The sequence below is a fragment of the Culex quinquefasciatus genome, chromosome 2 (genome assembly GCF_015732765.1).
Source record: "Culex quinquefasciatus strain JHB chromosome 2, VPISU_Cqui_1.0_pri_paternal, whole genome shotgun sequence".
NCBI lineage: Eukaryota > Metazoa > Arthropoda > Insecta > Diptera > Culicidae > Culex > Culex quinquefasciatus.
Genome location: NC_051862.1, coordinates 177,543,005 through 177,615,093, shown reverse-complemented (window position 1 = coordinate 177,615,093; position 72,089 = coordinate 177,543,005). Strand labels below are relative to the sequence as shown.

General features: G+C 36.9%; 3 protein-coding genes across 6 annotated transcripts in view; 2 read left to right on the top strand and 1 right to left on the bottom strand.

Moving 5' to 3' along the window:
- Positions 1–25,211: 25,211 nt before the first annotated feature.
- On the top strand, positions 25,212–26,979 carry LOC6033181 (cytochrome P450 4C1). Its single transcript, XM_001843611.2, has 4 exons — positions 25,212–25,445; positions 25,505–25,958; positions 26,014–26,576; positions 26,635–26,979. Exons 1-4 carry the CDS (start codon positions 25,286–25,288, stop codon positions 26,973–26,975), a joined length of 1,518 nt encoding a protein of 505 aa, XP_001843663.2. The 5' UTR covers positions 25,212–25,285; the 3' UTR covers positions 26,976–26,979.
- Positions 26,980–58,780: 31,801 nt separating this feature from the next.
- Positions 58,781–68,458, top strand: LOC6033182. Of its 3 annotated transcripts, XR_005277187.1 has the most exons (4): positions 59,954–60,119; positions 65,188–65,897; positions 65,950–66,131; positions 66,200–68,456. XR_005277187.1 is itself a non-coding variant. In XM_038253209.1 (3 exons), the coding sequence occupies exons 2-3, from the start codon at positions 65,226–65,228 to the stop codon at positions 66,019–66,021; spliced, it is 744 nt and encodes a 247-aa protein (XP_038109137.1). In that variant the 5' UTR covers positions 58,781–59,076; positions 65,188–65,225; the 3' UTR covers positions 66,022–68,458. The 3 variants fall into 3 exon arrangements, 2 of the variants coding, with proteins under 2 accessions (XP_038109137.1, XP_038109136.1); XM_038253209.1 differs by lacking the exon at positions 59,954–60,119 and adding an exon at positions 58,781–59,076 and having other exon boundaries at positions 65,950–68,458; XM_038253208.1 differs by having other exon boundaries at positions 65,950–68,458.
- A 1,452-nt stretch (positions 68,459–69,910) lies between these two features.
- LOC119767812 overlaps positions 69,911–72,089 on the bottom strand; it is a 56,161-nt gene continuing 53,982 nt past the window's right edge. For both annotated transcript variants that reach the window (XM_038257375.1, XM_038257376.1), the window contains 2 exons: positions 71,188–72,089; positions 69,911–71,131 (listed from right to left, as the gene is read on the bottom strand). The exon at positions 71,188–72,089 is cut by the window's right edge and continues 1,823 nt beyond it. In XM_038257375.1, coding sequence (XP_038113303.1) covers positions 70,574–71,131; positions 71,188–72,089 — 1,460 coding nt within the window. In that variant the 3' untranslated portion in view covers positions 69,911–70,573. The remainder of the gene's footprint in view (positions 71,132–71,187) is intronic.

Sequence of the window (72,089 nt, the reverse complement as noted above, 5' to 3'; positions counted from 1 at the left end):
GTTGTATAATGAGCTTTAAGTCATACCTTCCAGACTGAAAAAATCGAACTATATGAAATGTTCATGCTAATTCGGCTGTGAATTACAATCAGCCAAATTGTGTCAATTTGAGCTTCTTTGAAAAAGGAATTATTTTAACATTAAAACATATACAAAGCTTTTGAAATTTTGACATTCTCGAGTTTAAAAAAATGGCCAATGATTTCTCCTTTTATAAGCAACTTTGTGCATTGAAATTTCTCTACGCTATTTAAAAAAAACTAGAGTTTTGAAATAGGAAAACTATTGTAAATTATTTGTTCAAGATTTTTTTTTAGGGCACACAAGCTGTTCTGAACATCACTTTTTCAGTTTTAGCTTAACATGTGTTGTATATTTTTTAAATCATCTAAAGTGCTTTGGTAACGAGAAACTATTCAAACTTTTTTTTCAGTTAAAGACAAAACAATCAACGCGGTCTAAGAACATTCAAATAGCTTTGAGCCAAAAATAATTTACTGGAATATAAAATTCAATTTTACAAATTAAAAATAAACAAAAAAATACCGATGAAAAAAATCAACGCAAAATAAACTAAAAAAATATATTAAAAATATTCTCAAGCACGAATCACAAAAATGAATTTCTTATCTTAATATTTTTTAATCAAATTACTCTTATTATTATCTTCAAAATAAGTTTAATCATGAATTGCGCTGGATTTTAATGATCTTTAATTGATTTAGACTAAATTTGATTCTGCCGTTGCAAGTTGAAAAACTATACTTCGGTGCCGGTGTGTTCTTTTTTACTAAGCTTGCTAGGATTCCTATCTAGATTAAACAAGAGAGCACACGGGCATCGACCTATTTTTTTTTAATTTTCAAGTTTTTTTTTCTTATTTTGAATTATACTGTAATAAAATCCAAAGCCAAATCAGCAGACAGATTATAATCATCAAAAAAAAAAATATTAAAATTGAAATTACAATCCTAGGTTTTAACATTTGGATGAAAAAAGACATAAACTTTGAAAAATATTTGCAGCGGCCTAAATATCAAATTTGCTAACAAATTATAGCATAATGTATCATGATTGAGCATTAAACTATGTGAAACGAAGTTGACTTTATAGCTGTTGGCCACCATTGCTAGTACCAACCACTAGTGTCTTCCTTTTTATCTACAAGGACTTCTAACTAAACTATGTGAAGTTATCTGAAAAAAAAAACATTGAAAAAACAAAACCCTGATATCCAGGGATGGAATAATCGCAAAACCAATCAATTTCGCTTGCAAACTTCTTCACCCGCGAAAGAAAGAGAAGGCGAATCACGCAAAAGAAAATCGCTCCCGAAATTCTCCAAGAAAATCAATCTGCTGATGATTTTTGTGAATATTTTTGTAAGTACCATCTAAAATCGATTATTTCATTTTTTTTACACACATTACCCATCAACAAAATGTGACAGGTCATTTTTCGACGTATGACGTTATACTTGCAAGTGTAGTAGTGAAAGAGATGTTCCGCCGAATAATCAAGATGATGATTTTTTTCGATTCATTTTACCGATCTTTTGTGTGGGAGAGAGGAGTGCCATGCTCCCTTCGGATTTTTTCTCTTGATGAACATCCAAAGATTTTCTTTTGATGATGATTATTCCATCGCTGATGATATCATTATCGATTTAATGAAATCTGAGAAAATATTCAGCCAACTTAATTCCTACAATAAATTTTCAATTCATCCTATCTCTAATTATTTGGAATAATCAAATAATAAAATATAAAATAACTGAGTTTTTTAATTTAAACATATTAAGGTCTCTAATTTCAATTGTAAAATCAAAACTCTTTGAAGCAATCATGGAAAAATAACATCAATTTATCAAAATGCTCGTAAATTTGGGAGGGGCGCCAAATTGATGCTTCGCCAAGGGCGCCGTGGACCCAAGGTACGGCTCTGAATAATAATGTAATAATTTTTTTTATAAAACACAGATAACTTTGATTGGAAGGTATAAAAATAACTCTTCGGTAATTTTTTTTCGACCAAAATCTGATTAAATTTATTTAAATGTTTAAAAAAATCTTATCTTGTGTTTTCTAAATAGGTTTTGCATTTTAAGTACAACAAAACATATTAGAAAGTATAAAGAATCAAATCTAGATTAAATTTTCAAAACAACCTATCCCTCATGGGTTTTCTATGCAGATAGGACCTTTTGAAAATTTAATCTAGAAATACTCCCTTCATGTATCAGCCCTAAAATAGCATCAAAACTTTCTTCTACCTTAATATCCCTCCAATACATTCCATCAAGCAAAGAAACAACATTCCCGAACTGAAAGTCAACCCCAACAAACACCTGAAACAAAAGCTGCTGTTGGCAAAGCTCACCCCCCCCCCCACATGGAACCAGGAAAATAAAGTCTTTGAGGTGCCAGGAAAACCCCAGCTTGTACCAGCAAGAAAAAAGAGGCAACCGATAAAATAAACCGAGGAAAGCCGGAGAAAATGGGAAAACGTGAAGTTCAAGGAAACTTGAAGCATTGTTTACCACCCACCTGCATGATATGATGATGTCTCTCTTCTCCTAATGATGGTGGTGCGCATAGTAAACAGACATGGTTGGGCACAACACGGACTGAAACGGTGGAACTCTTTCTTTGTGCGAAATGCTGGAAACTTGAAGATAAATATCAATTTGTTTTTTATCCGCCTTTGTGTCGAGCGGGGGAAATTGTTTATCGAAAGAGTGTTTGTAATCTGACTAGCATTTGATGTATGCGGTACTCAGAGCATTTACTTACATATGCCAGCTTTGACAGCATTAAAAGTTGTTATCGTTTCAATTTTGTGTAAACAGATTCTAACTAATCTTAAAATTTGGTGAAGTTTCCTCTTTTTCTACCACCCTAAATCAGCAGGCTTTTTTTGTTGATGAATAATCTCACCTGGAAATACATTCCACCACGTGTGTTTATGTTGGCAGGTAATGACGTACTCACCGTAATTAGCCCACGGCTGTTCAGGAAGTTTTGTTTTGGTTTTCTTTTCTGTACGTGCACGTCATATGTGCAGCGAAAAACAAAAACGGAAGCTCCACGTCGGACGTGGAAACGTATTATCATTTGTGCTTATCTTGAAGTATTTATGAACGTAATGAAGATTAACATGTGGGCAACGAAGTGTTTTGTAAAGGTAAAAATACCTTGGCATTCAAAGTTGTTTTATTTTTGTTGATTAAATTCTCAAATAAATTCACAATGATATAATGTATTTCAGATTTACTGATTTTGCATTATCAATTAGAAAAAAAAACTTAGAAAAACCTTGCATTTTTATGATTTGAGTTAATTATCAAAATCATATGAGCGATTCAATTTCAAATGAGCAGAATCCAGATCGAAATTGCTCCGATTCGGCTCAAATTTGGCATGCGAGTTCTGTGAATAAAATAAACAGACGCTCTATGCGCTATGCTCAATGAATGTACCGAATCTTGTCTCATAATGCTTTTAGGCTGTTGCAAATATTTTTCAAAGTTTAAGTCAACCCCCTTTTAAAATGTTATGAAAATGGAAGTCAAATCAACAGAAAACAATCTAAAACGCCTTTTTCTGCATTGATAATCATATTTAGCATGTTTGGGCTGGATTAAAAAAATATATTATGAAATTCCAATGTACAGCACCGCAAAAATGTTTTTCTGCAAAAAAATAAATTTTCGTCAATACTTAGGTATTTTGGAAACTAATGATTGCAAAACAACTGGACAGGTGTATAATGCATTTTTAAACACTTTCTTCAATCAAATGTTTTAAATGCGGCGTAATAGTAGTTTATGCAACAAGTTGCAAAAAGAGGATTTTTTCAGCACGAGTCGTACATTTATCCAACGAGGTTCACCGAGTTGGATAAATACGACGAGTGCTGAAAAAATTAAGTTTTGCAACGAGTTCCATACAACATTTTTTGCAATTCCGAAAAACACCCATTGAGTGAAATTTTAAGTCAAATTTTCATGTATTTTGTCAATAAATCGTTCAAATCAAAAAATGTTGAAAAGTGATACTTTTCGAAACAAGTGCTGAAAAGTTCAACTTTTCAGCATCCATTTCAGTATTTATTTTGAAAAGTGTTACTATTCGATTCTGTTATTTTTGGTACAGAAAAGTAGGCTGTTTCGTCGTTCAAGAATGACAGGAAAAGGAAGTATTTTCACGACGGAATTGCAAAAAATATTTTTTTAAACTTTTTTATTTTTTTACCGCCCCCCCCCTGGACTTTGGTCATAAAATTACATAAACTTCAAAAAAAAAAAAAAAAATTGCAACGGCTTTAATGGATCTCACCATTGCAAATATTTTTAATGTTTTTGTCCTTCGGCTCTGGTCAAGGCTATAGTCTCAATATTTGAATGGAAAAAGTGTTTCTAAATGGATTTTACAATAGTTCAGCTGTGTTGCAATCATCATAAAATGTAAGATTTGACGGAAATAAAAATGTGGTTTTTCTCATAATCGTAAAAATTCAATTTTTGAAACACCCTGTGTCCCTTCCAAACCACCCCAATCACCAAACAAATAAAAATACTGGTTTAATTATTTGGCTAAGGAACTGGCATACCAAATTTGAGCTAAATAAAGGTACTCTGACATGGAATCGCTGATAAATAAAATTTTCTATTGGAGTATATTTTTCAAATATGTACAACAAAACTGTCCAGAAATTATTCATTAGAAAGATTATTCAAATATGAGTTTGAAAAGTACAACAATGTAAAATTTTATCATTTTGTATAAATCACTTTTTTCATGGTTGACCGAAATTCCTCGTCCATCATTCAAAAGTGTGGGTATGAGAGAAGCTTGGAAAAAAATCGGAAAGGGTTTGTCAAATAAGACTTATTGATAGAAAACGAGTGCTCAAAATAAACAAATTTGTTGAAGATTTTTTCAATTTTGATTTTCGAATATTTCCATTGAACTTTTTTGGGATGCTCTAAAATTTTGTTTATATTTGCCCATATTATTGCTAATCCTGATGTATTTTTTTTGCCAAACCAATCAACAAGGAAGAGTTAAAACATGTGCTTTGAAGTGGTACAGTGCAGGGGAATGGAGTACAGATTCGAATTGTTGAAATCACAGTTCTCCCATTTTTTTACAATATCGCTTAAATTTTATTTGGGTTCATTTCGAAGGTTCAATGATCAATGAATGTTTAATAAACTTTGATTATCTGATGAAGGATTGAAAAACACCAAAAAAGTATATATTAGCCAATCTTGGATCTCCATTTCTTATCTTCAAAACATTGTTGTCAAAATTACTAATTAAAATATAATAAAATGTTTCTGCTCGAATTCAAAAATACTTAAATTTGGAATTTAATGTGCTGTTAAAATTTATTTAGATTAAGTAAATCAATAGTCATTTACCTCTCTACTGGGAACATTTTTTCCATTTTTTTTACCGTGTCCAGGAGGTCATTTTGAGCAACTTTTGTTCTATGAAAAACTTTACTTCTCTTCTTTTATATTTTTGTTGCTTAATTTTTATAATTTTAATTTGCATTTATCTTGTTTAGTTTAAGTTTGTTTTTAGAAGTATTTATACTTTTTTTACTTAACCCTCTAACGCCTATGGTAGCACCAGTAAACCAAAACTTTGGGATCGAATATCTCGGAGTTTTGAAAATATTTATACAATATAATTAAACAGTATTTTTACAAGCTGACACAACCGACACGAACGCATTTTAGATGAAACAAGAAATGTTCACGAATCATTTGGACCCTTCTTAAGAGCACTTCGACGTCGCCGTGCTATCTTGTCGCACCCGCCATTTTGACGTTCCGAGAAAAACGCGTTTTAATGTTTGACCTTGAATATACAAAAACGAAAGCACGCAATGTAAACAATAACAAACACGTTTTGTTTGGCTGACCATTCTGTGCATTGTCCCGAAGTTTGGTTGTATTTGGTTGCTGGAGTCCCGAGTTATAATTACAAATGTTTACGGTAGTCTAACTTGTACGTGCGACAAACACATCCTGACTTTCCTGGCCTGAAATCCCTTTGGCCTTTTGTCGCACTTACATCAATTTTCATGGAGTGACAAGATAGCACGACAAGATTGAAACTACTTTCATATGTAAAGTGACAAAAATGCACGGAGTTTTTTCGGTTTTTGTTGAATATCTCAGGATTAAAATCGAATTTTGGGGATCTGTGAAGGTCAAAAGGTGAGGCATTGTGAGCTGCACAAAATGGCGTTCTTAACTCAATTTGGCCCAAAATGCACGTACGACAAGTTAGCACGATGGCGACGACTTGCACATTGAATTTGAAACCACTTTTTCAAAATTGTGCGCCAGAGCACCATTGGGCATTAGGAGAACAAAATTTCTTGAAGGTTGATTTTTCAAAGTTCGAAAAAATTAACAGTTTTGTGACAAATAAATTTGAAACAGTCAGAACTAATGAAAAGTAAGTTAATTGATTGTAATGCGGTCAATAAATTTGTTATAACATCATTTTTTCTATATTTTAGTTATTCTTGGATGGGAATATCAGAGAATTATTGAAAGAAGTTATAATAAAGGTTTAGCAATGAATAAATTGTAAGAAAATGATGTTAGAGGTAGTACCAATCTCCTTTATAATTTTAACATAAATATTCGCCATGTGATATTGTTTTTGTAAAGAGAGAGGTTTTGCCGGTACAGGAAAAAAGTTTCTTATCTTCTTGATGGAGCACTGGTGCACCACATAAAATTTTAAAATTCTGCTAGATTCAATATTTGGGGGTCAAAGTAAAGCTATTCTTGAGATATTGGGCAAAAATTTACTCATTTACTATTTTTAAAATAGGTGAAAAGCTCTGGGCGTTAGGGTTAAAATATAGGAAATGTTAGTAAAAAGCCAAAGCTGGCCCCTGAAAAAAATTACTTTTTTAAAAACATTGGCAAAATCACATAAAACAAGTCAAACTTCCATCCCTAAAGTTTTCTAAAAATTTAAGAGTTTTCCTTTCCAAAGCTTTCTAAACATCAAAAATTGGTAGAAAAATTGATTTTAGGCGAATTTTTAGATCAAAACCCGTCTGGAGGTGGGGTTGGGCTGTAGAGGGTTGGGTACACACGAATGCTGATGCCATTTTCAAAACGTTGAAGCTCTGCCTACTCTTAGACCACCCATCTTGGGCTCGTGCATCGGACAGCTCAGCATTTTTCATTTGCAAGACGCTCTGGGCTGATTGTTTTGCAATAATGATAATACCAGCTCACAGTTGGTTGATTTTCCGGGCTTCAACCAGCCTCAACCGCAGCATCAACGACTGACGTCAGCCCCAATGTACGTCATCCATCGGTGAGAGATCTAGGATGGCGTTTCCTGTTGAAATTGCTGAAAATAGAGCCCAGAAACGAGAAAGTTTGCTTTTAGTTCTTCCGTGAAGGACACTTTGCCGAAAGCACAAGATGCACTTGATGGGCTCGTTCGTGTCTTGGGCAAAGTTTGTCTTCTGTCGAGGGGGGCTTTTATGATGTTGCTGCTTGTCTATTTTAATACTTTACGATTAAATAAAGTTATTTTTTATGAAATCGAGTCATCAAAAGAGCCTGAAATATTTTGTTAATGAATTTTAAAGGAAATTCCTAATTTTATAAAATTTTACATTTTCAAAAATATAACAATTCATGTCGTAACAAACAAGCTTGTCATCACAGCGGGGGAAACGTTTTCCACCAAATTGACATGCTACGAACAATGCTATTACTTCACCGAGTTCCTGAACCCCCACGGCGTCGGCACCGGGAGAGTGGCAAGTGATGTATCGCATATTGAATGTGACACATCCTTCCGTTTCCTCTTGTCTCTCTATCTCTCAATCGCGCGTGTTCCTTTTGCGGCCCGTCTTGGCAGGATGAAGGATCTCTCTCAGGTCTGTCTTGACACACACACACACACACATCCTCACACTTGGTTTGACAAGAGCTTCATTTTATTACGAATATGTTTTTGTGTGGTTATTCAGTATTCAATCATTCGGTTGCATAAATTTTCTAGCCGATTTGCCTGGGGGGGCATTCGAGTGGAAACTTTTCGCGTCTGGAATGATGTCATTTGGAAGCTGTTCATTTGTTACAATTTCATGGTTTGATGCGTCCATATGTTAATACAAATACATGGCTAGATTGATTTTTTTCAAAACGTGTTATTTATTTTATTCTTTCTAAAATTCTTCTTCTAATGGTCATTATTTCAATGCTAAAAAAATATTTGTAAAAAATTTCTGATCAAAAGAAAAGTTATCTTGAAATGTTAGTCTTGATCCAAGATTTCATAAAGATCAGAACATTTTAATAATGTTTCATTTTTTAACATTGAAAAATGAACCATTTCTGGAGTTTTTTTTGAAAAGGTCCAAAAAACCAATTTTCTAGTTTTTGCCTTTTGGGTGTTTTTGAAACCGCCTTGAGTCAGGGGTATTAATAAACACCCAAAAAGCAAAAAAACTGAAAATTTGGTTTATTGGACCTTTAAAAAAACTCCAGATTTGAACATCAATTTTTCCTGTTTATTTTTGTTTTCATCCGCTGTATCTCAGTAATCAGAGTCCACTCCTCAATGTTCCTCAGACTAAATTTCAGGTAATTTTGTAAATTTTCGAATAAAATATTTTCACAAATACTTCACTAAAAAAAATATCGAAAAAATTAAAGTGATTTTTTACCCTCAAAAATTGCAAATTTCAAAACTATAAAAAATCGCGAAACGTGAAAAATTTAAAAATAGGTCAGAAAACCTTATGTTCAAATCACAGAAGCTACTTTTTATGCTTCATTATATGTTATTCTTCAGCAAACTAAAAAAAACTTTACTAAAATACACACAAAAAACTTTTTCTAATTTCCAAAAAAAATTTCACGTGGCTTATGGATGGGTTTTATATATATTTTGAACCGAAATGTAAAGCATGCGTAACGTATTCTCATTCATTTAACTGCCTTTTTTTATTGTTATACTAATATAGCTTAAAAGTTTTCGCTGATTTGCTTCTATTTTAACATTAATTTTATCGAATTTCATATCAAAGCAAGATTTAACAATCTTGTCCAGCCAAAATGATTAAAAAACCATGAATTTTCTGTAAAAATATTTTTAAAGGTTTTCATCTCACTTTTCAAAAACTAAATTATAATCAGTAAGCAAAAAAAAAAAAAATCTGCAACGAAATTTTCAAAATTTTATTCAAAATTAGAACAGAGAACAGAAAAAAGGTGGTGTTTTTTTTACTTCCACCCACCTAATAATTCAAACATCGTATAAATTGAACAGGACTCAGAAAAAAATCTGACATTTTTAAAAATAAATCAATTCAATTTAAAAAATCTGTGCAATCTTTCATAAATTGATCACAATATACTTGTTCAGAAAATATTATCAAGTTTTGATTGAAAAGCCAACATTTGTAAAAATTAAAACTTTTTGGTATGAGAATAACATGAATAAAATGATTGATGTTATCTTCCTTGTAATAACTTGATGATTCAGAGAATAGTGTATTTTTTGCTAACAATTCTTCAAATGGTTTAAATCACGCTTTTCAATTGAAAACTTTAAAAAAAATCTGAGAACTCTTTATTGTGTAATTATTTAAAAGAATTGATTTTGAAAAAAATATAAATTTCAAGGGATTTCACAGAAATCTTCAGATTTCACGAATTTCACGATGTCCGCAAAATCGGCAAAATTCACCTACCCTAGTCATAATCAAACTTTAAGTGGCTATGTTTAGAAAATATTACACTTTATCGAAATTTCTGTAAAGTACTTGTCGATTGCAAATTCGATATTTAAAATGTGTAATAAAAAAATAATTGGCAAGAATTCTATTTTTTCAAAACAACACTTTTTTTTCGAGCTGCACGTTTTATCTTCTAAAACAACAAAATTAAAAAAAATAAGGTTTTTGGTGGATTGACCTTTTTTAGCAAGAAAAAGTAAATTTTAAAATCGACAAAACAAATTCCGTGTTCTTATTTTTTTTCTGAATAGTCCTAATCAATGCGTTTAACTTTGCCAAAGACACCAAATCGATCGGAAAGTTTATTCAAAAAATTAAGATTTCAGAATATTTACGTACTATTTTTGTTTGTACAGCTGCTTTAGTTGTATGGAGACTGACAAAAAATGACTTCTTTGGTCATAGGCAAGGCCCTTACAAAGTTTGAGCCATATATGCACAAAATCGACCGATTTCGTAGATAATTGCTCACTTGCACTTTCTGTAAACAAGGACAGCTTAGGTTGAGCGAAAAAACGTATAAATAAAAACATCAAAATAACCTTCAACGTCATTTTATAATTCATGACAGCAAAATGCTATTTCAAGTCCAAATAAAAATTATCTAAAAAGTAAAATTTTGTTTTCGCTATATTTATTGAAAACTGCTACAGTCAGAAGTATAATTCAAACAGAAAGAAAATACACACGTAATCATCAAAACTGTAACGTTTGCGTAAAAGTGTTTTTTGCAAACTTTTGCGCCAAACTTTGTTGCTGACTCACAAAACCCGACCAAAACAGCACCGTTCGTTCCAGCTTAGCACAATTTAACCAGCCACGCCACTAACTGGCGGCCATCTAACCAATCTACCGGATTAAAGGGCTTTCGGGGCAAATTTTCCGCAACCATGTTCCTCGACCCAACCGGGGTTTTCTGCTATTTGGTGGATGATGTTGCGTGCGATGTAGGAAGAATCACGGCAACCGGAGAGAGAGAGCAGAAGAGCGCGGCGCGGAAAAACTGGCGACTGGCGACAACCAGACTAGTCATTTTAAAAATAACTTTTCTGCGCTCGCACAAACGCCGGCATAAAGTTACGTTTTATCACCCCTGCTCCATCTTGCTAACCCCTACCAACCCCTTCCAAAAAAGGGGGGTTAAGTTTCGCTATTCGCGGGAGCTTTCCACCCAAAAAGAAAAAAAAAACGGGGTTTGTGGCGGTGGCAGTGTCTCTGTTTTATTTTTCAATAGTTTTGCTTGCTGGGCTCGGGCTGACTTGCAAGATTTATTTGACACAATTCGGGAGGAACGCTGCGCTGGGTTGGATTTGGTGGAGTTTACAGCAGCGTGGCAGTAGAGGAAAGGACAAATGGAAAATCGATTCGGTTTCGGATACTTGTTTGCTTCCGGCGGTGTTTCCATCCGTCCGGATTGAATTGTGTCTCGCGCGGATGAGAGTTCAAGAAACGGGGACCTCTCGGTGTTTTGGTATCGCTGGTGGGCAGGCTGCCAACATGACCTGGCTCGTGGAGAGGATAATTTCGATGATTTTTGCGATAATTACATAACAAAATTTGAAGAGTCAGCTGAACTAGGCAGTTCAATCGACATTACTTTTTAGTTTGTTGTATGTATGTATGTATGTATGATCCCCATACCCGCAGGCAACTTGGTCCTGGAACACATGTGAGCGCTAGGTGAACAATTCGATCATCTTTTACTCCATAATCTGTACACCCACGTGCATAAGTTTTTTTGCACGAATTTTAATGCTACAAATACCGGCGCGTAGAATAAAATTATTTCCCTCTTCCCGCCCCAAGCGCCGAAAATTTGTAGCGGGTGTAGGGACACTTTGCATAGACGCCCTTGCTCCCATCACGTCACTGAGGGTATGGAGCGACGAGAAATTAATAAGCATGCCCCCCCAGTCGAACCTTCATTAGAGAAGCAGGCAATCCACAACTCACAGCGAACGACCAAGGGAACACCCTACCGCGTATATAGTAATAATTTTGCTTTGTTGTCTTAAGTGATGTGTGTGTGTGTCAGAATAAATGAAAGAATACTTGTTTTATAAAAAGAACGAGCTCACCAGTTGATATCTTCTTCAAAATCAGCTTCTCTTCAAGCGTCTCGCAAGATACACCTAATATCGAAAGGCCGGTCCCCGGTTGGGCTGCTTCCGATTGCAAACGCTCCACTCGTAATCTGCTCCATCGTTCTTCTTTTTCTCTTTTCGTCGAAACAGTGGCAATGTAATCTCCCCGCTGCAACTGTACTCCACCTTAACCGGTCCCACGGCTCCGATTCCCGTTTCGTTCCTGGGATTTTGACTTCGACAAGGTCCAACCACGCGGAGATGGACTGCGCTCGCCACCTTCCCAATGCGCGTTCCAGTGTTCTCAGGCTTCCGGAAGTTGTCCATTTCCCGGTCGAACCTTCGTCGTCTGGGAAGTTTCGACGGCCTTCAGATTCCAGTTCCGCAACCTACCCGGAATGAGGTAGGTTGCGGGGTCTTTAAATTGTCCTGCTCTAGCACCCCCACCTGTGCGATCCATCCATCCAGGCCGGTTTAGCAATCCAACATCCAACGGAACAGAACTCAACCAAAAAACAAATCTTGAGAAAATTCCACTTCGGACAGAGAAAAAAACGACAGCGAAAACCGACATTACTTTTTAGTTTGTTAGTAAATAAATATTAAATTTACTCAAACACTCCCAAATATGAAATTTTTGCCAGCAAAGCTAGAAATGCATCTGTAATGGTCACTGTACAGTGTACACTCTTTAATTACACAGTTACTAATAGTTTACATGATTTTTACACCTTCATAAACATAAATCATTAGCAATGATTTTATAAGCATTAAAAAATAAGTGTTGCTTCATTGTTTCTAAAGAGCTTAAAATTTGAGAGAACAAACAACTTCTTAAATTCCGGTAGTTCCGAAGCATTTTTCAATATTTGCTGAATCTTGCTTATATTTATGATCGACACATCCTGGAATTAGATGCTTAGATAGTTAAAAATAGGATAATTTTGAAACACTTTTCAAATAATTTAACTTTAATTACGTAAACAATATTACATAAGATTATTTATAAACTCTAGATTAAATTTTCAAAAGGTCCTATTTGCAAACCTATCCGTCATGGTTGTTTTGAAAATTTAATCTAGAACTATAAAGGTGATATGATTTTCTCAATGAAAATCAGATTGAATCGCAAAACGATTTTTTTTTTAAATTCTTGGATAATTTGCCTCTAAGAACAGATTTTTTTTAAATTTATATTTATTCAGATTTTCTTTTCCATATACATTCATTCAGTTAAAATATTATTGAGTGTCCAATCACAATCGATGACTTTTCGCCTCAATTTTAAATACTAGCAACTTTCATTTATTCATGAAATATTGTAGCTTTCACTATTCAGTGATTTCAAATGTAGGATGTCCTACATGTACAAAAGCTCTAAGAACAGATAACATAAGTATCTAAACTACGAGCTTTAAAAAAAGTTGTTCATCAGTATTCATAATATCTTCAAATTTCAAGGGTCTTTCAGTAAAATATTTTTTAGTGGATTCTTCAAAATTAGTTTATTTGTATTAGGAAGGATGTTTTTCAAGAAATCGTTTCTTGAATTTTCTTGAATTCACGTGTTTTTTTAAAGGAATTTACTGCATAGTTTTTACTTTTCTGACCTTATGGATTTTTTTTTGAATGTTGTAAGAAGTTTATTAACTTAGTTAAACAATTTAGTTAATCAAACATTCAATCATTTTTCGTATATTTTTATTGCCTTATACTTTTTGAGGGCCTTCTCTATGACCAAAGAACGCATTTTGCATCATTAGTACGTCGATAAGGGTTGAAAGTGTAGGAAAGGACAATTTTGAAGGGTACAGACAATTTCTTTTAAATTTGTTTATAACTTTTTTATGCTAGATCCCTAGCAAATTTCGCAGTAATTTTCAAAGTAATTTTTCCTGCACTTGCCAAATCAATTGTTAAAATATCAAAATACATCAAAACGAACTAAAGTTCAAATCATAATTACCGTAAAACGGGCTGACTTTGACAGCCGCAAAATGAAGAGTACAAATTTAAAACGTACGGAATGGTATAGAATCATACTGACCATGTTCGAGGAGTGTCCAAAATACTTCGAGATGAAGTTTTCATAAAATTTTGAAATGTTGAAAAAGTTAGTAAATTATAATTTAAAAAATGTTTTTGAATAGCATTATTTTGATATTCTCAAAGATGAGTTCGAATCGTTAGTATAATCGTTAGTGATTAGTTTGTTAATAATAAATATTATGTGTTTTTGATACATAATTTAAAAAATCTTCGAATTTATAGGCATTTTCAGCAGAAAAAATTCTATATAGGGGAACTATACCCTTTCTCAGCCTATTTCTATTATCGGCTCATCAGCACTTTGATCATCAATTACAGCTTTCATAAAGTGTATTTGACTGTTCAAAATTAATAAATAGCTCAAATAAAAGTGAGCAAGCAACTCTCCATTGTTGATACATCTGAAAATGTTGATTTAATAGCGGAACACGGCAAAAGTGAATTGGTCGAACGGCTTAGAGTGATTAGAATGGGTATATTTCCCCTAAAATGTGAAAACTTTTGATTCGTGCTTCGAATTCAGTTTATAATGCAATATGAAGCGTTATTTTTTTTTTAAACAAAACTAATTTTAATGAATTTTAGACAATATTCTGACATTTTAACAATTTTACCTAAAATTTATATGCATGAATTTGGCTAAAAAGGTTTTAAACCTAGCTAACTAATTATAAAAAATGTTTTTATTTTCTTAAGAACTATATCAGCAACTCTAGTGATGATACATATGACTTGACAATAAAATTTGAACGCTTTAAATCTGATTTTAACAAGTAAATCTATGACTATCAAAGTCACCCCGGAATTCAAAATAAGATTTTTCAACGTAACTATTTTTTTCAAACACTATTGAAAAAACTTTGTTCTCAAAATAGTCCATGGACCTTGTGGGGCCTACCCTAGTACATGTTTCAAAAATAATAATCTTGAGACAAACCTTACCAGTTTAAAAATATTTCAAAAATAAATTGAAATCCTATTAATGTCACCCCGGTTTACGGTAATTGAAATTAACTCTAAAACTCTATTAGGTTATAAGAAATACGAAATTGTGAAAACAAATTTAATTGAATTGAATCCAAGTTTTAAGTAAATTTCACCGTCCAACTTACACGGACGCCCAAGCCTCTCAAAAAAGGTGGAACGGTAACTTCAACTCGCTGGTTCTCGGGCATTACTCAACCAATCGGGACGATTCTTCTTTCCAGTGATTTGTTAGGATGTCTAGATGATTCTAGAACTTTGCAGAACTTAATTTGATCAAATCTGTAATTTTTGCGATCAAAAACATCGTTCCAACTTTTTTTTTCTCGTGTAAAAAAAATTCGCCAAAAATTCCGCAGAGGCAGTCGTTTTAAAAAAAGGTGGAACGATGTTTTTGGTCGCAAAAATTACAGATTTGTTCAAATCAATTTCTGCAAAATTTTAGGATCATCTAGACATTATAACAAATCACTGGAAACAAGAATCGTCCCGATTGGTTGAGTAATGCCCGAGAACCAGCGAGTTGAAGTTACCGTTCCACCTTTTTTGAGAGGCTTGGGCGTCCGTGTAAGTTGGACATGCGTTGGGCGTTCCAGTGTTAATAAGAAGTTGCAAAAATGTTATGGAGCATTAACTTTTTAGACATTTATAAATATCTAAAATATCATTCATCATAATTACAGAAATGGTATTTTGAAAAGATTGCAAAATTGTAAAGAATTAATGTTGTTTTTTTATTGTTCAATTTTGATAAATAGTAGGATAACAAGTGGAGGATCCTATGGACAAAAAATCAGGTAAATATAGTTTAAAGATATATTTTTTTTATTCTGTAAAAGAAAATCGAACAACTACTGTAATTGGAACGAATAGGAACAGTAGATCTTAGATCATTGAAAAGCTTGAAATTTGGAAATATAGAGACAAAGTCAGAACATGTGCAATCGATAGTAAATTGATAGAAATACAGATTTTGATTTAAAATACTTCCTTTGACGAAACTTGCGCTCCTTTTCGGAACATTCCCATGACCAAGCCGAAAACGAACGTTAACATCATAACCAGCCTCTCGTCTGCCGTACCCAAATCGTGTCATCACAGCTCAATTTTCCACGACTGCTTTCGGTACATCGTCATCTCTGCCGGCTGCTGCTGACGTCATTCCAAATTTCCACCGGGTCGATTTTCCCCAGCTCTTTCATGAAGGTGGCCGTCGACGTTCTGATTTGAAATTCTGTGAATGAATCTGAATCTTTAAAAGGCAAACAACAGTCATGGCGTATCTTCTTTTTCTACTTCAAAAACCAGCAGCTGCGGTAAGGTTTGCTACTTCTGGTCGACCACAAAAAAGAGCCACTACGGCATAGTCGTGAGCCCGAATTTAGGGATCTTGTCTTTGTGACGGTTGGTGCTTCCCAGCCAGGAGCTTTCGAGAGGGTGCTTTTTCCTGTGCCGTACACACACGGAAAGGTATGTTGCTCCCTGCATCCATTATTCATGGCGCACACATGGCGAAATAATCCGATTCAACATGACCGACCGGATGGAGGTGTGTGAGTGTGTGTGAGCGTGAGTGGGAGGGTTTAGGAATTTGAAAAGTTTTTCATCCTCTCAACGTTATTGGCATATGTTTGCTGAAAGTGGAATTTTCAACCAAAACCAATATAAATTAAATAAACATTTGCACAAAGTAGTCAGTTATGGCGGATAAAGCAAACCGAACCGGAAAATAAAACTAGGGCTGAGGAGTCGGATATCAGTTTCAGCGATTCCGACTCTGACTGCGACTTCTGGAGAATTAGCGACTCCGAAACCAATTCTAAAAAAAAAAAACTGACTCCTCCGACTCCAGCAATAATGCCATAACATTTTTTTCTAAATTAGCTGACTTTGACTCTGGCATAAAACATATCGAATCCATCGGAATCCAAAAACAAAATACAGATGGTACTGTCAGCTTGGACCAATCGTTTAAGTTCTTTTCAAAAGTTTGTTGCTCTTAAAAGCTTTTGAAAACGATGTACTGTCATCGGGATACATGAGATTGATTGGGACAGCTGTTTTAGCCAGGTTCTTGTATTATATTTTGATATTTTTGATTGATTTAGGTTAGAACAGATACAGATTAGGGTGGTCCAAATCCGGGCTTACTTGGGGCTACCTCCTGGCTTATCACTAGGCTAAATTCCAAATTGGAGCTCATTCTGACCACGGGAGTTCCCCCATCCCCCCTCCTCTAATCACTTGAAGTTTGTATGGGAAAATCGTCAAAATGTATGGAGAATAGCAACTGTTTCAATTTTTTACCAGTGGAAGGCGCAATAACATAACAAAGTTATAAGCCTCCAAAAATGACAAAGTCCCGATTCATCCCAGATGATGGTAAATATTTTACAGTTGAGCGGATCATCTTAGCGTACCGTACACAACGATGCCAGATTATTTTATGGGAGATCTGTATTTTCTTAAAAAATTAATCTGTATTTTATCTGTATCATGTCGAATTCGAAGCCATACAAGACATTTATAAAATTTTAACAGCAGATTTAATCTTTTTAATCATATTAAGGCATAATTCAAAAACTAAATTGCTGATTTTTTTAATTATAATCAATTTAAAAAAATCTGTATCTACAGATTTTTGTGATTTTTGGGATCGAAAAATCTGTAAAATACAAAATTATCTGTATATCTGGCATGGCTGATTGTACAACATATTTGAGAAATTAACACTCAAAGACACAATTATTTAATTTAAAAATATATCTTTTCCATAAGATAAACCTTCCAATTTGTCCTTGTCGTGCTATCTTATTGCACGTGCTTTCAGGGCCAAATTGAGTTAAGAAAGCCATTTTGTGCGGCTCTCAAAGCCTCACCTTTTGACCTTCACAGATCCCCAAAATTAGATTTCAATCCTGAGATATTCAATTGAAACCGAAAAATCTCCATGCATTGTTGTCACTCTTCATATGAAAGAAGTTTCAATCATGTCGTGCTATCTTGACACACCCTGAAATTTGCTATAAGTACGAAAACTGGCCAGAAGGATTTCAGGTCAGAACGCGTTTGACACACGTGCATGCATGACTACTGTAAACATTGTTATCATAACTCGGGACTCCAGCAACCAAATTCAAACATAGATCGGGACAATGTTCAGACCGGTCAGCCAAACAAAACGTGTTTGTTATTGGTTACATTGCGTTCTCTTGTTTTTGTTTATTCAAGGTCAAACATTATATCGCGTTTTTCTCGAAACGTCAAAAAGCGACGGGCGACAAGTTACACGGAAAAAAGTCAATTCTCGAAATCGTGAATTGTGTTCATGAATTTGAGAATATATATATAATTTGAGTTTATAGTCCAAATGCACCATACTCATGAATAAACTTCTCCGTGGTTCTCAAATTCATGAACACAATTCTCGTTTACGGGAATTGATATTTTTTCTGTGTAGCACGACAGCGTCGAATTGCTATTACTTTCATAAAGTGCATTTTACCTAAATAAATTGCACAGTATATTTCGATTTTAAAGATTTTACAGAAAGATAGGAAATTCTTGTTGACCGAGCCACGTAGCCCAGTGGTAACGCTTCCGCCTTGTAAGCAGTAGATCGGGGTTCAAATCCCGGCTCGGACCAACACAACTGGTGATCTTTTCCCTTCTGGATTCGATTGCTTAGTAAAGGGATGGTAGTGTATCGTCACAAACTGGACCTTATCAAGACACATTAGGAAGACAACCTATGGAATGTTAACATTAACCTTAACATGTTAACATTAAGTTGATTAATACAAACTGTCACTGAATCCGCTTTGTAAATGCTGGCTCCGATACTCTTCACGGGTGTTACCCTCAGGAACAGGGAAAGATTTACTTTTTATAGGACATTTTTAATTTATATAAAAAATTAAAGTAATTTAATTCAATTTGATTGCCTTGATTTGTAGGGAAAGACGATAATTTGAAATAAAGTATGCATTGGAATATTGTTGTATTAACAAATAATGGTTCTACTTACAGAAAAAAAAACAACTAAAACATTTTTTCTTTGGCTTTTGCTAAACCTTTATTCATTTGGATTGGAATATTAAATTATTTAGGTCTATAAGATTCTTTTAGTTTATTTTATTGTTTTATTTTATATATTCAAAAGTTTGCTATTTTTTTCTAACCTGAATAAATATCGCGAGATTTACCTGTTGAAAATTCGGTTGAGTCGATCTTTCTTGTATGTGTGGTGTTTTCGTAACTTTTTCTGCGGTAACACATTAATTATTTCTCCCCAGATGCTTTGAATCGGCTACATTGTTTCTTTTAAGGTTAGCTTGATGTAATACGTCGCATGCATTTCAACGTGTACCCTTTCATATTATAGCCAAAGATTACATCTTGTGGAAAGTTACCAACTGATGACTTTGATAGTCATAACAATTTCTTTGTCATAAAGTTCAAAGGACGATTCACGTTTTCCTCCTTGCTTTCCGGAAACACTTTAAAAGTATTTACAGCAGCACAAAACTATTTCTAGAGTTTCTTTGCAACTGGTCAAGCCTTCTTACGTGTGTTAGCGAATTTTATCCGACTTGGAAAACCGTCAGCGCGCCTCTAAATCAAGTGCTAAACCACGGTGGGAAAACCTCGCCCATAAGTCATGATTACATCCAAAGCTCGGTACGAGAAGGGGGATTATTTTTAGCCTCGCAGGGTCCAAATTTAGATTGCGCCTTCTTTTTATGATCAATCTAAGTAGAGCTTTGCCTTGGCCGTCCAGTTTCAAGACCTACACGAGAGTCTTGGTGGGGAGGTAGGAGAAATCGAGAACATTAAACCGGCACAACCTTTGACCAAGTAGGATGGTGGGGGCCTCGCCGGTTGGTACGTGAGCCAGGACACGGTCGTCGGTCTTTTCTGGTCCGGTTTTATTACGAGGAATGAGAAAATAGCTCATCATCACGCGACCGGGCCAAATATAAAAACCGGGGGTTATTTTTGGAATCATGAGCCGGCAATTATTGAGGTGGATTTTTGTTTTACGAAGAGTAGCGTGGCATATATTTTTTATTTGCAAAGTAAAGTTTCCCCATTATTATGAAATTACCGATTTGAGCAACGGATACCCTCAAGTACTTAAGTAGAACATATACCGAAAGATGAGCTACCTGTCGGATTTCAGCACTTTGGATCACTGATGCACAGTAATGGAAAAAAAGCAATATAGTACAGTCCTACGGACACTGCAGTGTTATGACATGGATCTGTGGAAAGGTGTCGTGCTGAGAGCGACTCGACGTCGGTTTCATTTGAACTACGCAGTAGGTTTCACGGAATTGCGATGCAAAAGTGCCTTTGCAGAGGAAGTGTTGCCAGGTTTGAGATTTGTACGGACATGAAGAATGTTTGTAGTTGATTGTTTTTCCAGTTTGTCCAGTTTGTGTTGATACCTTCCCTTTACTAAGCAGTCGAATCCAGAAGGGAAAAGATCGCCAGTTGTGTTGGTCCAAGCTTACAAGGCGGAAGAATTACTACTAGGCTATACATGGCTTTGTCTAGTTACATAAGCTACATTAATTTTAGCAGTTTTGAACATGTTAGAATTGCTGATTTAAAAAATTGACTCAGAAACAAAACTGTAAAAATGTCTTTATGAAGGGAATATTTCGTTATTGTCTTCAACCAGCTAAACTGGCACCACTGCCACACCTTAAACTACAGAAGCGCCATACATTTTCCACGAATCAACACAATGCGGACACGCTCTTGTTTGCGTTACTCGGAAAAGGAGCGTTTTGTGTCTAAAAATAGAACTTCCTCATTTTCCTCCGCCCAACACATCCCCCTTCACACACATACACCCACACTGGCTCTGTAAGCTTTATTACCGGTGGCTGCCGCTAGCTTTTCACACTTTTCACCTTTTCCCCTGCCAATGGCATTGTCTAATGTTTTGCGCGTGGGTGGTTGAGTATGTGTGTGAGCGAGTTCCTGGGAGCGTGATGTCGACGATTAATTTATGCTTTCACACCGTTATCATTACCAACCCCCTCCACCCTGATGTCATTAACGGGGCCTCCCCAACAATGATGTGACATTTGTGCTGTGCGCGTGTGTGGGTGGACAGTAAAGGACACTTTGGTTCGCAAGGAAAAGTCATCCGAAGAGCCCGAGAAATCCGAGAATCACTGATGAGCTTTTGCCGTCCTTAATCACACCTGGTGTGTGTGTGTGTGTGTTATATGCGGGAAATGCCTCCAGCATGGTAAGAAAAACAGGGTGGAAGCGTAGTGGTATTTCACGAAGAAACTTCTGGATGAGACAGGTGTGAATTTCGGACCAATGATTGAGCATGGATCATTTAGCAATGGTCCTGTGGAAGACAGACCGTGTCTGGCGATGTAGTTGGATAATTGCGTACATTAGATGTTGAAAATCAACACAAGAAACTAGATGAATTTTTCAGGTATTTTTTCACTCGACCCTCTTCGATTTCAATGAAACTTTTTAGATATGTTATCCTAGGCATATATAAGTAATTTTTGTATATACCGTAAACCGGGGTGAAATAGATAGGTTTCTATTTATTTTTGGAATATTTTTCAACTGTTAAGGTTTTTCTCAAGATTATTATTTTTAAAACATGTACTAGGGTAGGCCACACAAGTTCCATTCTATATCTTTGAAAACAAGTTTTTTCGATAGTGCTTTAAAAAATAGTTGAAAATTCTTATTTTGAATTTTGGGGTGACTTTGATAGTCATAGTTATTCTTGTTGAAATTAGATTTAAGATGTTCAAATTATATTTCTACGTCAAATATACCATCGCTAAGGTTGGTTATAAAGTTTTTAAGGAAAAAATCAAGGTATATATTTAGTTAACTAAATTTATAAGCTTTTTAACAAAATAAATATAAATTTTAAGTAAAATTGTTTATCTTTATAAAATTATCGATTCATATTGCATGTAATATTTATTTACAAACTTATTTTACCATCTCCTATAAAGGAAAATTGTACAAAGAATCCGAAAATGCATTCCGTTCTCCGATTCGAAATCATGTTCATTTCGAAAATTATGACACTTTGAAAATATTAGAATAAGGCTATTCATCAACATTTTTTTAACTTCTTTCAGAAATTTTATGAAATCTTCTTTTAGAAGTACTTTGAACACTTCTCTACCATAGTCAGTATGATACCATGGCATTCCATACGTATTTAATTTGTACTTTTTATTTTGCGGAAAAATCTCAAACCTATCAAAGGCTATCAAAGTCACCCCGATTTACGGTATACAAAATCAGTTGCACTCGAGAATGGGATTTGAGAATGGCGTAAGATATTTAAATAATTTTGTATGTCGTAAAATAAAAATGTGTGTATCTTGTGTTCAAAGGCAATTTTTTTAGGAAATTTGACGAGGTTTCTGATAAAAATACACTGAAAAAAAAAAACTCGCAGCTTCCATAAGATTTTTTTGATTTTAGAGTAAAATTTAAAGGTGATGTCACATTATTTTTTCTTTATTTTTTTTTGTAAAAACAGCCTAAGATGTTGCAAAAAGCCTTGCGAAAAATGTAAGATAATATATCTCTTCTAAAAAGGTACAAAAACCATTTATTAAAATTGTTTATTAAGTGTCCTAATTTCAACCTTCCAAAATTCATCTTTTTCTGTGTAGTTAATCGCTCAAAATGCTCCATAAATGCATTTTTTCCACAATATCATCCCATCAATTTGACTTCCATTGAAACAATTGCCTCTCACCCAGTCGGCCTGGGTTCGATCCCAGACAGTCCCGGTGGCATTTTTCGAGACGAGATTTGTCTGATCACGCCTTTCGTCGGACGGGAAGTAAATGTTGGCCCCGGACTAACCTAAAAATAAAGGCTAGGTCGTTAGCTCAGTCCAGGTGTAGGAGTCGTCTCCCTGGGTCCTGCCTCGGTGGAGTCGCTGGTAGGCAGTTGGACTAATAATCCAAAGGTCGTCAGTTCGAATCCCGGGGTGGATGGAAGCTATGGTGTAAAAAGAGGTTTGCAATTGCCTCAACAATCAAGCCTTCGGACACCTAGTTTCGAGTAGGAATCTCGCAATCGAGGACGCCAAGGCAATGCTGTAGAGCGAATAATTTGATTTGATTTTTTGAAACAAATTGAATGCCAACGGTCATTTCCACTGTTCAAAGGATACAAATGTCAGAACATTCACACTTCATTGATCCTCGCGGGCTTGAACTTCGAATCTGACATTTCAAAAGGGCATAATTGAGAAATATTTGGAGATTCTATTTAATCTTAACTTAACCTAGTAAAACTTTTTTTTTCATTGTATCAGCTCATTACATGTTCAAAATATTATTTTTTTCGAAATCATCACAAAACTCATTTAAATTGTTTGTACCTGCGATTTTTGTTCCGTTTAATCACGTGCCACATCGGAACGGGGTGTAACGGGTTATGTTGCCGGAGTGCGGAACAGCCACCATCGCCGGGTGAACCCCGTTGACCTTTTCAGGACTCTGACCAATGTGGAATAATGGCTTTTTGATTCTCGGTAACGAGCCTGTAGCGCGCGGCCATCATTACTTTATCGCACTCGGAATGGCTGGGGGCAGTGAGCACACAATTAATTTCCATGCCTCACTCCCAATGACGTCCACCCACGCGTTTTTTTGGGGGGTTCGGCACAGGTTATGATTGATCGCCGATATGACGCCTGTTGATTTTATTCGGTTAACTTTTTTTGTGATGCTGAGAGGAGTTGAATGCCAAAGGTTATTTTTTATGTTTATGTAATTGGAGTAATTATTATTACTTGTTATCATCAACATTTTTGTCAAGTTAACATTAATATACATTATTCATGGTTCCCAGATTTAAAAAAACTACGTTATACGTAAAATTATATGTAATATTACACACAGAAATATGTAGCCCATCAGTACGGAAGTTCCACTTGGCTGAAATGAAAGATAGCACTATATTTCGTATGATGAGTGCACATGACAACTTTGCAATAAGTTTTAAGATTTTTGTTGAATATCTCAAGAATGAAGTCGTATTTAGGGGATATGTGAAGGTTAAAAGGTAACATATTAAATACTATACCAAATGGCATTCTTAACTCGATTCGGCAAAAAAAAAAAATGCTCGAGCGGCAAGATAGCACGATCACGACGATGCAACACACAACTGGAATATAAGATAGAAGAGCAGACCTGGTCGTTTATCATAACTGAGTCAGTGGCAAGGATTGACCTTTCGTCACGTGATACGAAAAGGATAATCTGTGAGTACAAATGTCTCCCTTACCATACCAGATAAATACCAACATTTTTTCACCTCAAATTATTATGTCATGAAGTTAATAACCTTTTATTGTTAGTTATTGACTTATTGTGAGCTTTGTTAATTTTTAATATAATTTTGTACTGATAATTGCATGAGTCATTTTAAGAACATTATTTTTTACGCTTGAGTTGATTCAACTTGTACAGCAATGGATTTTATTCAAATTATTCGGTCTACAACATTGCTTGGCGTTCTCGATTATGAGATTCCTACTCGAAACTAGGTGTCCGAAGGCTTGATTGTTGAGGCAATTGCAAACCTCTTTTTACACCATAGCTTCCATCCACCCCGGGATTTGAACTGACGACCTTTGGATTGTGAGTCCAACTGCCTACCACCGACTCCACCGAGACAGGACCCAGGGAGACGACTCCTGCACCTGGACTGAGCTATCGACCTAACCTCTAGGTTAGACCGGGGCCAACATTTACTTCCCTGTCCGACGGAAGGCGTGATCAGACAAATCTCGTCTCATTTTTTTATAAATACTTGTTCCATTAAAGGTGATTCATTTAATAACAATTTATCGCAAAGGGGCTAGTTTATGGATGGCCCCAAATGTTACTCAAAAATACTTGCTAACTTGAAGATCTGACCAAGTGCCTTATTTCACGGTCCCGCCCACTTCAAATTTCAAGCAGCACTTGAAAAAGCAGTTATAAAGTTTTACCACCTGGAAACACTTGTAGTTCAGTTGACTATGTTATGTCTGGAACGGCTGGCCCTAATTCAATTATTGTATTCCAATGACGAATAGGTTCAAATATCAATCTCTTAATGAGCAATATCTCCGGTCCCAAAATACTCTTTGTTTACATTTACAACGGCAGCTCAATGTCCAGCCCGCACGAGTTCCAGCTTATCGCTTGGAACCACGCAGAGAGTTGAGCCCTAATCCGACCAAAAGCGTTTGATAACAAACTGGCACTTGTCGCGAGCATTACTCGAATATTTTACCAGACCAGCTTCAGTCTGCTGCGGGCCGGCACACCTGAAAATTCGCGACTTCAAACGAGATGCTGATTGAGATCGTACTGGTGGGAGCGCTGCTCTATTTGGCGGTGCGCTTCTTCATCACCCGGAAGGAGCTGAAGCGCGTGGCCGCGTACTTTGGCGGTCCAAAGCCCCATCCGGTGCTGGGGAATGTGTTGGAGTTTGCCAATAAGGATTTGCCGGGTAAGGTTTCGGTTGATGGTTGTTCAGTGCCAGAGGTCAACGCAGGTTCTTCGTTGCAGATATCTTTGCAACCATGGTAGGGTTCCACAAATTGTACGGACAGGATCTTGTGACCTGGAGCTTATTAAACCTAAACCAGATCAGCGTAACTAGCGCGGTAAACGTGGAGAAGATACTGATGGCCAAGAAGACGCAAAAGTCCTTCTTGTACTCGTTTGTGGAGCCTTGGTTGGGCCAGGGTCTACTCATCTCCAGCGGGGAGAAGTGGTTCCAGCGGCGGAAGATAATCACACCGACGTTCCATTTCAAGATTCTGGAACAGTTTGCGGCGGTTTTCAACAAGGAGACGGACATTATGGTTCAAAATCTGAGGAAACACGTGAACGGGAAGGAGTTTGATATGTACGAGTACGTGACTTTGATGGCGTTGGATAGCATCTGTGAAACTTCGATGGGAACCTGCGTCAACGCGCAGAATAATCCCCTGAACCGATACGTGCAGAATGTGAAGCGGTAACAACTCAGCACTTTTTTTGCGAGCTGATAACGACAAAATTTCCAATTTTAGCATGTCGATATTGGTCATACTACGTACGGTTAGTCCCCTTGCAGGATTCCCACTTCTGTACAACATTCTGCATCCTGCCGCCTGGGAACAACGCGGGATCCTCAAGGAGTTGCATCACTTCACGGACTCCATCATTAAATCTCGTCGGAAGCAGTTATCCCAAGAAAAGCATGAACAGGTCGATTTCAACATGAACGAAGAAAATCTATACTCGAAGCGTCGAATGACGTTCCTGGACCTGTTGCTGAATGTAACCGTCGAGGGTAAACCGTTGTCCGATCTGGACATTCGGGAGGAGGTCGATACGTTCATGTTCGAGGGTCACGATACCACCACCAGTGGAATCTCGTTTACAATCTTTCAGCTGGCAAATCATCCAGATGTGCAGGAACGAGTGTACGACGAAATTGTGTCAATCTTGGGCAAAGATTCGACAAATAAAGAATTGACTTTCCAGATGCTTCAGGATTTCCGCTACTTGGAATCGGTGATCAAAGAGGCAATGAGACTGTTTCCACCGGTTCCGTTCATTGGTCGCAAGCTTGTAGATGATATCGAAATGAGTAAGTATCAATCTATCCAAACCACTCCTGAATCCAACCCTTTAACTCTAATCAACAGATGGAACAACCATTAAGGCCGGCCAGGACTTCCTGGTGCCCATCTACGCGATCCATCGCAATCCCGAGGTTTACCCCGACCCGGAGCGGTTCGATCCGGAACGCTTCTCGGACACAGCCGAGTCCCGACGGGGTCCGTACGATTACATTCCGTTCAGCGCTGGTTCACGAAACTGCATTGGCCAGCGGTACGCCATGATGGAGATGAAAACCACGCTGATAAAGCTAATTCACAACTACAAGATTCTTCCCGGAGAATCGCTCCGGGAGTTGCGGGTCAAAACGGATCTGGTTCTACGACCGGATCGGGGAATTCCGGTGAAGATTGTGGCGCGAAATTAATAAACCTGTTTACTGACATTTTACAAATTTCCACTTCAAAAGAAAATATCCACGCAAACCAACGAGAGCAAAAAAAAAATTAAGCGGTATGGCATTTCAAATGATAATGGAATGTCAAGCGGTGGAACATTCTCCAATTGACAAGGGAAAGGTTAAATTGCAGACGCGAGACCGCTTTATCACGTGCATTCCCTGAAAACGCCGCGGCGGACAAAAGTCAAAGTTCGTTTGAGCGTATCGGCCGAGGGGATGGGTGGATTTTTTTCCTGGTGGGAAAATTTCGAATATCGTTCGTGGAAGGGTAAAAGTATTTTGAATAACCGAAACGGCTGGATCTACCTGGGATTTTATTTGTGGTGGTCTATGTCAAACTCACGACGTATTGCGAAAACTTTATCTTTCCAAACTAAGTGATTTGTTCAATGTTAGATGATTTTGTTAGATGTTTTTGATGTTGTGTTCCAAAATTCTAAATTAATTTTTATTTAAAAGAGCACACAATTTCACAAAGGTTTCATTTTTAAACATTGAAAATCGAACCAATAGTTTCGGAGATTACGCTTGTTCAGAAATTAGGACTAAATGGAAAACTCTGATTTTGTTTAAAACTATTTTTGAACAAAATTTAATCATGTAATTTTAAAATTCATTTATTGAAATGATTATTGAAATGATAAAGAAAGGGCTTAATCCAGCAATACGACTTGCCAGTCTCAAAAAAAATTGGTACGTTTTTATAGAAAACTAGAAATAGAGAACAACACAAAAAAACTCATCGGCCAACGAACGCGAGTGGAAAAAAAACAATAAAAAAAAAGAAGGTAAAAAAACAGAACTGCGCGTCCCGAAACGCACCATACTACTGATGCCATTATTTAATTATAATAGCCAATCACCCCATGCACTCAAACAGCGACACAAAAGAGACGTAAAATAACACGAAAAAACAGGACTGCGCGTCCACACAGGCACCGCACTACTGATGCCATTATTTAATTATAATAGCCAATCACCCCATGCACTCGAACAGCGACACAAAAGAGACGGAAAATAACACGAAAAACAGGACTGCGCGACCACACAGGCACCGCACTACTCAATGCAGAACTAGTTTAAGATTTAAATAAAAACTGTGTTGAAAGGGGAATTTAGTTTTGTTTGGTTTAATTAAAGATTTATCACCTCAAAAATATCCTTTGTAAAAAATACTTTGTCTCTAATGAACTGCCTTTGCAGCTGGCCAATGACCCAGAAACTAGGTTTTGTTTCTGCTCAGTATTTCATTATAAAAAAAATCTTTTCACTGTGATTCATTTAATTTTATAAGTTAGCTATTCTCCAGCAAAACCGGTAATTGATTTTATTTATATTTTTGAATTAGCTCAAACTTTTTGGGAATCTTCCCTATGACCAAAAAGCCAGTTTTGGCATTCATGGCTCCATACAATTTTGGCCGCTGTTCATACAAAAATGGTACGTTAATAATAAAAAAAACATTTCAAGGATTTTTTTGATTGGTTTGATCTTCGGCTCTCAGAAAAATTGCTCACGTTAATTTTTTATTTGTCAGTTTTTAAAGTAACTTTTTTCACAAATTTCAATATCCTTAAATCATTTTTTTGTTTTTATTTTTTTGTGTTTTAGGGGACAAAAAAAAGCATAGTCAAATTTATTTTTTTCAACAAAGGGAATATTACTCGAAAAAATTGTTCAACTTAAGAGGCAGTTTTTGTAAATATTGCACGGTTTGTTCTAGAGGTCGTATCGAGGTGCTCCGATTTGGATGAAACTTTCAGCGTTTGTTTGTCTATACATGAGATGAACTCATGCCAAATATGAGCCCTCTACCACAAAGGGAAGTGGGGTAAAACGGGCATTGAAGTTTGAGGTCCAAAAAACATAAAAAATCTTAAAATTGCTCGAATTTTAGTAAAACTTCATCAATTCCAACTCTCTTAGATGCATTCGAAAGGTCTTTTGAAGCATTTCAAAATGAGTCATAGACATCCAGGATTGGTTTAACTTTTTCTCATAGATTTTGCAAATTACTGTTAGAAATGGATTTTTTTTTAAAAGCTCAATATCTTTTTGCAACAACCTCCAACACCCATACTCTTACAGGTCAAAAGCTTGGGAATTTCATGGACTATAAGCCTACGGTAATAACTTTTTGGCCAATCGCAGTTTTTCTCATAGTTTTTCGATTTTTCTATAAAAAATATTTTACAACGTTAGTTTTTGCCCTGTACGCATCTATAGCGGCACTTTTTAGTCTCAATTTTGTCATATTCGAAATCCTCGAAAAATTTCACGTAAGTTAGAAGTATTGGATTGTCCCGCCCGTGTGGATCAATCGGACCGCGCACTGGACTCACAATCCAGAGGTCGATGGTTCGAATCCCGCGCGGGCGCTCTAAAATTCTTTGTGTAAATATGGGTATTCGGCGCCGTCGCTCCGTGCCATACTTTCATACACTTAGGAGCCCAGGGCGGCGAAGTCCTTGTAGATAAAAAGGAAGCCACTAGTGGTTGGTACTAGCAATGATGGCCGACAGCTATAACGTCAACTTCGTTTTTTTTTTAGAAGTATTGGAGTTGTAAATTTGATTGAAAAAAATGCCATTTTGAATGAATTAACATATTTTTATCCATAGATCTAGGGTTTTTTCTCAAAATTTATTTTCCCTAAAAGAACACCCAGTTAGCAAAATCTAAACTTAGAAATATGTATCCTCCCTGCAAAGGCTTATGAATTGATCTCAGTTGAAAGGTTCTCCAAATCTCTGAATTGCAAATGTAACATCCTGGAGCAGAACTGTTAAATTCTAATAAAAAACATATTTTTATCTCATGTATAGATCGTTGCGTCTTTTAATTACAAAAATTTTGGTACCCAAACATCTATAGGTCATCGCTGAAATTTTAAAGTTATCGCAGTTTTAGTGAAAAAAGTTGATTTTTGCCGATTTCGTCATTTTCCGGTTTTAGCGCGCGGCGCGTCGGAAAACACGGATTTTATTTTCAAAAAATCATATCTCGGAATCCTGTTAATGAACTCCTCCCATTTTCTAGTATATTATGTAAAAATGTCCGGGGAATCCGATAAAAATATTTCCAGACATAGGCTCTTTGGTACAGACACCGTCAAAACGATATTTTAATGTTTCATACGCCCTTTTCATATGTTAGGCTAGATTTTTGAATCTTCTTATTCTTTTTCTTTGAAAGACCAACTTATCACCTTTCTTTTGCGTCTAAGACAGCTAAAATTGGATGAAATGACGCGAAGATGTGATTTTTTGAAAAAAGTGTTTTTTGCGAAAATCGACGAAAATTGCCATTTTTCAGACCACCCTAACACGGCGTAGGTCACCCTAATGGCCAAACAAAAAAAATACGAGTATTATTATTTTGGCCAGGGAACCCCCAGAAAATTTTTGAGTCCGATCCGAGCACTTTTGTTTTTTTCCATGCTGTTTTCGTGGGGAATAGCTGATAAACTAATGGTCCTATTTTCAATGTTAAAAAAATGAAACATTTGTGAAATTTTCTGATCCACTAGAAAAAATGTTTTTAAAATTTTTGAATCCAGAATCAAGACAAAAATGTGTGGTGCTCTGGAGTATTAACTCTTTAACGGCCATGGTTACTACAGAATACCACTAATTGTTGTCTTCAAAATTAAATTTCTCTGCAACCACCAAACTAGTTCAACCTGCGTTAGTTTCTTCTGAATGTTAGCTTATAACCATTTAAATCTCATCCTATTTGGTCGATCCAGCTGCGAGTAATGGTGAAAAACTTAAACATTCTCGATTTTGGGTTAAATATTCAAATTAAATTTTACATTTTATTATAATGTTTGTTAAAATTAAATAGAATTCTCCAAAATTAACATTATTTTCACGGAATCAAATTAAACGCTACTATTACAGAAGGTAATTTTTGAAAACAGTTAGTGTTACTACGAACCTTTGTTTTAAGCAAATATCTTTTGGACCGTCTGTAAAGAATTATGATTTAAAAAAAATCATTGTTATTATCATGATGACATTATATCCTAGCATACTAGAGAGTCTGTTAGAGACACTTTGAACAGTTAAATTTCTTTACTCTATCAAACTTGAATTTCAATCATTTTAAAGCTTGGCCGACTCAAATGTTTTTGTTTCAAGCTTGTGTGTGTGCGTTTGCAGTTGAAAGAAAACCCCCTTCAACCAACAACAACAACAACATCAGTGTCAACCACTCTGCTGCTGTGGCTGTGGCGGCACACATATCGAGAGTTTTCGCACAAAAGCACATACATTTTCATTAGCTGCGCTATTATTAGAGGGAAATTGTTGTTTTGTGGTTTACACCATCAGAGTCCATGTGGTCCACACTGGCTGAGCTGGGACGACTGTCTGTCATATGCTCTCGGAACCTGCTGCTTGCTGTATATAGCTCTCGGGGTACCGACTTACGGGTACGGAATGTTAGAACCACTGACTGGAAGTCACCTCCGGCAGAATATTCACAGTTAAAAGCTTTGAATTTAAAATTCGTGATTTTACTTTAATTTTTTATGTTAATTCAATTGCATTTTATATAAAATTAATTTAAAAAAAAGTTATTTTTATTACAGTTCAAATGGTTGTGTTTGTACGTGAGTGGCCTGTGGCAGGACATCCTGGCATAAATTACGTGGCCAGTGCGTTTGTGTGTTTGTGCAGTCTGAAAGCACACATGGACTGTTTAAACTGGCGCAACTTCAAGTGGCTTTTCCGAGAGGGAGCAAATTATGTGTGGTGTTGGTGTCGGCCAGATTTTGATGCATTGCCCATATCGACGGATCAGCACTCAGGTCGTCGGAGCAGTGTTTGCTCACTGCTGCATGCGTAATCGTTATTTATTGGGAACATGACAACGTGTGTGTATTACATGAACCGAGATAATTGACACATTTTGGAGTTACCTTGCGCCATGGTAGATAGAGTGACAAAATGTCGAAGGTTGAATTTGATAGGCTCTAGTGACATGGATGGCTATTTATTGGAAATTACATAATTAAGATTAAATGATGGGGTTTTAACTATAAATCCATCTTATTTTATATTAATTGGAAAGATTAAATTAACCACAATAACTAAACACAAATATTTACTGTAGTAATCTAATAATTGAATGTCTGAATAAATTTGTGAAAATCATATGCGTAAGTTTCACGTACACGATGTGCAAACATAACCTAAACCGCAAACTTGTATACAACCACCTCGCACAACAACTGCGTCGAAAATGAAACTGGAAAGGGGAAAACAAGCAAGAAAATTGCTGCGTTTTCTTAACTAAACAAGTGCGCTAAGACGCGATGCTGCGAATGTTCTGCGAAATCATAAATGTGTGTTGTGCAGTGCAGAAGTGGTGGGCATGTTTTGGTTCCTGTAAAAAAAACCATACACTAAAACCCCCAATAAAGGCTCAGGCGTTACGCTTTGTATTTCGTCGATTTCTCTGAAACGACGCAACATTTTTGCAATCTTTTTAAAGCAATTTATACGTCTTGTGTAGATCTACAAATTGATTTCAAAAGAATGTAGAAACATTACACTATTTTCGAGAAATCAACCTAACAAAAAGCGTAACGCCTGAGCGTAATCGGGGATTTTAGTGTATTAAAATTTTTAATCTGAATTTTTGAAGAAAGTCAGCGACAAGTCAACGCTGGATTCTAAAATTGAGCAGTTGGAAGATTTCATTTAATTTTAATTATGATATCAATAATATGTACTTTTCGCCGGGTACCGTAGTGTAGGGGTAAGCGTGATTGCCTCTCACCCAGTCGGCCTGGGTTCGAGCCCAGACGGTCCCGGTGGCATTTTTCGAGACGAGATTTGTCTGATCACGCCTTCCGTCGGATGGGGAAGTCAATGTTGGCCCCGGACTAACCTAGAAAGGTTAGGTCGTTAGCTCAGTCCAGGTGTAGGAGTCGTCTCCCTGGGTCCTGCCTCGGTGGAGTCGCTGGTAGGCAGTTGGACTAACAATCCAAAGGTCGTCAGTTCGAATCCCGGGATGGATGGAAGCTAAGGTGTAAAAAGAGGTTTGCAATTGCCTCAACAATCATGTTCTAAATGAAAAAATTACCCTTCTGGTACATTAAATTTCCCTTAAAATGACATGTTACAAAAAAATTTAAAGTCGAGTAACAGAAAATGGCAGAGTTTTTAAAACTTTGGACCTCGGATTCGTGATCAGGGACAAAAGTTACCCCTTAGGACAAAGTTTCACGAAAATCGAAGAGGGGTCGGGGCAACTGCTGTGTGAGTTGGCGGAGAATTACCCATACTCAAAACGTAAAAAAAAACATTTAACAGATCTGATAAAAAAGGAGGGTATCATCAATTTTTGCTTTAAAAGTGGTTTTGTTATTCCCAGGACACTTTATTCAACTAGATATTTGATCAAAAACACCTTAACAACGCTAAATGTAATTTTGAAACCGAATTTGAAGTTATTTTTCTGCCACGTGGTGGCTGATTGCTATGTGGCGTCCTCTGATCGAGGCAGCCTTCTTAGTGTGCTTTGATTTTTCCCTATACATTTAGCTGGGACCATGAGAATTTCTGCGACGCCGGGATGAATCCGGTTCAAGGCAAGACCAGGGGCCTCGGATCGTCCTACACCATTCGGAGGAATTGTTCCCCAGACCATCTCCTAGGACCCTATGGTATGCAAAAGTCTTCATTTGTTTAAGCTGACTTGTACAGACCAATTTCCCTAAATGCTCCAGTTTTACGGGTTAATTCCCATTTAAACTTGTTCCTGCTCAAGGCAAGCCAGTTTTCATCCAAATGGGCTGAAATTTTGGCTTGAGCCTCCATTTTGAGTACTTTTTCGGGCAATCTCATATAATTTTTGATTTGAGCAACTTTAATTTTGTTGACCCGGGCAATCCACTTTAACGACCCCCGGGTCTTTTGTGGTCTCTGTTGCAAGTTTCTGCTCGTTTCTAGGCGTCCGAAAATTATGTGTGGTGAGTCACCTGAGACCTCTTTTACGCAAATGGACTGACGTTTTACTTCCCCATCCGATAGATGGCCAGGAGGATAAGGCGGGAATTGAATCCGCGCACCATAGCAACTTAGGGATCGGCAGCTGAAACCGCTAACCACCGCGCCACGAGGCCCTCCTATGTTGGAAATAAAGTTTAATCATAACATTAAGTGATTTAGAAGTCATCCGGATTTGTTTAGCAGTAATTCGTATTCAATAGGTAAATTGTGTTACATTTTCGTTCCTGAGCAATTCTCTGAGATTTTGGTCATTCGATTTTTTTTGTATTTTTTAATCCGGCTGAAACTTTTTTGGTGCCTTCGGTAATGGGCGTAATATTAAATGTTTGGCCCGTTTGAAATGTTAGTCTTGGTTTTTAATTTTTGAAAATATTTTTTTCGAAAAGATCGGAAAATTTCACGAATGTTTCATGTTTTAACATTGTAAATCGGATTTATAGTTGCTGAGAAATCGACATTAGAAAATGGTGGGTTGTTTGGGTGAGACTTAGAAAACATCAATTTTCTTGTTTTTTAACCTTTGCATGGCAATATCTCAGCAACTATGGATCGCATCAACAAAGTTCAATAAAGCAAAATATAGAGAATTTTCTCAGCTTTTCAAAAATATTTTTTCAAAAGTGGGCAAACATGGGCACTAATTTAAAAAAAATAAAAACTGCGACTATTTTCAAAAAAGTTACCTAAAAATGGTTATAAATTGAAAACGGTGCTTTTTATCAAAAATTAACTAAAGTACTTTTTGATTGCAAATTTGATTTTACATCGAAAAATGAAGTTGAAAAATTTTTGCGACCAATATTTCGATTTTTTGAAAAAATCTGTATTTATTCAAAAAATCATAACTCGGTCAAAGATTTTTTGCCCATTCTGGAAATTTCTGAAAAGTTGGCATTTTATGTCCTCTAAAACATATTAAAAAATAAAAAAAAAATAAAAATAGTGTTTTTTTGCAAATCAAGTTTTTGTGACAAAAAGTTAAATAAAAAATAATCCAAATTTTTTTTACCGTGTATCATTTTTTTTTCAGTGTAGTCCATATCCATACCTACAACTTTGCCGAAGACACCAAATCGATCAAAAAATTCCTTCAAAAGATACAGATTTTTGAATTTTCACATATCATTTTTGTATGGACAGCTGCCAAATTTGTATGGAAAATTATATGGACAAACTAATGATGCAAAATGGGCATACCAAAGGCACCAAAAAAGTTTCAGCCGGATTAAAAAATACAAAAATTAAAATTAAAGAAAAAAGACCGATTCCGTAGAGAACTGCTCTCCTTTGACTGGATTGTCCAACATTTTAACTGGAAATCTATTGAGCATGAGCATGAGCATGAGAGACCACCCATGGTTGATTAAAGAAAAAAGACCGATTCCGTAGAGAACTGCTCTCCTTTGACTGGATTGTCCAACATTTTAACTGGAAATCTATTGTATAAAAAAAAACAGTTTTTTCTAGAAAATGTATGATAACTAGAGTAATTTTATATGAATAATTTTAAAATTAATAATAAAATCACGTTGGTGTCTTTGCAGAGTTTTTTGCCTTCCTCACCTTACTGAGGAAAGGCTATAAAATCACTCGAAAAACGAAATTCTTAATTTGACCTCCTACCACCCACCTTCACGTATACCTATCGACTCAGAATCAAATTCTGAGCTGTGTGTGTGGTGGGATGTTGATCAAAAAAATTTGCACTGGATTTTCTCGGCACTGGCTGAACCGATTTGGACCGTTTTGGTCTCATTCGATCCGTCTTGGGGTCCCACAAGTCGCTATTGAAAATTATAAAGTTTAGTTAAGTACTTCAAAAGTTATGCTAAAAAAAGCGATTTTAACAAAAGTCTGGAAGATTGTAAAAAGGGTGGTTTTTGTAAGAAACCCCGTCATGTTATACATTTTTAGAAAGGTAATCAAAAGACCTTTCCAACGAGTTCAATAGATTGCAGATCTGACAACCCTATCAAAAGTTATAAGCACTTAAGCGTTATTTATGAACTTTTTAGAGGCCGGATCTCAGATAAATTGATGAAAACGTTGTCCGGATCTATCATGCGACCTGTCGTTGGATAGGTAATCAAAAGACATTTTCAACGAGTTCAAAAAATTGCAGATCTGACAACCCTGTCAAACGTTATAAGCACGTTAGTGCCCTGAATTATGAAGAACTGACTAACCAATCTGATGGTATGAATAATGAATCAAGTTGATAGAACACTGTAAAATCTGCTCTTTTGTATCTATTTTGGATAGCGGAATCGACGTAACACCTTATAATGTGGCCCTCTCAAACCTTGCGGTTTCGTCAACGGATCCACAGGCGTGTATCGTTCTTTTTGCGACAAGACTCCGCCTCCCGGGTCTCCTAAGTGTGAAGGTATGGCACGGGGAGAGGGCACCGAATACCTATATTAACACATAGAATTTTTGCGTCTGCCCCGGGATTCGAACCGGCGACCTCTGGATTGTGAGTCCAGTGCGCGGTCCGATTGATCCACACAGGCAGACGATTGGATAGCATTACCCTCTAAATGTGAGGAAGGCACCTATGTTTCCTATGTTCATAGGACCTTTTGAAAAAGTAAGCGAGTTTTCATCAATCATACTTTAAAAATTTCCTCGATATTTCGAATCAATGTTAACAGAAAATTAAATTAAAATCTTTAGATGTCTTCATAAAAAAAAAATTGCCAGTGAATTAAAGCCGTTAAATTTTTTTCATACCAACATTTAGTGAACTCACTGTTTTGATTTACCGCTTTTCTTTTCAAACACTTTAGAAAAAAAAGTATGAATTGCCTTTTTAATTGTACATTTACTATAGATTTGATTATATTTCTGTTTAAAACCTTGAACTAATCATTTAGAACTACATGTATTCTTAAACATGTGTAATTCTCACACAAATTTAAAAAAAAAAACATTTTTCCCTGTGTAATCTGCCGGACTTCTAAAACTCACTCGAGAAAATTAACACAAACATCCCATCCAACTTCACAATTCAACAATTGCCATTCCCTTGGAATCCTTCCTGTGAAAGCTCCAGGCTTCTCCGCCAGAAAAGAGACGGACTAGCATATGCTATGACTAACAGCTGCGCTGTCCGAGCTGCTTAGAAAAACAACACATTTCATACTTCCTTTGGCAAAAAGTTCCGGGCATCAGAAGATGGCTCTTGAAGCTTGAACGTTTTGAGCCCATTCATGACAAACTTGTTCCATGTTTTCTTTTCAGCAAAATGAAAATATGTTGGCAAACCGAGTAGTCAATAATAGTAGACTTGTCAAAATTAGTCAATTTATTAGATTTAATTTACTCGATCGAAAACTGACCAATATTGCTGAAAATGTTAGCACGAACGTGGAACCGCATGGCACATCCCAAAATAGACTCAACTCCACAGGAAGGCGAAAAAAGTAATATTTCCCTTCCAAACAGTGCTCGCTGAAAATCCCGTTTTCATGAAATAATAAAATCGACAGGAGCTAGATTTACGACCAACACACTCTGCGTGAATTTTGGGAGGGGCGTCCTCCATCATTTGGCGATTGTTTGGCGCATTTTGACCGTACATTTGCAGGCTTTCCAGCGTTCAGCACACTGCAGTGCATACGGGTTTAGTGGTTTTTCCCTGGTGGTGACGCGCGATTCTGAGGGGAGCAGTACAGGCACCATCACTGCTGTGTGACTGACGAACCTCAGGGTTCGGTGGAAAACTAGACAACAATGGGTAGAGCGCGTGGGCGCGTTTGAGTTTTGGTGCTGTGTATTTAGTTGATTGGAATTAAATTTGGAATTCGAGGAAATTAAATTTGCATGCTAATGGGATTGTTTTGAAGGTTTTTACGCTGACCTGGGCTTTCAACGAGTTATATCGCTCGGCTGCTTTCAAATTTGAGTCAAACGAAATAAACAAACTGTAATAATTTTAAAAGGAACCTTGGTTATGAAATACGCTTTTATTAGTGTGAACAATCGTCTCAGTAAAAAAAAAACAAATAAACGCTCAAAATGTGAATACTGTGTTGGATAGATGATATTTTTTATGTATTTTTTAAATTGCCATTGAATTGCATTTAAAATATCTTGCATATTTTACCCCAATTGACATTGAAAACACAAAAACCCCTTCAGCCTCAAGTGCGTCTCAAGCGTACTCAAGTGACTTCCACCTGATAGACCAACACAAACACACAAAATGGCCGAACGAGCAGCAATAATATAAATTCTTCATCATTAGTTTTCCTAATTGGAGTCAAGTTTGAGAAAACGCTCCAGTTTCGTCCTGATGGCCTTTTCTTTGGGCTAGCTCAAATTTCTCGAACGGAATTCGAGCATCACAAAAAAGAAACTACAGAGCTGCAGGGCCAGGCCACAGCAGAGCAGGTTGACCCAAAAATGTACTCCCAAGATGCGATAGCAGTTCGGTGGCGGGAGTTCGCAAGAGGAGAGAATTCCAGCGTCTCTGCGCGTTTCCATTTGGCTGCGTTTCTGCTGCTGCTGCTACATATTTTGCGTCATAACATCAAGCTAGCCAAGCCAACAACAGTCAGAAATATGGCTGAGGTTTTTTTCTTCTCTTTCTCTCTTGCTTTCTTTTTGCTCCCTTTACTTCTGCTTGGGACGCAATTTTCCACCCACTTCCATCCGCCGCTCCACGCTTCGTACCGGATTTTCCTCGCGCCACTATTCGAACATCGTTTTTCATACACTCTAGCAGACGTTGGAGCACTGTGGAAAGATAAGCTGGTGGTCAAAATATGGTTTTTAAATAAATTTCCATTGAAACTTAATCCGAACAAATCTGAACGTCGAAACGAAAAGCTATTATTTTTTTGCCATTTCCAAGAAAAAATATGATTTTTGCAAGCAATTCCAAAAAAACAGGAATTTTTCAGAAACTTTTTTACTTGACCCTCTCCAATATCATTGAAACTTTGTAAACATCTAAGGCCAATTTTACAATAAAAAAAGTGAATCTTGACCTCATCTCCTATGCGATAAGCGATTTTAGTGTATTTAGAGCCAGTTGCACTAAAGAATTACATTTAAGAAGGGCGTAAGATATTTGAATTATTATTATAAATTTTTTTATATTGCTGTATCTCGAAGCCGTTGCATCTTATCAAGAGTGGTCAGAAACAAACTTGTAGTAAATTCTGAAAAAAAACATGCCATTTTTTTTTTAAACTAAAAAGTAAAATTTGAAGGATATGTCACGATTTGTCTTCTTTTTTTGTGAAAATTGCCAAAGATGTTGCAACAAGCCCCACGAAAAATGCAGGATGGTATGTCTCTCCTAACAAAATATGTATAAAAAAATATTAATACAGTTTTTCAAAAGTGATACAGAATACAGCAATAAGGAGCGGTCGTGGCTGAATGTTTACGATGTTCGCTTTATAAGCGAATGGTTCTGGGTTCGATACCCATCTGCTCCCAACGAGAAAGTTCTGGACTCATTGAATTTGGAATTATTGAAAAACTTCAGCTCACGGCGGGGTTCGATCCCTGTCCTTAGGATTGGCAAGCAAAATGCTTTCCACTTTACCGTGGAGCATTAGTAGCTTTAGTAGGACTTAGACTGATATAGTTGAATCCAAGAAACGGACGAGAATAAAGTTGAATGCAAGTTGTATATCAGAACATACAAGAATGCATTGCATTGCATGCATGCAGGCGCATTTGAAATGAACCTACATTACCTCGCTATAAATAGCCTGGGCGACTGCTAGAATTCATCCAATAAGAGATGAGAAGAATTGAAAGCATTCCCATTAGAAATGTGAACACACGAAGAATTCGAACAACAATGCCAACGGTCGTTACCACTCGCCTAGGGTGGCTCCTCAGACCATTCACCTTCCCAAAAACCGTCCAACTCCAAGCGAAACTTACTTGAGGATACCGTGGAGATTTTCCCTTAATACTCTTAAAAAAGTGGAGCATCAACACTTCCCGTCTTCCAATTCCCTTTCCTTGTCCCTGGTGCGCGGTGGAGATGGGAGCGGCCGGCAATGGACGGCTGCCATGGTGGTGAGAATCTAGTTCAGGTGGAATTGGTTCTATTCCCAATTATCGATTCCTAGGCAACTTGGGCTTAGACAATCATCACATCACATGGCGAAAATCCAGTCTGCAATCCGCTAAAATCACCGTCTCCTAGCGAAGCGAAGCGAAGTGATACAGAATACAGCAATATTTTATTTACGATAAATAAAATTATTTAAATAGCTAAATAAATGAAATTATTTAAATAGCTTACACAGCAAAAAATCCGATGGTAAAATCGCATGCAAAAGCATGCACATCACCTTTGTGAGCAAAAGCATGTAATATTGTATGAGAAAACGTGTACACAAAAAGCATATACAAAAGAAAAATAAATAAATTTTGCACACCCCAAAAATAACATCAATCTGGTGAGAGTCATATCCAGATTACCAAGTCCGCGCCCCAACCACCTCGGCTATCTCGCCGCTGTGAATTAAGCTTGATTAACACCAATGTAGCTGTACGTTCCCCATACATCGTATATAGTTAATTCAGTATACGACGTACGGGAAACCTACTGCTACATCGGCGTTGAACACAGCATTTACAAGACGGTGAGATAGCCGAGACGGTTGGGGCGCATCTTGGTAATCTGGATATGACTTTCACCAGATTGATGTTATTTTTGGGGTGTGCAAAATTTATTTATTTTTCTTTTGTACATGCTTTTTGTGTACACGTTTTCTCATACAATATTACATGCTTTTGCTCACAAAGGTGATGTGCATGCTTTTTCATGCGATTTTACACAGAATTTTTTTACTGTGTACGCCCCTTCTCAAATGTCATTCTCCAGTAGAAAAGAAGCCTTTATTGGGATAAACTTCCCTCGTGCTTACTCAGCTTGCTGTGTTTGCATATGGGAATTTAAGCAAACTGGGGCAGGTTAGACTTGAGTGATTTAGAAGTCATCCTGATTTGTTATGCACTCAATAGGTAAATTTTGTTAAATTTTCGTTTATTTGACTGGATTGTCCAACATATTAACTGGAAATCTATAGAATAAAAACATTTGCAAGTATTTTCAGAAAATGTATGATAATTACAGTAATTTTATATGAATAACTTTAAATTTTAAAAAAAATTAGCACTAATTTTATTTTTTTACAGAGCTTGATTTTAGAGTTTTATTATCCATACTTTGTTAAAGCTATTCAAATTAAATGATTGGTTTAAATATCTAAACATTCAATATTAGGCCCTTTTGAAATGTTAGTGCTTACTCAACTTGCCGTTTTTGCATATGGGAATTTAAGCAAACTGGGGCAGATTAGACTGATAAAAAATAGATTTAAAAAAATATGTACAAGCTTAGTTTCCATTGCACAGTGGTCCAGATCGTAAAATTAAGTGGAAAATAGCTCTTCCGAAAAATGGTGAAGTTTTGGAGCTTTGGTGTCTCCAGAAGAGTTGTTGCTAATTGAGAGGGGCAACTTTTGGTTTGGTTGAAAATTAGGGTGGTTCACGACTAGGGTGATTTTCAAAATCTAACTTTTCAGGAATATTTTTGGGATTTTTTATTGTCTTCAAGAAAGTTGTTGTGCTCGTTAATCCAAGCAACTTTGTTGAAGACAGAAAATAATATCTTTCAATCTACGCCTTCTACGAGAAAGCTTCTGAGTGAACCTTCAAAAGTCTTTTTCTTAACGTAGCAATTCAGAGTAAAGTTTTAGAGTAAATTGTTGTTCGGGGCCCTTTTAGAGCTCTAAAAAATAATTTTAATTTATGACATGTCAATTTGACTTCAGAGTCAATAGTTACATCCAATTAAAGGTAAAAAAAGATGCAAATTCAAAACTTAAATATCTCGTAAAAGCGCAAGCCAATTTTTAAGCGCCACATTTCATTCGAAAGAGAGATCTTACTCTACAAACGCTGAAAAAATCTCAGAAGTCTCAGATAACTTCATTTGATAATGTCTAATTTTGTAGGAAAAAATGTATGAGACCGACCTAACGAAATTCCAAAATTGTCAAATTTTATGTTTTTCCATGTAATTTTGCCCGCTGAATCCAAATCTTCCCTCCGAATTGACCCAAATAGCCCAAATATCGATTTATGGTCATATTTTAAGTTTTTATTAAATGTTTAAAATGCGTCTCATGCACTGGATTTGAGAAATAAAACATCACGAAAAACAATAACAAAGATCATGAAATCTATTTCTAACATTATTGAAATTATTTCAAAACTTGTTCAATACTCTTTTTTTTGAATAACTTTGTGCAATTTTTGAAATAAATGTATCAAATTGGCAACAGATTTAAAACATTTTCGCTTGATTTTGTTTTGAAGGTCGCATAATGAAATTAAAAGTAAGTCCAAATATTTTATTCGTCTGTCTGTTTGGCCCTCTCCCCGTGCCATACCTTCACACTTAGAAGACGCGGGAGACGGAGTCTTGTCGCAAAAAGAACGATACACGCCTGTTGATCTGTTGACGAAACCGCAAGGTTTAAGAGGGCCATATTATAAGGTGTTACGTCGATTCTGTTCCGATCAATTATTTTATTTAATTTGAATGTTAAATCGATTTTCTTTTGCTCTTAAACGTATTATGAGATATTTTATAATTTTAGGAGAGCACTTGATATTTTGGAGCATGATTCGCATATTTGTCCCACCATAATTTTCATACTACATAAATTGATTATAATTTTTTCGACTATACTCATGTTTTGAACGACTATAGCCTATAGCTTGTTTTTTTTTAAGTTTTTAATTCTTTGACCTAAACTAAATGTTGAATGCAACAATTTGGTTGACATTTGGTTTTAGACTAGACATTGAGATCCGGACTGGTCCCAAGTATCATCACTTGTGTGATATCTTATGACTCGCCACAGAATGAACGTGCCACAGGACGACGACGATATCTTATTTCTGCATTGATCAAATTTGTCAAGCATTGAAATAAAGTTTCATTGAAAATTAAGTTCTCAAATTAGTACATTTTTTGAATGCCCTAACAATTAGATTTGAATTTTAGTTTTTCTTTTTATAATTATATTTTTCAGAAGAAATAAGTCTATCGTTTTAAGGAAAAAATTAAATAATTATTAGGAGATGACAAAGATGTATAGCTTTCAAAAGTCAAATTTTAACCATCAGTCACAAAATTAACCCACAGTTCCCTTCATCCCACTGTGGTTGGCATGCGTTTGATTGTATTTTGAGCTATAGTACCTTCATCTATAGTGGTAGTACTACACGCTACCACCGACCGTCCACCAGCCCATATAGCGCTGCTGGGAAATAGATTGGAAAGATAGTGAATGGCGACGCCGCCGCCGCCGCGACGCCAAAAACGCAGCACTCACAATGTGGAGCAAACTGCGAGCTTTTCTGTGTCCGTTCTGGCATAGACTAAATATATATAGATACGCCACTCCCCTGTTGGGGCTGGCGACACTACCGCCACGCCAAAATAACACCTGGTGGCAATTCACAGGTACTACTTTTCGATGTTTCCAAAGGGAAAGTGAGTTTTCCCCAGTTTCAGTTCAAGTGTAACGGTTGCATCGTAGCAACAGCTGCTTTTAAACTTTGCTTATTTTCTGTCAACATTTCAACTTCAAAGCGTTGGATCCTACAATATCAACCCGTTGTGGGCGTTTCTGACCACCAAAAATCTCACGCGCAGAACCTCCGACGACACGGAGTGTTCGCAGTGAAGACGTGTCAGCAAGTGAGTAGGATGAAATAATAGAAAAAAATATTTATGGAAAAGTTTAATGTTTACAGGCCTCGTTAAGATGGACCTGTCACCAATTCAACCACGGCAAGAGGAAACTGCACAGCGATCTAGATGACCTTCAGCGCTTCTAGATTCCTTCGGGCCTAATTCCTCAAGAACCACTCTGCGTGGCTACCTCTGTTGCCGGAATAGTCGCCCATTTGTCGGGCAAATTGGAACACGTCTAATCTAAATCTTATCACATGCTGGACACAACGATGAACAAAATTGCATCGATTTTTGCTGCAACGGGTTTCTTTTAGTATTTTATTGATTTTGAAGCATTCAATATAATAATCATGACTCAAATAGAAAGATTATCCAACAAGCGGATCGAATTTTATTTGTCTAGACTTTGAAACAGCTCCTCTTTCTCCAGACGATTAACACATGTTTATTGTATGTTTCTAAACTGTGACGGTGAAGCGATCATGGTCCGCGAGGGGACAAACTGCAACTGGGGGATCCGCACCTGGTTCGGTCTCGTCCAGCATAAGATCGTTGGGATTGAGAGCGAATTTGGTGAACAGACTGACTAGTGAAACTAGAATGTCCAGCTTATTAGGGGCAGTATCCAGTTGCGGAGATTCGCGGATACTGTTGGATGCGACGATGTCCTGGCTGATGTCAAGCCCTGCTTGTTGGACATCACAATGCAATTTTTGGGTAGTTTAGCTAATGTTGATCGCCAAGTCGGTGAACTACTGGATCGACTTCTGCAGACTCGGCTACCCCCCGGAATGTTCTTGGCCGCTAGATTATCACCAAAACTCCCAAGCTCGATAAAAAGGGGGAATTTCCATACAAATTCCCCCTTTTTCTCGAGCATGGGAGTTTAGGTGTTTTTAAGAAGCACCTTGTCGACGTCCTGTACCGACTTTGAGAGGCCACTGAAAAGAAACACCCAAGTCAGATACTTTTAAGAACACAATTTAAAACAAGTCTGTACTTACTGGTTTTTTCCCTGTAAATTATCGTGCGAGGCCAAATTAAACGTTGATAAAGGTGGTCATGATCGAGTGCAGGGTTAGCAAGTTTAAAAGATCAATATTTGAGACCAAACCGGGAGAAAGCCGATACGGAGGATGATTGTCACGCTACGGGAACTTCGGTGGCCTTGTCAAAACACCTGCTTGCTTCGGGCCTCCGCAACGGCTTTTTCTTCGCCAACGTTCCTTCTCCTAAGCCCCGCTCCACCGCCGGTTTTGCCTCTACCACCCTCTGCCTCTGGCCGGGGATTGACGCAAACCTGCAGATTTCCCCCCAGGGGAGTCGCGATCGGCTTGAAGATATGACCCTTGTCGGTTCCTTTATTATGGCCAGAGTCTTCACTGCTACTGCCTTTGCCACTTGCCCTGCAGGCCGAACATTTTTTACGATTACGCGGGGATAAAATTTAATTATATATAAAAAAACAGATTGTTCAAACGCGTGTTGAACCAAATTGGGTGACAGTTTTTTTCAAAAGCAAAACAATCGGCAAGTGCACAGAGTACTATGATTTGTTTACCCAAATTAGTACCTGTAACTTGACTGTGGTGGCGCTCGGAGCGCTAAAGGGGTGTCGCCAACTGGATGTATGAAAAAATCACGAAGTGAGACATCTAGGTAATTAATAATCTAAGGTTCTGGTGAAAATCGCCACCGTCAGCGGCCGTAGTCGTTTCGGGGTTTGGGGCCAGACTTGGCTGACTGACTGGGAGGATTTTGTTAAGAAGTTGCTCTTGGGGGCCCTTTTGTGCTGTGCAGGGCGGCGCGTGCGGCACTTAAAGTGCAACTTCATCACTGACCGCCATTGTTTCTTTTTTTAGTAACCACTTGAATGGACCTTTCACAAGAGTTGAGAAGATTTGTGGTTCTTTTATCCTTTGAAAAAATGACTTTAGCTTGTCTTTAGTCTTTTGCAGTTTGCTTGATTTTTTTCTGCTCTAAACGGCACGTGTACTCTCTAAATCGGTAGAAAGAAGGCAATCTTAATTTACACGTGGTGCTGATTTTTATGGCAACCAGCTGCTGCTGCCACTTTTCAAGACACGAGACAGCTGGTTTCAAGGGCCAGATGATGGAAATTTTCTCGCAAGTATGCTTGTTCTCTTGTTAGGCCATGTTTATGAGAGTTTGAAGAATGATGGGATGGATTTTATATGTACTTGTTTTAATCATGGCCTCCCATAAACAATTACGAAAAACGAAATGGAAATTTAATGCGATTGAGAGACTTTATGATAAAATCTTTCATTTAGTCTAATTTGGTCTCCTTGTGGCATCCCTTTAAGGATGCATCAAACCAAACTGTTTATCCTAAACGTAATATTACGCAAAAAGCCGGCTGCTGACGACTGGCTGTGGCGAACACAGGCCGGTTCCAAAATGAAATTTTAATTAACATCCTGCCACCATCCACCCACACACTCACATAAAGGCGGTAATGAGGGAACCAGAAATCCTTGATGTGCGAACAAATGTGAGAGGCAAGAAGCCAAAAGAGCAGACTTTTCCACGAGCAAGCTTTTGCACAAGAACGAAGTTTTCCCACGGTGTCCTAGTGTGATGAGGTGGTAGGGGGTGCGAGTGAAAACATATTCTTGCCAAGAGGCATTGTCCGGGGCTTCTTTTTTGGGGGAGGGAGGTGGCATCCCCTTTCGCACCCGCAAGTGATGGAAATTATAAAAGGTTTGCATCTTTTTATTTGTCACCATTAATAAACAACAAATGTGCTTGTTCGCTCTGTTTCACAGAGGGAAAGAGATGAGAATTGTCACTCTTGGGAGCTTTGATATCTATCTTTGATGTAATCCAGCGGGGTGCCTTGAGGGGTCTACATTACGCCCTTTTAAGTTTCTCGTGCTGAAATGTATGTTGAGTTGGAAATATTGAACTAGAAGACGGCAAATAATCTTTTTTTTAAAGTGATGGCGATTTGTTCAATTTAACCATGCGGATCAGAGTGAAGCAATTATTTTCCATTTTTTCCCGTATTTGGTAATTTTGAGCAACTTTTGGTCTACGAAAAACTTTACTGCTATTGTTTTATGCATGAATTTCTCATCTTTATTTTTTAAATGCTTGTAAGGGCCTTCTTCAAACATCCAAACATTATCTTTTGTCTATTTGGTGATTTTCATATTTTCTAATCAAGGTTTTATATCGAGTGTCATAAAAAAATTATTAAAAAAAATCATTGAAAAACTTCTACAATCGAAAGTAAGTTGAACTCTCTATTCGTACCAGTATAAGCAGTTGACTGGTTGGGATACAATATAGCTATACAAATTTATAATAAATTCCTCGAAGATTTTTTGGGAGATTAATATCTTGACTGTTTCTAAAGCAGTGTTTCTCAACCGGTGAGAACTTCCCCCAGGGATTTTTTTGCCAAAATTCTCAACACTTATTTGGCTCTTTCTTTGAAACTTTGAATCTTACAATTATTTTTTAAATTATTGTTAAATTTATGCAATTTCTTAGATAACTACAGCTTTTTACTTAGATTTTATCTTTAAAGGTATCAAAGATGTAGCTGACAAAAACTAAAAATCATATTACTTAATTTTTGTGATTTTTCCATATTGTGCAAACATGAACATAAATTCTTAAATATGTTTGCTTTAGTCATACAAAAGCTGTACTTTTGAGCAGCAAAGCAAAAAATAAATATTTATGATTATTTGTATCCAATCGATTTATTGAGAACAATAAATATTTATTCAATTTTTTTTTTTGGTTTTGATTAACATTTTAAGCATTAATAGAACCTTATTTTTTTTTGTGAATACCAAAAAAAATTCAAATCTTTGAGTATTTGTATTTTTAGCTAAAACTTGGTTTGTGCTAAAATCATATCTCCGAAACGTGTTAATGGATATTCGCAATTTTTATATATGTTAAGTAAAATATTACAAGGAATCAGGGGAAAATATTTTCAGACATGGGCTCTTTGGTCCCGAGACCTTGAAATCGGCAAATGAAATTTTCATAGGACCTTTTCAAATACTCAGCTAGTTTTTTGGACCTCAACATATTTTTCCTTAGAAGCCCAACTAATAATCTTTCTTTTGAATTGTGGCGCTCCAAAATTGGTTCAGCCGTTCCGAAGATATCATTTTTTGAAAAATGTGGTTTTTGCGAAAATTGACGAAAAACGCAATTTTTTGGACCACCTTATTTCGGATATGACCACCCTAATTGCCAAACAAAAAAATACGGCTCTTATTATTTGGCCCAAAGAACCCCCACTCCAAATTTGAGCCAAATCGGAGCACTTTTGATTTGGAGACTTCCTGTTTGACGTGGAATGGCTGTATAATTCTTATTTTTCTGGATATTAATTGCACTAAATTTGTTTCGATTGATTTTAACTTTGGGCAACGAATTACCGCGAAGGTTGAAGAAGTTACAAATCAAGAATTATCAACAACATTTTCATCTTGCATTCTTAACTTTCTAGAAAGGTTCGAAAATGTTAAAAAAAATATGGAATTTTTTCGAAACTGGGATATTGAAATGGTAATTCTGTACCTCTAATTATAGTCCTAACACTATTTTTTCCATCAGCCACACAGCAAAAAATCCGATGGTAAAATCGCATGCAAAAGCATGCACATCACCTTCGTCAAAATAAACAGTTAATATTACACACTGCATGTACAATTTGTGCAATCACAAAAAAAAGTTGCAGCCGACGGGATTCAAACCCAGCACCAACAGTAAGGACTGGCGCCTTAGCCCATTCGGCCATCAGACCGATGTAAAGTTGAAAGGATAAACGCATATAACAGCTTGACATTTCGGTCAAGTAGGTTTCCCGTACTGATGGGCTACATATTTCAGGGTGTAAAATCACATAAAATTGCATAAAATAATGCAATATTTATTTTACACCCAGGCCTTTTACACGCAGCTGGATTACTACTTTTTTAGCTGTGCATTTAATAGAACAAATTTCAATAAATCGTTAACATTTTTTTCTCAAAAATTGGCAAACGAAGTAAATATAGATTATATTGTAAAATAATGGAATCCCAAACAAATAAGATGTGTAATAGAATTCGGTAGACTGGTACACTGAAAACTATCAGTTTAAATTAATTTCAACCGTAGTAAAAATTCATCTCACAACTGATTTTGGGAGTTGATTCCGACCTCGATTGAAAATGTATTACAAAAATTGAAGCGGCCAGCCCTACTACGTTGTATTTACCGCAGAGAGGATTCTAAGGACGGATCACATTTCACAGAATCTACAGGGGAGGAGGGATGCGTGGACATACCGTACCAAACGCTCCGATTTATTTTTGCATTATTGTTGTGAAAGTTGTGATTAGTGTAATGATATACAATTAAATGTATTTAAAAAAATTAATATAATCAATAGCATTATTTTAAATAGTCAAATACCTTCATTATCGGCTGAAAAATAATAATAAATTAATTGATATAAGGTAGAAAGTACAGCACAGCATTTTTTAAGTTGAAGAAATAAAGAGATTGTAAGAAATTACAGTAAGAAAAACTTAGTAGAAAATTGTAAAAAAATGAAAATTGTGCTTGGGGCGTAATCTAACCACAAGACTTTCCAGCATACTTTCATCGGACTGGCTAGATTGAACCAATATTTTAACTTCCGATTATTCCGATAGTCAAATTCACTAATCTATTTTGACTTGTTTTTTTTTTCTTTTTTTGTATTTTGTGTTTTTCTTTAACTTTTGTACAACATTCAAACTCAAAGAAAAATAAAAATATTATTTAGGTGAGAAAAATATTGTAATTTCACAATCTGCATCATATGATTCCTGCTTGTGACATTTTTTTTGTAACAAAGAAATGTAATGTAATGTAATGATCGTAGAATTTCTCCATCAAAGAATTAACAAATTATTTATTACCCTATGTAGAAGATTTCAATGAAAATAGCTTTCGAAACCACTTCACATTGTTAGTTAGGAATCTGAATGTCCTATCCTATAAGTCTGGCAATGCTGTTAGAAACATTTTCAAGGCTCACCTGAAGTAGTTATCTATTATAAAAATTATATTTTGAACCATCCTAATGTTTATTGTAAGATAGAATAAGCCTTTAAAATTAACCGTAGATTTTTAAGACAAGTCGAAACGACTTCTAAATCTATGTTGTAAAAACACATCACATGTACAGACATAACGCATCATGATTGATAATTTTATTTCGAAACAAATCCCGTTCAATTCCGTGGCTTTCTATCTCCTCATACTATGTGCCCAACCTTATATCTCAGCTAACCATTCGAAGAGTCCATATTTTCACTAACTCACTCTGCATCATTTTAGTATGTAAGAGCACGAATTTACGAATTTTACGAGGGATATCCGAATGGTTTAGCACACTTTATCTTTTAACAACCAGCAAAACGGCAGATTGAGGAAAAGGAGGAAATGGACAAGCAATAGTTTCGATTTGTGGTTGTGGACGTGGCTGGGCGACATTCCGACCCCGAACGAGGGAGAGCTCACTATGAGTAAAGCTAGTATCACTCAAAAGACGAAATATGATTTCTCTTTGGCAGATTGACCACTGAATGCAGCAGCAGCCGCAGATTCTAGGAATTAGGAGAGGAATTTATTTGCTTTGGACTTTGGAGCAAACTGAGAGGATAGACTGTTGTACAAAGGACAGTATGAAGTCCACCAGACAACGGACTTGAATAAATAATCGGATAAAAACGCTGTCAACTCAACGAGAAGTGCATTGGATAGAACAGCAGACGACAGAATAACAAAAAACACAGTGTCCAGTCCAAACAAACGAGGGAAAATCCTCTGCACACGGTGTGAAAAGTGTGGAAAACAACGCAAAGAAAAACCCATCAAAGCTTGTTGGTTGGTTCAACTCCAGTGAGAACTCTTCTGCTAGATCGCCGGGGATCAGTTCGCCGAACCATTGACACCGGGCACACCTACACCCACACAGAAACGTACAAGTGACACGTGTACACACATACAACGTCACCAGCAGCAGCAGATACAACATGTCCCGCTCGACACAGTCATCAGGCAGCCAGAGGAGACACAGATCAAGGTAAAATATTCAATTTATGTTGTTTATCGATTACTCGAGGATTTTCGGTGTGACCCGGTGGGGGGGGGGGGGGCAGGGGGTTGGCCGGATGACGTGTCACGCAGGATAACGGACAGGAGACACGCCGGAGCGGAGTGGCCGCCCTTTCTTTGTATAGCACACACATACCGTTCCCGTGGAATAAAATATATATTGAGCCCTTCCATAAACCACGTGGAACTTTTTTGCAATGTAGGAAAAGTTTTTTTTGTGTTACGTTCAAATTTAGTGAAGATTTTTCCAAGTTTATTGAAAAATTATATGTTATTATGCTTAAAAAGTAGTTTCTCTAATTTAAACATTAGATTTTTAGAGTCACTTTAACAATTTTCACGTTCCGCGAAATTTCCGTGAAATTTAGTGTTTTGAAATTAGGGTCCCCGTGAAATATGCAATTTTTGAGCGTGAAAAATCACTAAGCCTAAACCTATGATTTTGCCGAAAACACCAAATCGATCAGAAAATCACATGCCCATTTTGTATGGACATGGATTCATCCAAATGAAAAATAAATGATAAATAAATTTTCTTGAAAAAAATGCAAAATTCCACAGAATTACGCTAGGGTTTATTATGTCTTTTTATGAATTGGTTTTTTTCCGTCAGTGTCTGTTAATAAAAGCTATGAAAAATTTAGATTTTTTTTAAATTTTGATGACTGCTAGCGTACATATTCAACTCATACTCACTACACAGTTAAAAAATTGTGTAAATTTAGATGGTGTAATTTTGAATGGTTGAATATTACCTCTTTTATCATGTAGTTTTTTTTTTCAATTAAGACTGAAAAACTTACATTATACCGAAAAAGTAGTAAAATTACACATTTTCAGAGGTAAAATTACACACTTATAAGATGAGTCAGAATTTGAGTCCGAATATTGAGGTAATATAACGTCATGAAATAAACATAGGAAATTGATTAAAATAGAGAAGCAGAATAGTGGAATGAAAAATTTTAAATAAAAGTGTTGGGTTGACCGTTACTTTAAAAATTTACATTGTAAATTCCACACCTTCACCTTCTGCTTAGTATTGTCAGTAGCAGAAAACAGTGAACCCAAGATTTTCTCAAACCCTTTTTTCCACACCACATCATTTGTTGCTCCCGTTTAATCGCGCCCATTTCCACCAGATGTCACCGTTTAAGCTTGGGAGAGCTCGGAGAGCGCACTCTCGTTCACCCTGGGAGCCCAGGGTTGTTGGTTTGGGCCAGGGGAGCTTTTTCCCAACGCAATTCCGGCGAGGGCTCCCACAAAAAGAGCTTTCATTCACAAAACCCACGTTCAACGCCGTTCACCGCGGCCATGCGCAGAACAGTGCAAAAGCAGTGCCTCCAGCCCTTTTGGAATGAGCCCAAAATTTATGGTTTGTATCCCTCTTTTTTTACGACCTAATGTTGGTCCAGTTTCGGAATCCTTTTCAAACATAACTACAGAAGAGGGAGCGATTCGGCAATCACCACCAATTACGAGTGTGGGCGATCGTAAATGACAAAGCAGTAAAATGTATGGTTATGATGGCATAACTAAAGTCTGTGGAAAAGCTCTTGTTTTTTGTTGGGGTTGGGGACAAAAGTGCTCTTTCTTGGTTTCTCTCGGATGATTTGGCCACGTTTTGGCATTTTTTTGTTGCTTCTCGGAAGGGATACTCGCCCACGCTTTGACTATTTGCAGTCATTTTCGAACCCCTCCTCAAAGATGAAGCGAAAAAAATATCAATGAAACTCGATTTTTCTTCGACTCAAGTGGCGCGTAAAGGATTCCAGGAGGTGGAGCAGCAGGACTCGACACTGCTGTCTAAATGCTCAAATTGAAAAATGGCCCCGCATCCTCCGCCGGTTTAGTATCTTTGTCAGTTGCTGTCAGTTAGCGCCCGGGTGGAAGTGAAAATTTTCATCAGGTGGGTGGGTAGTGGAAAAGGCTCTTGCTTAGAGGTTGGGCTGACTGTCTGGTTTCATTATTCAGCTGTCTTGTTGCCGAGAAGCATTCCATCTTGTTGTGTGTTTCCACGCGGCAACTGTGGCAGCGGCGGGGGTGGAAAAGCGAGAAAAAGAAAGAAAAGTTTCGCGCCCCCGCCAAGTGGAGTGGAGGTTCGCGGTAAGCTTTAAACCGAACAAAGCACGTGGTGCAAAGATTAACGGTTGCTGGGAAAATGATGATTAGTTGAGTTGAGTTCTTCGGAACTTCGGAAATTCGGAGCACTTGAATTGCTTCTTGCAAATGTTTTGATCATCACAGCCAAGATTGTGGAGGCAGGTACCTTTTGCAGCGACTCCTACTTGAACTAAAACTTCTTGAGTCACTGGGGGCACTCGCATGAGTTTTTTTTATTGCGCGTGTAGGGTAGAGTAGTCATCAATGAGACACGGGGAACAATGATAAAATGGCTATCACAAGTCGTAGTTTCAACCAATCAGGCTCATGTTTTGGGGGAAGGTTTGTCTACTGGATACAAGTCTGCCATAATAGTGGCTTTGGTTATAGACGCTCCCTTGCAAAGTTATTCATAAATGTGTGATTTTGGGGTGTAAAAGTAAATTATGCCTGAAAATTACATTTTTGCTCATAGGCTGCCAACAATACAAAAACTAATATTTCTCCAAATTTCTTTCGTCATTTCATAGGGTATGAGTTGGGCTACAATGGCCTTTCATTAGATTTGACCAAAATTGAGAATATACCCAGGATCCAGGGCTGTCTCATTGTTCCCCACTCTTTTCAGCCCATGGGTAACAATGAGACACTTCGATTTTTCTTCATTAATCTTTTCAAAATCTAGGGAAATCCTTCAAAACATGAATTGGAAGTGATTTTTGGCATATTTATTGAGTTTTGACTTCATTTAGCCAAAAATATAAAGTTATTTGGTATAAATAAATGGATTTTACAAAATATCAATACTTTTAAGTATAACTTTTGTTAATTAAAGTTTCAAGTTGACAAAATTGCTTTACAATGTTCAAGGCAAGTCACCTGCAATGGAACAATACGAAAACATGATGTTTTACTAAAAAAGTATTGATTTTCGTAGAGTGTCTCATTGTTCCCCACCTGTCTCATTGTTCCTGCCAAGTGCGTCTACAATGAGACAGTTGGATAGCTCTGGCTGTAGAGGTCGGATCGATCTCATATTTTGGTCAATGTTAGAACACATTAAAAGATAGAAAATGCAACAAAAAGCTCATTAAAACATGCTGATGAAAAAAATACAAAAATTGTTGAAAGTTAAAAAACAAAAGTGTCTCATTGATGACTACCCTACCCTATAAAAATTGCCCTGGATTTAACGGATGCAAAAATGTTGAAACGCTGTTTTCGGTCGCAGAAATTATAGTTTTGATCAAATCGAGATCTACAAATTCTAGAATCTTCGGGTTCACCTGTATTTCGATAGGTTTTTTCCTCAGGAACAATGTTTTGATACATCGAAAAATTCACAAAAATCGTTTAGTACTCGCGATTTGCGATTTACTGAAAAATTGTCAATTTACATGAAAATATCATATTTCTTTCTAAAACCAGGTAAAATGCGTTAAAATTGTCCCGCGTTTCACTTTAAGTCATAGTTAGGTTGTTGTTGTTAATTTATTTATTTCTGGCAGTTTTAACCTTCTTGGTCATTTGCCGCCTGTCATACACAGAAAAAAAAATGATGGTAATATTTATCAAGAATTGGTGACAGATTTTGCGTAAAAAAAATGATTAATTTTACCCCAAAAAATAATGAATTTTCATCAGTTTTTGATGAATATTCATCAGGTCCACAATGTTACACATTTTTTATGTAACATTACTCAAAAAAGGAGGAAATATTCAACCTACCAAATTTTTAACATTCCAAGATTCAACTTTTTTTCTGTGTAGTTAGGAGTCCTACCAATAATGTTCTGTATTCATATTAATCCAGGAAGTCGCCATTTGTATTGGCATCATGCTTAAGTTGAAAGAAATAAATGTTTTGCTTGATTTTTTTTACGAATTTCATTTTCAAAAATCTATCTAAAAAAAATTTGACACCAAAACCAATACCATCACCTTGTTGGTATTAATTTTCTGAACAATTTTGCTTTTAACAATTAGTTTTTCACTTCAGTGGCAAGACACAGCCATTTGAGTAAAATAAAAATGGCGAATTTTCAAAATCCCCTGTGAAAACTCAAGCTTATCACTTACACCACTGTTTCAGCTACTGCCAGCATTTTATGTGTTTCCAAACCTTTTGCATTGTTTTATAAACAGCAAATTACAAGCAAAATCCGATAGTTGAAGACTCATCAAGCACACAGCTTTTTGCTATATACCTGTTGAAACCGCATGCGATCGTTGAATTCACAGCATCTCCTTCAAGCATGACGGGATTTATATTTTTTGTGTTAGTAGGATAAAATATTGGCCTTTCAATGCCTCCCGCGCTACGAAGCTATGAGGAGGACTTTTATAATAGACCTCGGCGTGCCTTCCGAGCAACGATGCTATGAGAAGGTCTTTCTTATTTACACATCAAAACACTCACGAACAGTTACACAGAAAAAAAAATCATGGTAATATTACATTTGGGAAGGGGTACATCTTTTATGTCAGAAAAAATGTGTTATTTTACCTTTGGAAATGTGTAATTTTCCCACTTTTCTGGTGTAATGCCACTTTTCAGTCTAAATTGAGGTAAAATTAAATCATAAAAGAGGTAATATTCAACCTTCCAAAATTACAGCTTCCAAGTTTACATTATTTTTTAATGTGTATTTCAATACTAAATACTTGTAATTATGCATCACGATTATCAAGAGGACTTAAACCGTCAGCGTGCCTTTCGATCAACGATGATATAGAAAGGACTTTTTAACAGAAATTTCACTTTGAACACTTAAACATCATTTCATATTTTAGTACAATAATTCACACGACGTCGTTCCTCCCGATCAACGATGATATAGGAAGGACTTTTTTGATTATACTAAGCAATTAGCATTACACTTTTTTTTTTCTTTTTCACATACAATGTCGATGCACAAACTGAACTCACAAATCATTTCAGCAAAATATCTAGCTCTAATCACCAAAAAAAAAATGATGCCGAAAACACGAAAAATCCGGCACAGCATCCGCGTGCATTCACTTCCTCCAATTTGAACGCATTTTACCAGGTTTTAGAAAGAAATATGATAGAGCAATTCCAGCCCAAAACAGGAATTTTTCAGGTACTTTTTTCTCGACCCTCTCCGATTTCAATGAAACTTTGTAGACATGTTATCCTACGCTTATATACTTATGGGAAATTGGACGAGCTTTCCGGTAAAAATATTTTCGAGATTGAAAAATCAAGTCTGTCATATAGAAATTGCAAAAAAAAAAAACATTAAAAACCCTATTTTTTCAACATTTTTATTTTTAAAACCGCTGTAACTTCACAAGGATTGGACTTAGGACAGTAGTCAATTTGGAGACTTTTATGTAAAATTGTCTGGAAAATCGATTCCCACTATCGGTTTGTTAAAATTTTGACGTTTAGAGCACTTTTCAAAAAAACCGTTTCAGTAAATGATTTTTGTATTTTTTTAGGTGAGTTGCTCCATCCTGCATTTTTCTTGAGTCTTTTTGTATTATTTTAGGCTATCTTCACAAAAATTTTGAACGAAAAAAAATCGTGGGCTTCCCCTCAAATTCGACTTTTAAACTTAAAAATCGAAAAATCTCGTAAAAGTAGAGTGTTTTTTTCTTTCAGTGTATTTTTTTCGGAAAACCCGTCAAATTTCCTACAAGTTTGTCTCTGACCACTTTTTGATACGATGCAACGGCTTCGAGATACAGAAATTTTTAAATTCCAAATTACAAAAATATTTAAAACACTTACGCCCTTCTCAATTGTCATTATCGAGTTGAACTGGCTCCATATACACAAAAATGGTTTATATAAGCGTAGGATAACATGTCTACAAAGTTTCATTGAAATCGGAGAGGGTCGGGTACAACCGATTCCCCATTTGGCATGGAATTGCTCGATATTTTAATGAAAACATTAAATTTTTCGGTAAATCGCAAATCGCGAGTTCTAAACGATTTTTGAGAATTTTTCGTTGTATGAAAAAATTGGGTTCCTGAGCTATAAAAATATCAAAATCGGGGTGAGCCCGAAGGTTTCCATCACATAGTCTTTTTTTTAAGACACACTACTAGACATCCTTACAAAAATCTAGAAAAAAATCGTCTTGGTTGAGTTATGGCCGAGATAAAGCGAGTTGAAGTTACCGTTCCGACTTTTTTAAGGTTTTAGCGTCCGTGTAAGTTTTGATATGCGTTGGGTGTTACAGTGCAAAAAATAAACTCTTGAATTTACAAGTTCTAGTAAATCTTACAAATCATGATGGTGAAAAGAAACCAAAATTTTAAGTTTTTACAATATGGTTGAATGAGTATTAAATGATCGGGAGTTTTTATACATTTCGGAAGCAATAACATTTTTTGAGCTAAAAAAAATCACAAAACTGTGTATTTTTGACAAAGATATTTTTTGGTTATGTTTTAAATAATAATGTGAAAACCCTGTTTTTTAATTTTTATTTCCATTTTCAAATTGCATGGAAAATTCCCAAATTCTTCGATTTGCGTGAAACTTTGTCCAAAGGGGTAATGTTGGTCCCTGATCTCAATCCGAGCATTTTTTTTATATCTCATGACGGACCCCTTTTAATTATAAACATTCGAAAAAAGATGCGATTTTCAATCATTTTCAGCCTGAAATTTGGTGTCAAATGGACTTTTATGTAAAATTCGACGTCCGTTTTGTATACCCAAAAAAAAAAAAACGAAAAAAAGTTACTTAATCCACCCTAAGGTTTATAACTTTTGATAGGGTTGTCTGATCTTCAATGTTTTTGACTCGTTAGAAAGATCTTTTAAATACCTTTCTAAAAATGTATAGCATAACAGGTTTGCTTACAAAAACAACCCTTTTTACAATCTTCCGGACTTTTGTTAAAACCGTTTTTTAGCATAACTTTTGAAGTACTTTGCAGAACTTCATAACATTAACTAGGGTCTTGTGGGACCCCAAGACGGATCTAATGAGACCAGAATGGTCCAAATCGGTTCAGCCAATCAAGAGATAATCGAGTGCATTTTAATTCGGTGCACAGACTTACAGACATACACACGCACAGACATTTGTTCAGAATTTGATGCTGAGTCGATATGTATACGTGAAGGTAGGTCTAGGAGGTTAAATTAAGAAGTTCATTTTTCGAGTGATTTTATAGCCTTTCCTCAGAAAGGTGAGGGATGGGATATTTAATGTACATTTTGAATCTGCAATAACCCAGAAGGGTAATTTTTTATTAAGAACATTTTGTGTTTTTTTTTTGCAAATTAGCAGTTTTATTTTTTAGAGTGTAACAATGTTCTTGAAAAATACAGAGACAAAAAAATTGTGTTTAAACATTATGAAATTGGCGAGTTACCGTGATTTTACCATAAAAGTTGTATTATTATGATAGATAAACTAAATATGTCAAGCTACATTTTTGAATGATGTTTTTATGGGTTTTTTCTTTACCGACAAGGAAAATAAAGTGAATACCTTTCAGACAAAGCAATAAGTAGTAGAATACGATTCCAGAAAAGGGCCAACTGTAGCGAATTCTGTGTACCTAGTTGTATTCTTTGTCCAAGAAGGGAAACACTTTTGTGTCGCAGTTTTTCCGTACGTGCACAAACCGCTCCTTCGTAGGGCTGGTGCGGGGTGGTGGTGGATTCGAGCATTTTTCCGCGCGTGGGACGAAATGAATTATGGCTGAAGAAGAGGATGTGCCGTCCTGGTGTTGGTGAGCTGAGCAGATACTCATTCACAAGGCGATGAGCAACTGTAGGTATATCTCGGACGGTGGATTTTGGAGTTTGCTGTTCAAATATTAACGCGCTTGGGACAGGTTTAGTTCGGCTGCAGAGGCCGGTGTGTTAGCTTGTGCTTTATTGGAAAAGTTGAGTGGCGATACCCAGTGCGGGGGGAGTAATCCGCAGTTATGAGAAATAAAATGTGATTGATTAATGAGTTTGATCGACTGGTTGTTTCGTGCACACGTTTGAACTGAATTTTATGGGTGCGCGATAAGGAATCATGCCTCGATACATGTGTAGATTAGCTACTGTTAGAGAGGTGAGTAGCATTTGTTTTTTTGTGTGTTATAGAAAGTTCTACAAATCAAACAGATATCCATGTGTTGTCAACCAAATTATCATGCATCAATTTTAATAAAAATTCTAAAGGTATTTCACAATATCGTTCCCGTTTGATTTTAGAAGCGACCAAGATTGGCAAATAAGATCCAAAATATTTGCAACGAAGAACAAAATGCTTATGAAATTCAAATTTTCCGTTTATAAATTGAAGGCAAGCAATTAAAATATCTATTTAAAAATAAATGAATAGGCATTCTTAAACGTATAATTGAACAGTTCTTTTTATCATGGTCAAGTTTGGTAAGGTTGTTGTTACAATCACAACACAAACAAAAAAGATTTTTTTTTTTTTAAATTCTTATATTTACACAAAATGATCAGTGACAGGATTAATTTGTTTTTATTAAACTGAAGTTGCAATACCAATAAACAATTTTTAGTTTCAAATTTATGAACTGAATTATTTTTAACATTTCTAAATTATAGTTTAACCCAAAGCAAAAAATAAGGCATACAAATTACAACCTAATATTATAGAAATTTTAGGTCAAAGCAAAAAATCCTGAACGAATTGAGTTAATGTACTAGAATGATCCAAATTTGGTTGGAAATTTGTTTTTATTTTTGGTGAATCGTTAGATTTAATCTCATCGAGATTGTAGAGGATTTAATTATTTTGAAAATTTATTATGTATCCATTCTAATGTATTTATTTGCTGAATTTAAACATAAACCAAAATTAGTTTATATTTTCCCACAATCCAACAATTTTCACTTCACGCCTGCGCCCTTATCACGCTCCTAACAACAAACAAACAAACGAAAAAACACGTGAGAGAGCGGAAAAGCTTCCATTTTCCATGCTTAGCTTTCGTCATCATCGAGAGAAAGAGAGTGCAAGTTTTGGGGCCACAATTTTCCACGGTTTCGGCTTATCGCACTGCCAGTCCAAACTCTCCGCGACAGTCTCTTGTCGGTCCTCCAGTCAGTCACAGGCCCAGCTCTGCGAACGCGTTAAAGGTCAGTGGGGGAAATTCGGAAAAATTGCTTTGAGGGTGGGTTGGTGAGTGTTAGTGTGTGGGTTTACCGAAAGGGATTTTGATATTTAGAGTTTGAGCTTTTTATTGTGATAATTGATGGGAAACGAATGAAGAATATCGCTGTATGATGCAATCAGTAGAAGTGATCCTGGAAAAAATAATAAATTGGTGAAAAGTTAGAAGTCATCTGTCAACAGAGGAATATCGATCTGTTTTTCGTGCTGACGTGGGAGCTGAAAGTGACGAAACTCTCTCGTTTGGCGTTTTGAGAGTCGATGTCGTGGGGGAGGTGGGGGACGATGTTGAATGTTTTTCTTGTTTTTGCTACATTTGAGAGGTTGAAAAATAATGCATCTGGTTATGATACGCTTGAAAAGTTCTGATTGCATCCGTTCCATTGACGTCACCACAACTCCAAGGATATTGGTTGCTTCCTACGCAGTGAGTTTCCAGGAAATGTTGTACAACTGAAAATCACAATATTGTGGAAATTGTTACAAACCAATCAACAGGTAGTAGAAAATAACAAATTTCATAAATTTTTCAAAGTAACTCAACAAATCTACAATTCAAAAATTTATACCCTAGAACCATTCTCATTGATATATCGCTGAAAAGGGTTTCAAGGGTGGTGGGCATTTTTCGGCACCACGAGCTGTTTCCATTTTCCATTCATAAGATCGCCTACGTGGAGTAGCTCTCCACTCTCCCAGAATTCAATTTTGTCAACGTCATCAAGCCGTTGAAACCTGAATCCTTCCGTAGCGGCGCGGTGGTGACGTGAGAGGTGAGATTTATCATGCCAGATGGTTTGTTCGTCCGGTAGAGCGGCACGTGAGATCTATTAGTTTTCCACCCACGCTTTTTGGTTCTTGGAACGTTTTCCAGGCTAAAAGCTTATCGATAGCGAAATGTGGTGCGATAAGTGGCAGTCACACTTTGGGCGAATTAGGTGCTAAGCCAAGAGTAAGTCGGTGTAAGTCGTGGGGTTTTCCCATTTCCAGTGTGATCATTGAAGGGTTTTTCCATTCGACAATGGGAATTATTTAGGACGTATTAATACTCACATAGAAAAAATATTAAATCAAATATTTCGAATTTGATTTTTTTCAGATTAATTTGCTAGATATAAAAAGAAATAAAAAATATTGCTTTTAATGTTTAATATTCTTATGGCTATTTTGCGCTAGTTAATACATTTATCATAAACTTTGGAAAAATGACTTAGTTGTTCTTCAAATCCGGACTAAGGAAGACCCATACATGGCCCTTGAATGCTTCAACTTTTTTAGAATCTGAGAATTTTGAGACGATAGAAGGGGAGACTTTGACCCAAATTGGTCGTGACAAATCATGTACCCCTAACTGAAATAAAATAGGTTGGTAGTCTTAACAGCAGCAGTTTATTTTAAAGCTTTTCAAGTGATCGGGGTTAAGCGTCTATTCCGCAGGCTGGTCTGGGTTCATTCCCCGGTTGGCCCAAAAATTGTGAATAAGATTTATTTATGTAAATTTTAATAGTTTTTATTTCGAATAGCCACATTTTTTCGTTTGCAATGAACAACTCTGGTAAACTTCACATATTTGTGTTCTCTGATTTTGAAGCTATTTTGTAATGCTTGAAAAGTACTTGCAAAGATCTTTATTTTCAAAATGAAGAAATTGATTACATTTACAGTTTTTTTAAGCTAAATTTTACTATTTAACACGATGTGTTTCCTAGAACAAACTTAAGACAAAAAAATCAGCAAGTCTGATATTTGGCACCATGAAAGAAGGGCTCTTTCCCGTCATTTTGCGGGGTCCGGCGAAATATTTTGTGGAGGGGTCTAGAGCAACTTTTTTTCAAGATTTTTTTTCGATTTCATAGGATTTTTCTTCAGAAAAATCGATGAAAATCGATGGGTTCATGTTCATATCCATCAAATTTGTTATGAATATGCCTCAAGAGACTCTACAGTGTAGAGTCTACATTATATATTTGACCTCCAACAAAAAGTTTTCAAACCAAATTTACCAGATTTCTAGCTTTCTTTGAAATAACCCCAAAATCCAAGCTGGAAACCTCAATACGACCGGATAAAAATCTTCTATTAGTACAATTTGTCATGAAAATACAGTAATAGATTGCCTGGAGACAAATTCGAGCATAAAACACTGCTAAACTGAGAGTATTGAATTTAAAAGCTATTTATTACAAAAAAGGTTCCCAAAATTATTTTTTTAATCCTCTGCCATATAACACTATGAAATTTTAAAACATTTTCGAATCAATCACATTGTAGAGAACAGTTTTCTGAACAATTTTCATAAAAAAGTATCAATTTTGGTTCAAGATAAGCAGAGATCTGGGTGCAGAATAGTGGTTCGCAAAACGGCCTCAATTTAGAACTGTCAAAGCGGAACCAATTTACTGTTCGCAAAATGATACCAAGACGTGGCAAGTATTGTAATCAATCTGTAATTTATTTTGTCGGTGGTGTCGAGCTTTTGAGTTTTTCGAAGTAAACAAATCTTAAAAAGAGGGTAGAAATCGAGATTGGGTGAATTCGTCGCTAGCATTTTAATAAGCGCTATGTCTCACGCAAAACCTACGTTTATGACACTTTTTGAAATGTTAGCGACGAATTGTCAATAACTATGAATGACACATGCCAAATAATATTGAATAATCTTACTCCAACATTATCACTGCGCTTCAAAGATACACAACACAGTACAACAAGATCTTGTCTCTGAGATGAGTATATGTGTTCCTAGTAGAATTTTGCCAGCTGAATCCGAATCCGGGTCCAGAATTGCTCCAAATGGTCCCAATTTTGAGATAAACCCGTTTGAAATGTTAGTTTAGGCCAAAATTAGCTACTCTTTCGACTATTTTACAAAAGAACTATTGAATAAACAACTAAACCAATACATGTATCTTAAAGTTCACGTTTTCCCCTTTCAGAAACACCCCTGGTTTTTAAAATTTGATTATTTCTACGCATATTTATAGCCATTTTAAAATTATATTTTCAGTTGGTTCTCATTCAAGTTTTTCCAACTTGCATGCAAGTCAAATTCTAATTTTAAAATGGCTATAAATATGCGTAGAAACAACCAAATTTTAAAAACCAGGGGTGTTTGAGAAAGGGGAAAACGTTAACTTTAAGATACATGTATTGGTTTAGTTGTTTATTCAATAGTTCTTTTGTAAAATAGTCGACAAAGTAGCAAATTTTGGCCTAAACTAACTTTTCAAACGGGTGTATCTCAAAATTGGGACCATTTGGAACAATTCTGGACCCGGATTCGGATTCAGCAGGCAAAAATCTACTATGAACACATATTCTCGTCTCAGAGACAAGAAACATTTGATTTTTTGTTGAACTGTGTAATTTATTTTGTCGGTGGTGTCGAGCTTTTGAGTTTTTCGAAGTAAACAAATCTTAAAAAGAGGGTAGAAATCGAGATTGGGTGAATTCGTCGCTAGCATTTTAATAAGCGCTATGTCTCACGCAAAACCTACGTTTATGACGCTTTTTGAAATGTTAGCGACGAATTGTCAATAACTATGAATGACACATGCCAAATAATATTGAATAATCTTACTCCAACATTATCACTGCGCTTCAAAGATACACAACACAGTACAACAAGATCTTGTCTCTGAGATGAGTATATGTGTTCCTAGTAGAATTTCCAGCTGAATCCAATGGTCTCAATTTTAGATACACCCGTTTGAAATGTTAGTTTAGCCAAAATTAGCTATTTTTCGACTATTTAAAGAACTATTGAATAAACAATAAATCAATACATGTATCTTAAAGTTCACGTTTTTCAGAAATACTCTGGTTTTTAAAATTTGATTATTTACGCATATTTATAGCCATTTTAAAATTATATTTTCAGTTGGTTCTCATTCAAGTTTTTCCAACTTGCATGCAAGTCAAATTCTAATTTTAAAATGGCTATAAATATGCGTAGAAACAACCAAATTTTAAAAACCAGGGGTGTTTGAGAAAGGGGAAAACGTTAACTTTAAGATACATGTATTGGTTTAGTTGTTTATTCAATAGTTCTTTTGTAAAATAGTCGACAAAGTAGCAAATTTTGGCCTAAACTAACTTTTCAAACGGGTGTATCTCAAAATTGGGACCATTTGGAACAATTCTGGACCCGGATTCGGATTCAGCAGGCAAAAATCTACTATGAACACATATTCTCGTCTCAGAGACAAGAAACATTTGATTTTTTGTTGAACTGTGTTACAGATTGATTACAATACTTGCCACGTCTTGGTATCATTTTGCGAACAGTAAATTGGTTCCGCTTTGACAGTTCTAAATTGAGGCCGTTTTGCGAACCACTATTCTGCACCCAGATCTTAATGTTCTCGGAAAAATACACCGTGTTTAATGTTTTTCTGGTTAAATTACATTGAATTTATTTATGGCTACCTTGCTTACTCATTCTAAAAATATCAATTCAAGAAGTTAAAACTGTTAGAAATTTTATTTTAGTTTTCTTTTGTACATTTGTAGCTAACAATCCAAGTTTTTTTTTCAAATAATTCACATTTTTTTGTTTCCTGTGTAACTTTTTCAACCAAAAAATTTACTAGTGAGAATTTGCAAATTGAACGAAGATAGGACCGAGTCCTTAACCTGCCAAACATACGAGAATTTCCACAATCTCAAATGCAAACTCTCACAAAATTTACCAAATCTCAGTCCTTAGAAGGGGATAACAATAGTTCAAATGAAACTAAAATGATGCTCAAGTACAGATCAACCTCTTTTTAGATTACTCTTAAACTATACAATATTTTTGCAAGCTTCATAAAGCGTTTTGTTCCCCCTTTTTCTCGAGCTTGGGAGTTTAGGTGTTAATGTCCCCAACACAAATCTTCAAACAGAATTTAGTTACATTGAGAGGAGTCTGAGTTATTGCAAAAATCGTAAATAAAGATGGTGAACCAAACTTACCCCATTACCCAGACCCATTGTATCCCGTTGACGGTAATCCAGAATTCTTTTACTAAACAACTATTTTTGTCCTTGCAGGAGTAACCCCGGTGCCTCTCCGTGAGCACCCATTCAGGATGTATTTCTTTTTTGTTTTGGCCTCGCTGATGGTTGCCGGTGCGCCAGGGGCGCTGGCATACCTATCAGCGGGCTTGAAGGATCAGCTACTGTCGGACGTGCTGTTGCGTGAGATAGTGGACCGGATGGGCAAGGACATCGCCGATGCGGCCGACTCGTACATCGACCCGATGGATGAGTTCCCGGGCCGGCTGGCGATGATGGCCCGCGCTAGCAAGGACCTGGAGTCGGAACAGCTGGACTACGATGCGCTGCTGGAGGGTAATCCGAACCCTTCCCAGCGGGACCAGGAGTTCCTGCAGCACAGCTCGCTGTGGGGTCACCAGTACGTGTCCGGCGGTGCAGGGGAGGGTCCCCAGCGGCCAAAGCCGCAGGTCAAGACCGACGCCAGCTTGCCAGCGTACTGCAACCCGCCGAACCCGTGCCCCGTGGGATACACCGAGGACCAGGGCTGCACGATGGACTTTGAGAACACGGCGGCGTTCAGTCGGGAGTACCAGGCGGCTCAGGACTGCATGTGCGACGGCGAGCACATGTTCAACTGTCCGGCCCCGCAGCAAAGCGAGTCCGGCTCTGGGCCGATGGACTCGGATCTGGAGAACTTTATCGCGCGTCAGTTCCACACCCAGGAGCACAAGAACCTGGTCGCGAAGAAATTCCACGTGAAGAAGGTTTGTTAAGTGAGTTCTAGGTGTTACTCAGTTCTAATAATCTTTTTTGCAGAGCTCCAACCCATTCTTGGAAGGTGAGAAGCTCCCGATCGCGGCCAAGAAGGGCTTCCACGTGAAGTTCTAAGCGGGCAGGACTCACGCAACAGTAGCGGCTCGACAATCGGAGCTCCCGGAACATCACCGATGACGGACACCAGGCGCACCCACAACGGACTACGGCACAAGTACATCTAGGTATATATATTTATACTTGTAACTTTTTCTTATGCATACAGCTGTAAATTACACTTACACTTTTGTAGTGGCTAATGCAAACATAACTACTACTACTACCAGTAGAATAGCGAAAGTTTCCCCACACAAACAACAACAACAAAAAAACAAACAAAATTTCCAGTCTTCTGAACAATCTTGAGCATCATTTTCCCTGCGAAATTTTCGAATCTTCGAATCGATGAGAACATGCGGCACCATGCCGAAGCACTAATTGTGTGCTATTTGAAACAAACAAACAAAATATTACTCTTTTGTTGGTGTTTAGCAGAGTAAGGAATTTATGGTAAGTTTTACTGTTCCAGGAACAACAGCTAAATAGTGGACGTACTCCAGAAATATCTGATGATAGAGATAATTGTACTAACCGTCTCATACTTATTCAGAATATTGTTCGAAACACACAACAGCCATACAGAGAATAACTGAACTCTTCTAAGGAGAACAAGTCAGAACAAGCAGCAGAAGAACCGTATATGAGGAGGCCCCAAATTCTGCAAATTTGAGGAGATTCTACGAACGACTTGGAGCTCGAACGTATCAGTTCGGGTGGGCTTTCGAGCAGCCCGAAACGTTTCATTCGAGCACCAAGCTCGGTTCGTAGCACACTCCAAGAAGCGAAAGCTATCCGCGGTGTTGGAAAGCTTTTATGCTGGGAAAGTGGTATGAAACATGAAAGCTCTCCGTTTGATATGAAACGTACACTTTTAGAGACATATCATGGAAAACATAAAAAGCTTCATCTAAGAAATAATTAAATGATGTGTGAGCCGACGATACCTCTGGCGGACAGGACAGACGCCGTCCCGGAAGTGGTTGACAACTTTTGAACGCTGCCGAAAAGCTCTCGACCCTGCGGGAAATGGTGCAGTTCTTCCGTTCGGAGCTTATGTATAAACGTAACCGGAAACGAACCCGAGGCAACTTCGGTTCGTGCTCCAAAAGTAGTGAGCTGTAAAATGCTTTAAAAGTAACCTGAAAGCTTAAACTTGATGATATAAATATACAAAATGAGGCATTTATTTTATCACGACACTTGAATCTATATGTAATGTATATGAAACCCCTAAAAAAACAACACAAATCATGTTATTTTTAAACATTTTAACGCAATGAAGTGCAACCACACCTTCATTCGGACACAGAGAACAAAGAGAACAAAACTACGTTTAGACGGCAAAAACTAAATGCAATCAAACAGCAAATTTGGTTGAAACCAACAGAGAATAACGACCACAACCAATAAGAACGAGTGTAAAGAAACTTGAACCAAAAAGAAAAAAAAAAAAACAAGTCAACCCAATCAGACTAGAAATTTGACTATAACTTCTTCGCGCGAGTGTGTATGTTTGGAAGCAAATTGGCCTTTGGTTCGTGGAATTCTGGCCACCAATTTTCCATCCCGGGGGCGAACCGAACCAAAGGTCAATCGAAAACGTACAGAAAATAACAACAACAAAAAAACATTGACACAAACAAAAGAAATCAAAGGCTCAGCCAAAGTAAAAGTGTTTTCCAACTAAAAAAAATATGGGCTAGAGCAGATAAATTTCGAATGATAAGAATTAGAATAGAGAAAAAAATACACAGACAATATGCAAAAAAAACTTGAGCAAATGAAAAAAAATTAATGACTTAAAAAGCTACAGATTAAAGTAACACAACAAACTAATCATCTTTGGGCTAAATTTCAACGATAAAGTTCTGAGTAATGAATCTAGCTAAACAGTCTCTAAACTAGTGGATAACCAATTCCAGTGGATAAAATTGTAATTGAGATAACCAGTGCATTGATAACATCTGGATGAGAGCATATTTATTAATTAATAAAAAAAATCAAAATACAGTTCGTCAAAGAAAGCAACAACTGCTCTTAAATCAAGAGAAATTGAAGTTTAATAAGATCATCTCAATTATTTCACAGTTAGTTTAAACTACTATTATTTAAGACAAATTGTTTGGTTCCTTGAAAACACAAAAAAAAAACACAGATAACATCATTGTGTGCATACGTTATGAAGACGATAACCATTCCAAAATTAGTACCATTTAATGGAAGCATATACACAAATATATATATTTATTGAAATCCTTGTCTCAAAATTTCAACTATCAAATTACACAGAAAAAAAAACAAAACAAACAAAAATATATATATTATATTCCACAACCAAAACTCTATGATCGCATAGAACAAAATAAACAAATCAATGAGTGTAGTATTTCTGCAAGGTTGGCGTTTTTCTTTTAAGTTTTCTGGTTTTCCGAAATAAAGTGTGTTGTACAGAGAAGCGGAGCACGTTGTGTGATTTGTGTTCGAATTCATCAAATCAAGTCGAATGAGCTTGGGGGTTGTTTGGTTTCTTTCGAGTTGTCTTAGCTGAGGGGTTTTAAAAGTATCAAAAGAACATAATTCTCTTCAATTATCATAATCAAATCCATATTATTTACTGTCCATACTCGATTATCCGAAGCCGTGATTATCCAAAGTTTCGATTATCCGAAGGTTTGTATGAAACTTCAGATAATCGGATCAGGACAAAAATATTTGTTTTGTATTATATAATTTTCATACTTTTTACATCAAATTCGAGTTCTGCGACCGCATTTTAGTCAAATTTGAATATTTGATTGTCTTTAAAATAAAAAAAAAATCAAAATTTTCTTGCCGCCATTTTGGCCGCCATCTTGGATGAATATCCCTGACTTAAAGCGGGTTCAAAACACCCGAAAACCAAAAAATTGAAAATGTTGTTTTTGCAATTCCGTCGTGAAACTACTTACTTTTCCTGTCATTCTTGAACGACGGAATAGCCTACTTTTCTGTACCAAAAATAACAGTATCGAATAGCAACATTTTTCAAAATATATGCTGAAAAGTTCTACTTTTCAGCACTGAAATGGGTGCTGAAAAGTTGAACTTTTCAGCACTTGTTTCGAAAAGTAACACTTTTCAATATTTTTTTGATTTAAACGATTTATTGACAAAATACATGAAAATTTGACTTTAAATTTCACTCAATGGGTGGTTTTCGGAATTGCAAAAAATGTTGTATGGAACTCGTTGCAAAACTTGATTTTTTCAGCACGAGTCGTACATTTATCCAACGAGGTTCACCGAGTTGGATAAATACGACTCTTTGTGCAACTTGTTGCATAAACTACTATTATAGGATCTTTAAAAAACTCTAGAACTGATTCTGAAAGTGTCGAATTCCCCTTTTAAAAATATTAGGAAAAAGTTGTAACTGTGCAAAGTTTCCTGCATAGTGTCAAAAATATATTCAATAAAAAATATGTTGTGAATGAAAAGATAAGGAGAGGGACCACTAACATTTAAGGTTTCAAGTATATGTCGTCTGTTCTATCTTGTTACAACGACTATTTCGGTCGGAAATGAATTAATTATGACGTTTTATTCAACTCAACGGAAATTCGCTTTCATTTTCTGGATATCGCAATACATACTTGTGACACAGACCATTTCTCATAAAAATGATCGTGCTATCTTGGTGAACAATTCGATCATCTTTTACTCCGTAATCATAAGTTTTATTGCAAAAAAATTACTGCTATATATTACCGGTGCTAAGAATAAAAAGAAACCCCTTACTCCTCCCCAAGCACCGGGAATTTGTAGCGGGGGTAGGGACACTTCGTATAGACGCCCTTGCTCTAATCACGAAGTAAGTATTGGCGAATTATCTTGTCATCATATTGTTACAAAATGAAACAAAACATTTTTTAATGATATTTACAAGTTTCGATTTATTTTGGCTTTCTAAAACTACAGTTCCGTTTACTCGTTGTCAGCTTAGCTTGACTTTAAATGAAAGTGTGTGTGTGCTGTCTACAGTCCTCCTTTCGCAGATTACACTTAATTATGCGCTTTTTAAATCAATTTACATACGAGGGTACCTAAGTTCAACCGCGTCCGAGCGAAACCTTTCGAAGGTGTCTTCCGAGGTTTTTTTTTTCTCATTTGCCCTTTTGTTTTCTACAAATTATAAAATTGAAATTTTACTCTAGATTATTCAAGCTCTGTGCGCCTTCCATTCGAAGTCACCTAGTTTAGCGATCAGACAGCGCAAACTGGTAATAATTTAAATATGATATCGTAAAACAAGCCCTAACATACGTACAAAGTTGCGTTATGAAAGTGTAGGACTAATCGTGAGAGTCTTTCCGCTGTATGACAACAAATAAAATAATGACAACAATCATAACCTTCATTTCACACCAACCAAGATCGCACACAAACATCGTGATCATTCGTTATCCTAAAAAAAAAATCTGAAATAACACCTAATTTCGGACTCATTCATCAATTACGCAACTCTCGCTCGGATTCACATTCATTCAGTACACTCATAACGCTTCAAAGTGGCACACCGTAAATTCCGTCACGCGCCCACCTTTTTGACCTGCGGGAAGAACGCCTCGATCGGCAGGATGGGATCTTCGGTGGCCAGGGTGAAGTAGCCGGGCACCCGCCTCGACAGCAGTCCCTTGTTGACCGACTTGAAGCCCTTGTCCTTGCTGGCGGAAAGCGTCAGCTCGACGACCCGCTTGGAGTAATCCGACGAGGCACTGTTCAGGTCCCAGTCGCCGTCGTTGTACGAGTTGGACGCCGAGTCCTTGGGGGATATCTTCATGATGGCCGTCTCCGGGTGGCGGTAACCCTCGGTGGAGGACGGCACTGGGCCTGCGGCCACCGCTGGCGTATCGTCGTACGCGTTCTGGGTGTTGATCGCACCGATCAGATCGTCGGCGGGTCCTTTAGTTTCGTCGGACGACGCACCCGGCAGGAGGCTGTTGCCGTCGGCGTCCACTTCTCGCAGCTCGGAGTCCTTTTTGCGGTTGTGGTTCTGGATGCGCTGCCGGAGGCTGATCTTGGATGGCCGTCGGTTCGCCAGGGTGCTGGTGTTGAGCACGGACGGGTTCGCGGTGCGGTTCGGGGTCTTGAAAAGAGAATTGTCATTTGAAAATTTCAGGACCGCGACGATGTACAACTTACCGATTGCGTCGTGGTATCCTGCAGCCGAATCCGACCGCGGTTCACAATCCTGGACGTTGTCGTCGATACGGGCGGCTGCTGTCCTGCGAGCGAAGACTCCGTCGTAGCCTTTTTCACCGTGAACCGGTTGTTGTAGCTACTCCGGGTTCCGGTTGGGCGGAACGACGTTCTAACTGTCGTTGATTCGCTGTTGACAGGTTTCTCGGTGGTGCTTGATGATCCGCTTGGGGGTGACGAAAGGACCTCGTTCGAGTCGGTGGTTTTGTTGGGGCGGTTGTTGAGCAGGAAGCGGTTCCTGGTGGGGAAGCGGAGTTTCGTTCCCGGCTGGGTCGTGATTTCTACGTCCGAAGTGACGATCGACGTTGGAGTGGTGGTCGTGGTTCGGTTCAGCTTGTTACGGTACTCTTTGATGCTGAAGCGAGGCCGGTTCTGCTCCGGTCGGGTTCGGTTCATTTCGGCGCTGGACTCGTCCGAGGTGAAGCTGGCCGATGTGGACGAGGTGCTGTACGTGAACGAGGAAGACGGGAGTCGCAGACTGGGTTTGGTGTTGGCTAGTTTGAAGTTTACGCGGGTGTTTTCACTTTCACGCGTCACCTCGGTGGATCGGAATGGATCCAGATCTAGATCGTCGCTGGTTGGCGCCTTTGGCTTGGTTCGCGTGGGTTTCTGCTGCTGTTCACCCCCAGCTGGTCGGAACCGTGACCGAAGTCCATTGCCACCACCGTTCAACAGCTGATTGTTATCGCTGGCGAAGAGAGGACTGCTGGTTGTGGTGGTCGTTGTCGTCACCGAGATCGTTGGTGGTATTTGCGTGACCGAGGGTTCCAGCTGGTCGTTGTTCACACGATCTTGATCCGAGGAGAAGTCGTCACGGGTGGCGGAGGTGAGTCGGTTTCGGTTGA

Coding starts and splice junctions, on each gene's coding strand:
- LOC6033181 (XM_001843611.2), top strand. CDS start 25,286: ATGCTGATTGAGATCGTACTGGTGGGAGCGCTGCTCTATTTGGCGGTG. Junction 25,446..25,504: donor TGCCAATAAGGATTTGCCGG/GTAAGGTTTCGG, acceptor TCTTCGTTGCAG/ATATCTTTGCAACCATGGTA. Junction 25,959..26,013: donor TACGTGCAGAATGTGAAGCG/GTAACAACTCAG, acceptor TTCCAATTTTAG/CATGTCGATATTGGTCATAC.
- LOC6033182 (XM_038253208.1), top strand. CDS start 59,960: ATGCTTAGCTTTCGTCATCATCGAGAGAAAGAGAGTGCAAGTTTTGGG. Junction 60,120..65,187: donor GCTCTGCGAACGCGTTAAAG/GTCAGTGGGGGA, acceptor TTGTCCTTGCAG/GAGTAACCCCGGTGCCTCTC. Junction 65,898..65,949: donor AGAAATTCCACGTGAAGAAG/GTTTGTTAAGTG, acceptor TCTTTTTTGCAG/AGCTCCAACCCATTCTTGGA.